Source organism: Lycium barbarum, chromosome 2 (genome assembly GCF_019175385.1).
Source record: "Lycium barbarum isolate Lr01 chromosome 2, ASM1917538v2, whole genome shotgun sequence".
In the NCBI taxonomy this organism is placed as follows: Eukaryota; Viridiplantae; Streptophyta; class Magnoliopsida; order Solanales; family Solanaceae; genus Lycium; species Lycium barbarum.
This window is the reverse complement of record NC_083338.1, coordinates 87,615,673-87,687,761: the sequence shown is the minus strand read 5'-3', so window position 1 is coordinate 87,687,761 and position 72,089 is coordinate 87,615,673. Positions and strand designations below refer to the sequence as shown.

At 38.4% G+C, this 72,089-nt stretch overlaps 1 long non-coding RNA gene across 1 annotated transcript; it reads left to right on the top strand.

Annotated features, from left to right (window-relative positions):
• Positions 1 to 48,533: 48,533 nt before the first annotated feature.
• LOC132620780 (uncharacterized) lies at positions 48,534 to 50,607 on the top strand. Its single transcript, XR_009575214.1, has 3 exons — positions 48,534 to 48,948; positions 49,290 to 49,339; positions 50,398 to 50,607. It is a non-coding gene; the product is annotated as an uncharacterized LOC132620780 (long non-coding RNA).
• Positions 50,608 to 72,089: the final 21,482 nt, after the last annotated feature.

Sequence of the window (72,089 nt, the reverse complement as noted above, 5' to 3'; positions counted from 1 at the left end):
TCAGTTTTCGAGGCCACCTCATCCCTATTCCGATTGTCCCATGCATTCAGCATTACCGGCTTCCTCTAGTGAGCCACCTAGGTAGAGAGTTCCCGAGAGTTCGTTCTCCAGATCAGTGGACAGGGCTGCTTCATCCGGGTCTTCAGCTTTCGCGTTTCAGCACTCGACTCCTCTTACCTATTTCTCTTGTGGAGAGGTTGGGCATGTTGCCAGGAGATGTCCTCGACCTAGGTGGGATTATCAGCCACTAAGTACTCTTGTACCATTCGGTGGACGAGGTGGGACTTCTCAGAGAGGCGATGCTCAGTCAGGCCGCGGTACTTCCCATGGTTCTAGAGGTGGGTCCTAGCCAGCTAAAGGTGGTACTCAGAGTGCGAGAGGGGGATCCCAGACTGGGCGTGGTAGAGCCCATTGTTACTCATTTCCTGGTAGGTGTTACACCTTGGAAAATTTCGCGCCACCAAGGTCGTAGCCAGCTTAGTATGGGCCGGAGGAAGGGCAAAGCTATGCAAGGATTGAGGAGAAAGATTATATTATATGAGTGTAATAATGGTATACATATGACATTTGGAGACCATATGGGTTGAAATGGTTCATGTCGTTTACCGAAAAGCCCTCGTTGTTGTAAGCTAAGTGGGATCCACACGTCGGAGTTTTATAAAGGACATATGAAGAGATATATGAGTAGTACATGGAACATTGAGCAAGTCCTAAGAAGGACCCATAAGCCAAATATGGGCATAAGCCATCCAAAAGGACGATTTAAGGAAACATTTTCGGATGATCTGACTTGGAGGGGACAAAATGCCATTATAAGTTTGGAATTTGGAAAAACACTAAGAATGAAAGTTGTAGATAATTGAAAGATATTTCCAACCATATGTCGTGGGACCTCACAAGATATCGGGATCAAATGTTATGGTCATTCTACGACAGACTGTCTGAGCAGAAAATTTCTACGGACCATTTGACGGCCCGTAGGAATTTTGACGCCCCGTAGAAATTTTGACGCTCCGTCAAATTGACACAGCCCAGCGTCAAATGGTCACAGTGACTCATATTTGACTGGGAAGTTCTACGGGCCATTTTGACGGCCCGTAGGAATTTTGACGGCCCATCAAAATTGGCGTAGAATTGCCCGACGAATCAGATTTTAAGTCATTAAAAAGGGGACCCAAGTTCATTAATTCATTTCATTTCCACACCAATTCTCTCTAGAAACCTCTAGAGTATTATCCACTCTTCATTCACAAGAAAACAAAGGAAATCAAAGATCAATATCAAGAATTCAAGTGAATCAAGTGTATGAAATTCATCAAAGTTCATCCAAGCCAAGAAATTTCAAGAGAAGTGAACTAGGGTTTTGGTGCAAAAAGAGTAATACCACTCAAGGATTATTCCTACACCATCTAAGGTACGTTTTATGGTATTTACATGTTATTTGAGGTATGGAAAAGTTGAAACACTTGGAGTGTAGAAAGATATAGGAAATGGGTCATAAAAGTGTGAATAGTAACATTGTTGAGTAAAGGCTTGGATTGAGTCATGATCATTGATGAATTGTGATTGTAAAAGCGTTATAAATGACATTTAGAACATGGGATAAGTATTATATATGAGAAAACGCGATAGTGAGCTATAATCATAATTATGAAGAAATTGAAGGGAAATGGTGAGTTGTGGGAAATGTAGATGAATGATGATTGTTGTTTGCGATATTGTGAATGTTGTTATGAACGTTTGGGAGTTGATATAGAATATGGGAAAAGTTGTATAAACAAAGGAAATGCTACCCAATTTTCCCTAGAAATAGTAACACGTTCTCATAGCCGACTAACTAATGTTAATGTGAATTCTCTTGAAGGTAGAAACGTGGGTATTGAAGGAGAACAAGCAAGCGATAGAATAGTTAAACGTCAAAGGTATGTGAGGCTAGTCCTTTCCTTCTATGGCATGAATCCTATAGCATGACCTTTCCTTCCTCTTCATGAATTTCCTACATTTCGGAAAACTAATAGCCATGTTCATGAATAACCACATGAGACAAGAGATACATTATGAGTTCAATAGTGATGATGAAGAGTTTAGTATAACGATTCTAGAGTTTATGATATGATGTTCCTATGACGTAAATGGTGTCATTTATTGTAACCACTCACCTTATATACTATTTCCTTCAAGGTGAGGCAGAATACTTAAAAATGTTCCATAATGGAATCGGGGGTTCGTGACCTTATGTCACCTCGATAAAGTATAGCTATTCTTGAGCTATTATGCATGCATTATGATAATAGTATGATAAGCCTATGATATGCACATGATGATGATATTACACCGTGCCTATATGGCCGGGCAGACACCGCTAAGGCGGGCAGGCATACACACCACTATAGTGGGCAGCTTATACCCCGGACGCGGGAGGCCTGGACGCAGGTTAACTACAATCACACTGTACCTTTATGGACGGGCAGCTTATAGTTATACATTTATGCATATATGATATGATAATGATTATGAGCAAGCCAGCATATGTAATTTCTTTTATAAGTGACAGTTATATACAGTTGCTCCTTATTGATGCTTCCTTTATCTCATTGATATATTTTCATTGCTTATGCCTCTCATACTCAGTACAATGTTCGTACTGACGTCTGTTTTCTTTTGACGTTGTGTTCATGCCCACAGATAGACAGGGAGGTGAGCTCGATCCAGACTCGTAGGAGCTGTCAGCTGATTAAAAGCACTCCTTTGTTCCGGAGGTGCTTATGATTATTCTTTTGTGTATATTTGTATATTTTGGGCACGACGGGGTCTTGTCCAGTCCTTATGTCTAGCACTCCAGTAGAGGCTCGTAGATACGCAGTGTGGATTATATGATCTCACGAGGTTGCTACTACCTTTATAGATATACATTATTTTGATGGCCAAAAAGGCTTATGTATATAAAGGTATTTATGTTTTCAAATGAAAGATGATTTTCTTATAAATTGAGTATGAATTTGATAAAAGAACATTAAATGAGTAAGATGAGTAATAGAACGAGTGGTGATCGGTGGTTAGCCACGGGTATCCGTCGCGGCCCCTAGTCGGGTCGTGACAGTAGGCTCGAGGCAGAGGCCTCAGATGTTGTGATCTCAGGTACCATTTCTGCCCGTCATAGAGCAGCATCTGTGTTATTTGATCCTGGATTCACTTATTCGTATGTATCTGCATTTCATGTCGTTGGTTGGGATTTGCCTTATGATAGCATAGATGTACCTGTTCATGTGTCTACTCCGGTCGGAGATTTTGTTGTTTTTGATCGAGTCTACTGGTCTTGTTTGGTTACTTTCATGGGGTACGACACTTGGGTAGATTTGATGATTCCGAATATAGTGGACTTTGATATTATATTGGGTATGTCCTGGCTTTCTCCTTATCATGCGATCTTGGACTGTCACGCCAAGACTGTCACTTTAGCCATGTCAGGCATTCCTAGGCTTGAGTGGAGAGGTACTCCTAGTCCCGCTCCAAAGAAGATCATTTCTTTCCTTCGAGCGAAGAAGTTAGTAAGTAAGGGGTGTTTAGCGTATTTGGCGCACGTTCGTGATACGACTGTTGCATCTCCACCCCTTGAGTCTATCCCAATTGTGAGCGAGTTTGCGGAGGTGTTTCCGTCAGCTTTGCCGGGTATGGCACCCGATCGCGACATTGATTTCTGTATCGACGTGGACCCGGGCACTCGTCCCATTTCCATCCCACTATATCGGATGGCACCTACCGAGTTGAGGGAGCTTAAGGAACAATTGCAAGATTTATTGAGCAAGGGGTTCATTAGACCGAGCGTCTCCCCTTGGGGTGCTCCTGTGTTATTTGTGAAGAAGAAAGATGGGACCATGAGGATGTATATTGATTACTGCCAGTTGAATAAGGTCACTATTCGGAACAATTGTCTTATGCCCCGTATTGATGATCTATTTGACCAACTTTAAGGTGCTTCGGTGTTTTCGAAGATTGATTTGCGTTCCGGCTATCACCAGTTGAATATCAGGGCGGAGGATATTCCGAAGAAAGCCTTTCGGATGAGATATGGACACTATGAGTTTTTAGTGATGTCTTTCGGGCTTACCAATGCCCCGGCAGCATTCATGACTTTGATGAATGGCATTTTTAGGTCGTTTCTTGATTCTTTTGTGATTGTGTTTATTGATGACATCTTGGTGTATTCCAAGAGTAGGGAGGACCATGAGAGCCATCTTCGTATCGTTCTTGGGTTGTTGAAGAAACATAGCTCGTTTGCTAAATTTTCCAAGTGTGAGTTCTGGTTGGAGTCTGTAGCATTCTTGGGCCATGTGGTGTCCAAAGAGGGGATTATGGTTGATCCATAGAAGATTGAGGCTGTGAGGGGTTGGGCGAGGCCTACTACAGTTACTGAGATTCGTAGTTTTGTGGGTTTGGTCAGTTATTACCGTCGCTTTGTGAAGGGTTTTGCTGCCATTGCTTCATCCTTGACCAGATTGACTCAGAAGGATGTTCCCTTCCAGTGGACGGATGATTGTGAGGAGAGCTTCCAAAAGCTCAAGCTTCTTCTGACCACAGCCTCGATCCTGGCCTTACCCGTGGAAGGTAAGGACTTCGTTATCTATCGTGATCCTTCCCGTATGGGTTTGGGTGTGGTGTTGATGCAGGAAGGCAGAGTAATAGCTTATGCTTCCCATCAGTTGAAAGTTCACGAGCAGAATTACCCTACCCATGACATGGAGTTGTTGGTCGTAGTCTTCGCCTTGAAGCTTTGGAGGCATTACTTGTACTGTGTCCACTGTGAGGTTTTTACCGATCATCGTAGCCTTCAGCAAGTGTTTACCCAGAGAGATCTTAATTCCAAGCAGCGCCGATGGATGGAGCTCCTGAAGGACTATGACATCTCTATTCTGTATCACCCTGGAAAAGACAATGTGGTGGTTGATGCCTTGAGTCGCAAGGCAGTGAGTATGGGGAGTTTAGCTCGATTGATTGTTTCAGAGCATCTGTTGGCCATGGAGGTTCAGACTCTGGCCAGCAGTTTCGTCCATCTTGATATTTCAGCCCCAGGCAGGATCTTAGCTTGTATAGAGGCGAGGTCATCGTTATTGGATCAGATCAAGGCTCATCAGTTTGAGGATGCTCAGTTGAGCAAAATTCGAGATAGGGTTTCGAGAGGGGAGGCCAAGGAGGTCGTGATGGATTTTGAGGGCATTCTGAGGATCAGAGGACGCATGTGCGTTCCTCGTGTTGGTGATCTAATTCAGTTGATTTTATCTGAGGCCCATAGCTCTCGCTATTCCATCCATCCAGGAGTGAGTAAGATGTACCGTGACTTGAGACAGCACTGTTGGTGGCATCGTATGAAGAGAGATATAGTTGATTTTATAGCTAAGTGTGGAAATTGTCAAAAGGAAAAGTATGAGCACCAGCGACCCAGTGGGGTGCTTCAGAGAATGCCCATTCTTGAGTGAAAGTGGGAAAGGATTACCATGAATTTTGGCACGGGTCTTCCGAAGACCCTTGGCAAGTTTGATTCTATTTGGGTGATAGTGGATCGGTTGACTAAGTCTGTTCACTTTGTTCCGGTTCAGGCTTCCTATACCGCGGAAAAGTTAGCCAAGATGTATATTCGGGATATTGTGAGATTGCATGGGATCCATATTTCTATTGTATCTGATCGGGGTACTATCTTCAATTCTCGATTTTGGAGAGCATTTCATGACGAGTTGGGTACCCGATGGGACTTTAGTACAACTTTCCATCCCAGACCGATGGCCAGTCCGAGCGGACCATTCAGGTTCTCGAGGACACGTTGAGAGCGTGTGTTATTAACTTTGGTGGTAATTGGGATCAGCACTTGCACTTAGAGTTTGCATACAATAACAGTTATCATTCGAATATTGGTATGGCGCCTTTTGAGGCCTTATATGGTAGGTGGTGTAGATCTTCGATTGGTTGGTTGGATGGGTTCGAGGCTTGACCTGGGAGCATGGATCCTTTGAGAGAGTCCCTTGATAGAGTGAGAGTTATTCAGGCCAGGCTCGTGGCAGCTCAGAGTCGGCAGAAGATGTATGCGGACCGGAAGGTACGGAATTTGAAGCTTCCTATTGGTGACCAAGTTCTATTGAAAGTTTCACCCATGAAGAGTGTTATGAGGTTTGGTAAGAGGAGCAAGTTGAGCCCCAGGTACATTGGTCCGCTTGAGATTGTGGATAGTATCGGTGATGTAGCTTATGAGTTAGCATTGCCGCCAGGCTTGGCGGGAGTTCATCCGGTCTTTCATGTTTCGATGCTGAAGAAATACCATTCCGATGGTACCTACATTGTCCATTGGGATTCTATATTGCTTGATGAGAATTTGACTTATGAGGAGGAACCTATCGCGATCTTAGATAGGCAGGTTCGGAAGTTGAGGTCAAAGAAGATTTCATCTGTGAAGGTGCAATGGAAGCACCGTCCTGTGAAAGAGGCTACTTGGGAAACTGAGTCCGATATGCGTAGCCGATATCCCCAGTTGTTCACTGATTTAGGTATTTCCCTACCTTCCTTCTTTTCTTCGCTCGAAGACGAGCAACGGTTCAAATGGTATCTGATGTAACGATCCGTTTGGTCGTTATAGTCTCTTCGACGTTTTCGCCCATTTTTTAGCATTGATTAGTTCATTTTTGACCCGAGGGGACAGTTAACACGCTTCCCGAGGTGTCTAGGCCGGATTCGAGCTTTTTTGTGAAAATATCAGTTTAAAGTGAAAAATGATTGACCCAAAGTTGACTTTTGGGCAAACGAACCTTTTTCGGAATTTCGTCGATTCTGAGCGGTCCGGATGGTCGTTTAAAACTTGTATGTGTATTTGGTTATGCATTTCGAGACATGGGATAAGAAATTAGAATTAAGGCACCGGGGGTTGACTCGGTCAACGAGACCTCCGTTGGGAATTTCGAAGCCACAGGCGTGTTCGTAGCGCGTTTTTATGTGGGACTATGTGTCTGGTATGTGAGCAGATGGCCTCAAGAATTAGCCAAAAAATTAGATCAAAAGGAGAACCTGGGCTAAGCTTCTGGTGTCTGGTGCCCGATTTTGGCGGCACCAGCACCGCTGGGGCGGTAGCCCTGCCGCTGAAGCGGCCTGAGCCATTTAGGCTTGCCCGCTGAAGTGGTCAGGTGGTCTCTAAGGCGGTCCCAGTACCGCTACAACGGGTGACGGGTAGTTAATAATATTAATGAAGTGTTAAAAAGCCCTAGACCCTCATTTTACCCCATTTCGATATTTGAGCTTGAAAAAACTGCTCTTAAGGATATTTGGAGGAAAATCTTGGAGGTAATTCCTACTCATTTCTTCATTCTTACTTTAAACCATAATCATGTTAGATTCCCCCCTTTTCCCTTAATAAACCCATGGTGGTAAGAGTTGAAAGAAGGTTTGGAAGAACATTGTTCCTAGGATTATTAATGAATAAATTGGTGATGTTCCGTTAGATATTGACTAATCTAGGCTCATTAATCATAGATCTTCCACTTTTAACATTGAATTTTGGAATCAAAGACTTAAGGTTTATACCCAATTTGGGGGTTTTGCATGAAATTAAAATTTAGGCTAATCCTTGAGCTAAATCAACAATTGGTGGTTGGGTTATGATTACCTAGTGCTTAATTTGGTATTTTGCCCCCGAATTTTCCGTTTTGCCCTTGTGGCCCTTTTCCCCAATTTCTAGGGTTAAAATGGACCGAATTGAAATAGTAACAATATTAGTATCATTCTTCATGATTTCTAATATAGAATTCGATTATGCTTAAACTACTTTGGTTCTGAGCTTCAGCGGAAGGGCAAGGCAAAGAAGTGAGTTGTTGGTGTTGCGGTTCGGCCATCTAGGTAGGTTATGGCTTACCTTTGGTAAGACTTCATATAGTGAATCACATATTTTGACTATAATGTCGGAGACAGCATGTGAACCTTCGGGTATGAAGTTGGGATGGATATTGCCTTAGGTTGGGCCCTGATGTGTGTTAGGACTAGCCACCCCGTTATGTGTGCTTTTCTTATTCAATTGTGTTGGCTTGACGCCATGTGTATTTGGTAGATATCGAATTCTATTTTGTCGTCTTGATTTGGATAAAATTGACATACCTGTTGTTGGTATATGTACTTGGATATATTGTTGGCGTACCCACTGGTGGTACTTGAGTTATTGATATATGTTGGCATACCCATTGTTGGTATTGTGATGTGATACTTGTTGGCGTACCCCATTGTGGTACTTGTGATGATCGATTTACATAGTCATTGCACGCATGCTCTCATATTCATGATGCATGGCTGATACTCGGTGATGATCCGGTATCGTTGATTGAGCGGAACTGATATTTTAATAAACTCTTTACTTGAGTGATTGTGAAAAGGCTGATGTCCGAAGATCCATTCCAGAATCGTTGATTATATGAAACTGATACTTTGATGAACTCTTTTACTTGAGTGATTGTGAGAAGGCCGATGTCCGAGGTTCAATTCTGGAATTGTTGATTGTGTGAAACTGATATTTGACAGACTCTTTTACTTGAGTGACTGTGAGATGGCCGATGACCGATGATCTATTCCGGTATCATTATTGCATGGCCGATTCTAATAATATCCCGGAATCGTTGTTAGTGCATGGACTCTGTGGGTCCCTCATGGTGGTGCCAGTGAGACTCTCCCTGTGAGCAATTAGCCAGGGTCCCATCTGTCTGTAGGGAAAAGATCCAGGACGGGTGAAACTTAGACTTCATGAGTCACGCTGGGTTGTGCTACCGAAACGTCGATATTTCCGTACGGAGTTCATGTGTACACCTCATTTGCATGGCATGGCATCGCATTCATACCATTATTGCACTGCATTACATCATGACTTGATTGAGATATTTGGTGATTGGATTGTGATGATCGGATTGTGATGATTGGATTGTGATGATTGAATTGGATCGGATATATTCATACTTGACATATTCGGGTTTAGATGTTTACATAGGTGATGACGGATACTCGGTTGCGATTATATTGGCTGGTTTATTTGCTTATCTGCTTTATTATCTAAATTGTGTTAACTGTGCTTAGTTGGCCGATGATGCCGACCAGTACTGTTGTTTGTACTGACCTGCACTTGCTGCATTCTTTTATGAATGCAGAGTACCAGGTCAGATCTACTTCTCTGACCCGTGGCTGATCGACTCTTCAGCTTCCACTCGAGTTTCCAGGGTGAGCACAGTGTCCGCTGACCTTGAAGACTTTCTTATTATATGTCTTACTTTTATTCCAAAGACATAGATATTATGCATTAGTACTTCCAGATTATATTATTCTCCCTAGATGCTCTTATATTATTCAGACTAGACTCTGGGGGTATTTATTGTCTTCCGCACTTTTTACTACTATCTATCTGTATATATCATGAGACTTACGTATCTGTTATTTTCGCTACTTAATTTTCTTCAATTTATGTATTGGTTCATTGTTGGGATGAGGGTTCGCTTACCGAAGTGAGAAGGTAAGTGCCCGTACGGCCTAGGCTAAATGGGTCATGATAGTCACTCTATGAGACTATATCCATGTCGTAACTCTAACTACTCGATTGCCCAACTGATCAGTGGTAACTACCCGACCGACCGTAGCTCGGTGGTAAATGCGTAACTGCCAAACCGATCGTAGCACGATAGTAAATGCGTAACTGCCCAACCGGCTGTAGCTCGGTGGTATATAAGGATACATATATATATATATATATATGCACAATAGGTGCCTACCCAACCGATTATAGCTCGGTGGTAAGTAGTAAAACTATATATACATACTGCTGGCATGGATTACATTTTGAACCTTTCGGAGTGACGTAAGGTTGTTAATCCTCTGAATATCATTATGTACATTAACACCATCATCATATGCCTCGGGGATTTAGGAATTATATATTTAGACATGCTTGAACTACATTTCATAGGAATGAACAACATGGACATTTTCAGCTTTCAAGAGTAGATCCAATTTATGGAATAACATTTTGTTAACGTCTCGTTTACTTGGATCAGGGCAAAAGAAGGAAGGATTAGCCTTAACTGTTACACCTCAGAAAATTTTTCGTTCATGCACAGTGAATAGACTGACGAAGGGCACGACGTATATGATGCTTTGATAAGTAAGAAATAACATTTGATGATTCTAAATGAGATTTCAAAGATATTTGAGGTAGGAGAAGAAAGTTGCTAAGGAAAGCAAGGTATATGTTGTGTGTCGGGCAAGATTTACGTGTATCGAATTAATAATGGCTTAATGATGTCTTAGAGAAGAGTTATAATGTCCCTTAGATTGTTAACGAGGTGTTAAACAAGTATCAAGAAGGTTCCATAAGGATTGGAGATCAAACGAAGTGACGAGAACAAGATCAGAGAAAAGATGGGTCACACGGCTGATTATATGGTCCGTATAATGTTATACGGTCCGTATAATGGTCCGCAGAATCGTCACAGTGAAGGTCCCTCACTGATGGGATTATACGGTCACTTCTACGGACCGTATAAAATTATACGAACCGTATAATGTGTTGTATAATGATTACAGAAGTGAAGTCCGGTTGGGATGATTTCACGGTCACTTATACGGACCGTATAAATTTATACGGACCGTATAAGTGTCCGTATAATAATGTCGGGACAGATTTTTATTTTATAAAAAGAGCGCCCCAAGTTCATTTATTTCATTCTCATTTTCTCTCCACACCTCAAGAACTCTCTAGAACACTCTCCACACTTCTTCTACAAGAATCCAAGAGAAATTAAGGATCAACTTCATCAAACCAAGGAAATCAAGTGCAAGAAACTCACTAGGGTTCATCCAAGACAAGAAATCTCTTTGGAAGTGCAACTAGGGTTTTGCTCAAGTGAAGTGTTTCCACCTAAAGCTCATTCTCATACTATCAAAGGTAAGTTTCATGATCAATTCATGTTATTAGAGTATTGAGGAGTTGAAAGACTTGGATTATAGAAGGAAATAGAAAATGGGTTACAAATATGAGAATAGTGACATTTTTTAGTAGTACCTTAATATGAATCATGATTCTTTGTATGATACGAGTATAGTTATGTTATAAATGATATTAAGAACATAGGAGAAATATTATATGGGGATGAAGGTAATGTTGTATTATGACCATGGTTATGGATGCCCTTGAAATGGAAGTAGGAGAATTGAATAATGTATGGTTGATGAAGATTATTGAGTATGATATTATGGATATTGTTATTGACGTTTTGGAGTTGATATGTAATATGAGAAAAGTTGTATAAACAAAGGAAATGTTGCCCAATTTTCTCTAGCTTTAGTAAGCACGTTTTTATAATCGTCTAGCTAATATTAATACGAACTCCCTTGAAGGTAAAGACGTGAGCATTGAAGGAGAACGATCAAGCGGTAGAATAGCTAAAGGAAAAGGTATGTAAGGCTAGTCCATTCTTTCTAAGGCATGATTTCTATAGCATGAATCCTCCTATCTTTCTATGATTTTCCTATATATCGGAAATTATGAGTCTACGATTATAAAGAGCTTCATACAAGATAAAGAAAATAGATACGCTATGAGCATGACAATACTGATGATGAATCTAAGTCTAGAAGTCCTCAAGCTCATGATATGACATTCCTACGAAGCTAATGATCCTTTTATGATTCCTATGATATTATTTTCCCTACTTCTCCATGACTTTCTTACATTCCGGGAACTATGAGTTGAAGTTGATAAAGAGCTTCTTATGAGATAAAGTTGAGAAATATATCATGAATACGATAATAATGATGATAAGTTTAAGCCTAGAGATTCTAAAGCAAGATATGATGTCTATGAAGTTAATGATCCCATTTAAGATCCTTTGATGTTGTTCATGGTGTACACTCACCTTAAAATGTTAGTTCCTTCAAGGTGAGATATGATGAATATGATCACTCCATAATGTAATCGGCGGTTCTCGACCTTATGTCACCCCAATGTTGTTAGAGATTGTCTATAAGCTCTAATGTATGTCCTATGACCAATGTTCCGAAAAATTACGAGTCTATGTTCATAGGGGGTTTCATATGAGATAAAGGTAACAGATATGTTACGAGCACGACGACAATAATAGTGATGATGATAATGACGACGACTATAATAGTGATAATGATAACGGTGACGATGTTAATAGTGATAATGATAACGGTGACGATGTTAATAGTGATAATGATAATAATGACGACGATATTAGTGATAACAATAATGATGACGATGATAATGGTGATGATGATAACGATGACGATGATAATAGTGATGACGATAAAGATGATGGTGATTCAATAATAGAAATCGGGAGTTTATAGACTTTGTGTCACCCCGATAGTGTCGAAATGTTTCTCTCAGATACATATGTATGTTATAAAAGTATGAATGCTATGTTGTGACACCGAGCCTATATGGCCGGGTATGATATCTATTGCGCGCACACCACTGCAGTTGGGTACGTATAACCCTGAGCCTTGATAGGGCCAGGTACGGATACCACTGAGCCTTGGTAGGGCCAGGTACGGACAACACTGAGCCTTGGTAGGGCCAGGTACGCATAACACCAAGCTTTATTATAGCTGGGAACGTAAGACACCGAACCTATATGGTCGGGTATGATACTACTATGTATTCAAATGTATGAAAAGCCCGGAGGACATGTAAATGATATTGCCGAGCCACTATGTGGCTGAATACGGATAATGTTTAATGTGTATGATCAGATACAGTACTATGATATATATATATATATATATATATATATATATATGATACGATGATGTATGCGCTATGATAATACATGTACTATGATTATATATGATATAGGCATGAAAGGTATCCACCCTTAAAAGTTACGCTGGTTATATCTTCATCTTATGTCTTATGATTTTTCTATTATGTTCATTTCATTCATGCCTTACATACTCAGTACAATATTCGTACTGACGTCCGTTTTCTTTGGACGCTGTGTTCATGCCCATAGGTAGACAGGAAGGCGACCCAGATTTATAGAAGCCGATAAGCAGACTTTTGAGAGCACTCCATTATTCCGGATGTGCCATTGATTTACTATTTTGTGTACATATATGTTTTGGGCACAACCGGGTCCTGTCCCGTCCATATGTCTAGTACTCTAGTAGAGGCTCGTAGATAAGTATGTGTGGGTAGCATGGTCTCACAATGTCCTTATTGTATGTATATTATTTTGATAGCCAAAGGGCTTATGTATATAAGGGTAATTATGTTCAAACTGAAAAATGGTTTTCCTATGATTTGAGTATAAGATTAATGAATGAACTCTTGATGTGTACGATGGGTAATGGTACGAGCGGTGCTCGGTGGTTAGCCCCGGGTACCCGTCATGGCCCCTAGTCGGGTCGTGACATCAACATACCTTTTTTTCTTAACCTCGACTCAATATATACTGCCCGTAGCACTTCAACCTACATCAAGACATTAGAACTATGGTTAAGCTACGGAAGGGCCTAAAACATATTTCTAAGCTAGTAGCTCGTTTCTAGAAAATTAGGTAGCACCTCCCCCATGACTTTTAATTCCTCCCAATACGAAATGCCATCAACAACAACCAGAACAACCACAATAACATAGCCACGCTATATCATCAACAACCAGCGACTCAAGCAATAGTACAATAAGCGACAAGCTCGATTTACGCTTTAACAAACTATTACTTTAAACCCCTTTTCCTTCCAGAATTTGTTAACAATATTAACCACAACATATTTATATGTCTAATGAACTATCTCCACAAGTTAAAAATTTCACCTGATCAACTGTAATGCTCCCATAAGTTAATGAGTAAGGTCCCAAGAGTGCTATTTGTATATTTTTATGTATGTTATACGAGAATGATTACATGCGATTCTTTTATGAAAAATCCATAGCTTACATAAAAAAAGAAACATGTCTGCAAGTAAATGGCTTTAGCAGATCATGTATGTTAGGTTGCACGACCTACTTTCTATCCTATGCGGAACCAATTTTCTCTTATAGGATGGAACACGTTACTGTACTTGTTTTATGCTAGCGTCTTTGCGGAATAAGAAACTGCAGGTAAGTAAAGGACACACGATATTTACGTGGAAACCACCCGGCTCAAAAGGTGATAAAAACCCCAACCTACAGACCTGTAGGATTTCCCCAACTCCACTACAACAATGAGCCATCTACAAATTCAAGTTACAGACCTGTAACCTAGGAACTACACTCTAATTCCCGTCTCACTAGTCACACTGACTAGCAAGCAACCCTCAAGTAGTAAAATCGTACTTGAATTTAAATTTACAACAACTGTTTGTTTCTACTTGTATGCTTCTATGTAAGAGATAAAGATACAACTCGATAGAACAAACCGAATACAAGATATCTAGACTTGTGAACTTGAGAACATTATACAGTGAAATAGTTACTTCAATCCAACCCCAGATTATTGAATATGATGGATAAATCCTTTCCACACTCAATATTCTCAATTCTCTCTTTGTGGTTGCGCAAACTTCATCCTGGAAAGACCTAGGTATTTAGAACATTGAAGCTCCGTAGGTCGGTTAACACAAAATCCTTTCTTAGTCAATCAATGACATGTAATAGGGTTTGGGTAGTATTTGGATTCTTACCTTGTTGAGTCCGCTCCTTGTACGCGTAGGAGGCTTACTAATCCCTACAAATATGGCAAAAAATCTTTTATACTTGACCGCCAAGTTCTTTCCATAATTCTGCAAATCCTAGTTGTTCTAGGACTTGCGCTGGAACATGTTCACGAACCAGTTTCATCCACCTAGTTCACCTGCCTCTAAATCTCTGCACTGTCTAAGATATAACATGTTCTCAAACCTGTTTCATCGTCCCTTTCAAGTTCATACTTCTGACTTCTTCTTGAGTCTACTTATAGTATGGATGATAGAACATGTTGACATACTTGTTTCATCGATCATGTGATGCTCTGTGTCTGTCTGCTTCACATGCATTTATTCATTGCTGGAATAAATCACCATTTATTCATTGCTGGAATAAATCATTCTATCAATCTTGACTCACTCTTTGACTTGTTGTTTTGGCTCTGTGACGGAACATGTTTGCAGACCTGGTTCTTCTGTTAACCTGATTCTTTATCTGCAAACTCTTTAACTGAACAATTTCTTCCTTCTAAGTCACTTCCCTTCTCCTCACTGTTGGGTCATTCAACCCATGCACCTGATTCCTCCACCGTACTTGAAGGCTTCTTTGTATAGAGTAGTTTGCATACTTGTTTTATTTCTTCAATTGAACTTCACCTTTGACTGTGTCATCTAATCGTCATCTTGTCTCCATTTTTCCACCTTGTTCAGTTGCTCTATAGATCATTCATATTGTACACTGAGCATCTCTGTAGACTAGGTCACTTTATCTTTTCTACTTGTCTGTATCTGATAGAACATGTCTGTGAACCTGATTCATGTGCATTTCTTGCAACTCTTCTTTTGAGATAGATCAGGTCTTTGGACCTGTTCAATGTGCGCTACATTCTTTCTTATTCAGGCAACTGATCTCTTATGTTTGGAACTTCTGCTTCATTCATCCAGATGTCTAGCTTTATTCCATCACTCTTGTGTATTCTTACATGTATCTAGACCTAGTTTATCTGCTTCATGGTATCACTCATTGCTTGCCCATTTGTCAATCATCAAAACTCATATATGCATTAGTCTTGCTGTGCCAACAATGTATAATGTATTCAGAAGATTATAGAGTAGCTTGGTATCGTAAGATGGTTGTGGCTCATGTAGCGATATGTAGTTGCACCCTTAGTAGTTACTTTTACGTACTATGCACGACATGTCATACTGGACATAATATATGATAGCGTACATTGATACGCCACAAGTCGTACTCGGCACAACCATACTTAGCATATCATGTGATAGTGTACAAGGATACGCATAGGCCATACTCGGCATAGCGGTAGTTCCATGTGTTCTAGAACTACCGAAGAAACCATTTCCCACAAGCGAACGATTTCACAAGAACCATGTGAAATGACTTCATAAGTTAATGAACCGGAATCCCTAATAACTTTAATGATGTATTATTATATATATATATATATAATACATATATTTATATATGGAAGGCACGGCGCTCAATAGGGTCTATTGATATATGATACACTGAAGGTCGTGCCTCGCACGGGGCCCATTAGGGTCTATGTCTATATATGTTTACAAAATTACGCTTTTATATGTTGCATGTCTCACATGGCTCATCTGTTCTAATAGAAGTAAATGATCCCAAGTGTTACCGTGAACGATCCCAGAACATTGCTACAGGTAGTAATCTAAAAAGCATCATCGAAAAGTACTATAAGACTTAACATATGATTCCATAAGCTGTTCTTAGCTTCCCAGTGTTCTTATTTGATTATGTCTCATTTGTTTCTTGTACGAGTTTTAGCACTTGCATATACTATCTTGTCTGCCTTACATACAAGTACAACTCTTTTTGTACTCACGTCCCTTTTGCCGGTGGCGCTATGTTCATATTACAGGTTCAGTTGCACAGGTTGGCAAACTTCCTCGCTAGGCACCTGCGGGTATTCAGCTGATGTGTTGTAAGCTCCATTTCCACCTGAAGCTGAGTCGAGTGTAGTACTCTTATTGATGTATAGAGATTATGGGTAGGTCAGGGCCCTGTCTCGATAGTATGACTGTTGTTCAGTGTTAGTTATCTAAGAGGCTTCGTAGACGTCTGATGTCACTTTAAGTTATGTGTAGATGTTATGTTTCAGTTATACGATAGCTATTTATCAGAGTATCGTGTCATCTCCTTTTCTTAGATCCCTTGATTATATACTAGTCATATGAGATGTTATAGGTTGGTTCGCTAGGTCAAGTTACGGCACCGAGTGCATGTCCGCCTCAGCCAAGTTTGGTTCGTGACACACCCCAAGGGAGACACACGGTCTAATTAACCCTTGCTCAATATATCTTGCAATAGCTCTTTCAATTCTTTCAACTCCACATGTGCAATCCTGTATTATGGAATAAATATGGGACACATGTTTGGCACCAAGTTGATGCCAAAGTAAATATCACGATCAGGTGGAATACTAGGTAAATTAGTACGACACACCTCTTGGAACTTTCGCACTACTAGTACTGAATCAAGGGTAGGAGTCTCTGCATTAATATCCCGGATAAAGGCTTAGATAAAACAAGCATCCCTTCTCTACCATCTGTTACACCTTCTAGTAAGACATTAGTTTATTCATGGAGTGGCTATGTGTATCCCTCCACTCAACTCTAGGAACTCCCAACATAGCTAATGTAACCGGCTTGGCATGACAATCCAAGAACGCATAATATGGAGATAATCAATCTATGCCTAAAATAACCTTAGAATCCATCATGTCGAGCACTAATAGATCAACCAAGGTATCAAACACGAGAATAGAGACCATGCAAGATTGATAGACTTGATCAACAATAATGGAATTCTCGATAGGTGTAGACGTATGTTCAAGAACATCAAGCAACCCACACGACATATCTAGGTTCAATGCAAAATATGAGGACATTTCGGTCACCAATAATCACTAGGTTAGTGTTATTAGAATCCTTGATATTTCTCGACATATTCTTTTTATTTTTAAATAAAATCGACTAAGCCTGATCCATCTAAAAGTCGGTAGATTTTAATTTGCCGTGTTTATAGTAGTTTTTTTTTTTTGGTAGTCATCATCAGTTATTAAGTCTCAACTGTTAGTTGGACCAAACAACAACATACCCATTATAATCCCACAAAGTAGGGTCTGGGGAGGGTAGAGTGTAAAGGTGTCAAAACAGGCTGTCCCAACCCAACCCTCGCGGCTATAGACTTAAACGGGCTAGGACAGGCTGGCCCATTTTACTAAAGGGCCTACAAAATGCCAGTCCAACCCAACCCTAAGAGGGCCATGGGCTGGCCCTTCAAATTAATATCGGGGCATGTTCTATTATTTTTCTTCTCAAAATGGTGTGCGTTTTTTTAATTTTCATCTCAAAATGCTCCATCGATCCTCCCTCCTAACTGTATTCGGTGGAGAAATTTTTGTGGCAAGTAAGATGCAGTAGTAGTTTCAAAGAAGAATCAATAAGATAATTACTATCTCCTGGTATTGTCTTTTTCTATCAACAGATGCCAAAATCTCCTTAATTCTCCTGGAGTCTAATAGTAATACTAGATGGCCTATGCCCGTGCTGAGCACTGGCCCAACACTTCGGATTATAGTGTATCTATGTATATGTAGTTGTGTTTAGATAGTGATAATATATATATATATATATATATATATAGACACACAGCGTTCAAAATACGATTAATATAACATTGTAATTTGCGCTCCGTATCTAAAACTTTATTATATTCATGTTTGCTACAAAAATTTATTAATACTTTTTAAAAGAGAAGAATCGTTTAAAAGAAAACTATTTTCCTCTCTTTGAGATAAAATAATAGCAATATTTAAGCATCAGTTGATACTTTCAATTTTAATTCGATTAATTTAAAGGTGTAAAATACTTATTATTTTTTATCAAATTTTAATTTGGATAATTCTAATTCAAATTATTAAATTAATTTTACATGTTTAAAACGAAACAAAGTAAAAAATGATTTTCTATTTAAACGAAGAAATGCTATTTTTTAATTTTTGGTAAATATTCTCGGTTTAGCTCATTTTACTTGTCATGTTGTCTTTTGCATGGTTGTTTAAGGAAACGTGAATTAGAATTATAATTTGACTAATTTACCTTATTCATTATTTGATCTTCATTTGATATTAATCTCTTTTCACATTTATTAGAGTAAGAATAAAAATAAAAAAGTAATTAAATTGTATCTTATTTTTTAAATATATAAATTTTAAGTATATTTATTTTAGTAAACATAACAAATAAATGACATGGCGGAGTAGCAAATACAACAATTAAATATTTTGAAGAAAAGTAATAATATGAGGTCCATGTTTTTTGCTTGCAATAATTTCATTTACTCCCACTAATGGGTTAATATGCATGTGGCAATGAATCCACTATTATTAACTTGATGGGGATACTTTGGGAATTACATGAATATTGTTTGATTTTTTAATATATGGGGTGCACGTTTTTTTTTTTTTTTTTGACGTTGCCTTTTTTTTTTTAATATGGGATCCACTTTGTTTTTCATGAGTTTAGAGAAGGTGGGGTCCACCTTTTTTTTCATGAGTTTGGAGAGGGTGGGGTTAACCTTTTTTTTTTTTTTTTTTTTAAGAGTGACTGACGACAAAGCATGGGTAAACCGATACTTCTATATAGTAGAAAAATAGAAATATAATAAAGTATTTCTATCTACCTTTTAGAAGAGTTGGTAATATAAAATATAAAACATCATTTTTTTACTCTTAAATAAAAAAGTGGGTGGGACCACAAAGGATTTTTTTGCCCTTAAATAAAAATGTAGGACCGAACACGGACGACGATCTTGCCTCTATAAACCGGCTCTTCTATATAGTAGTAATAGTAAAGTAATACATATAATTTTTTTTATCAAATTTTGATTTGGATAATTCTAATTCAAATTATTATATTAATTTTACATGTTTAAAATGAAACAAAGTAGGAATTTGATTTTCTATTTAAATGAAGAACTTCTATTTTTTAATTTTTAGTAAATATTTTTTGTTTAACTCATTTTACTTGTCATGTTATTTTTTACACGGTTTTTTAAGGAAACGTTAATTAGCATTATAATTTCATTAATTTACATTATTAATTATTTGATCTCCATTTAATAATATTTTTTCTTTTATGACATTAATCTCTTTTCGCAGTTATTAAAGTAAGGGAAAAATAAAAAAGTAACTAAATTTTATGTTATTTTAATATATAAGTATTTTACGTATGTTGTTGTACAATAATTTCATTTGCTCCCACTAATGGGTTGATACGCATGTGGCAATGAATCCATCATTATTGATTTAATTGTTTGATTTTTAAGCACTTTTTGTTTTAACATTGTTTGTTTTTTTAATATGAGATTCACTTTTTTTTTTAATCTTGCTTGATTTTGTTAATATGGGGTCCACTTTTTTTTCCCGTGAGTTTGGATGTGGTGGGTTCTACTTTTTTTTTCTTCTCTTTTTTTTTTTAATACTGGTTGATGTTTAATATGGGTCCATGAAGAACTTCTATTTTTTAATTTTTAATAAATATTTTTTGTTTAACTCATTTTACTTGTCATGTTGTTTTTTACACGATTTTCTAAGGAAACGTCAATTAGAATTAGAATTTAACTTATTAATTATTTGATCTCCATTTAATAGTATTTTTTCTTTTATGACATTAATCTCTTTTCACATTTATTAGAGTAAGGAAAAAATGAAAAAGTAATTAAATTCTATCTTATTTTAATATATAAGTATTTTATGTATGTTGTTGTACAATAATTTCATTTGCTCTCACTAATGGGTTGATACGCATGTGGCAATGAATCAATCATTATTGATTTAATTGTTTGATTTTCTAAGCACCTTTTTTTTTTTTAACATTGTTTGTTTTTTTAATATGGGATTCACTTTTTTTTAATATTTCTTGATTTTGTTAATATGGGGTCCACTTTTTTTTCCGTGAGTTTGGATGTGGTGGGTTCCACTTTTTATCTTCTCTCTTTTTTTTTTAATACTGGTTGGTGTTTAGTATGGAGCTCACATTTTTTTTTTATATTAGTTGTTGTTTTTTAATATATATGGGACCCATATTTATTAATTTTTTTTAACTTGGAATGGACAATGGACGATGAAAAGGAGCCGGTTGGACGACGAAAAAGCAGCCCAACCGGCTCTTCTAAATAGTTAGAATTTTGCACAACTAAATCCAGTCATTATGTGACTAGACTCCGTAGAGCAATTTGAATAGCAAAGCTAATACAAACAGTGATTATTATAATGACACTTTTCAAATTTAACATAAAAAGAGCGCCTATATATAATAATGGTCATGCTCATCACCCAACTAAATAGAAACTTTGATTTTATATAGGAAACTGACCATTTTAACATTAAACAGTGAGGCTAGTTACTGCAATCTAGCTAGCTAATGACGTAAACATTCGATAATTGTTTAAAGTTTGTTTGATCATTATAGGTAATCTGTAGGGTTTTTCATAACTATAGCCAACACAACTTTTGAGATTGTTATCGGTGGACGCTTATATGTCGGATTTTATCCTCATAAGTCGAAGTTCCTATTTAACGATCATAAATCAATGAAAAGGCTCAATGAATAATAATAATTTATTTTTAACTCTTGGCCTCGCGGGCCAGCCCTGAGGTTGGGGTTAATAGCCTCAGTTCTAAAAGGGCCTAAAAAAAGTAGCCCAACCCTACTTAATTAGCAGGTTGGGTTGGGCTGGCCAAACCCATTTTGACGGCTCTAGACTAGAGTGTACGCAGACCTTACTCTACCTTGAGAGGTAGAGAAGTTGTTTCCGAAAGACCCCTGGCTCAAGAAAAGCAATTCAAAGCAGTCTTGTAAAAGAAATAATGAAAATGAAGAGGCCATGGGAAATAGTATATAAAGCATGAAAAACTGTTATAGCCCGTATTCTGTACGTTCGGATAATTCAAGATAATTGTGAGAAGTTAAGGGCAAGGCTATATTTTGATCTTGTTTAATACACAAGTTGTTTATGAATATTATTTATGAATATTATTGGTATGAAAATATTGAGAAAGGCTAAGGGCAAAATGGAAATTTCACAAAATATTCAAGAAGGTTCTTGAAGGGGGCCATGTTGGTCGTGGGGCATATGTCCACATTTTTATTTAATGGGGCTAATTATGTATATGGACCAAAGCTTACATGGCAAGACATTATTCATCCTTGTTTTAATTTAAGAAACTTCAAGAAAGAGGGCATGTGTCCACTTGGTATTGGAAGGAGCTATATATATATATATATATGTAGAGAGATGACTAAAGCAAGACAAATTATTCATTCCAACTCAAGGAAACTTCAAGAAAAATTGAAGAACCATTCGGCCATGGCTAAGGAAAATTGGCCCCATGAAAAGTTGATCAAAAAAATTATTTCTTCTAGTATTCAAACTAATTTGAAGGCCCTAATTAACGTGGGGTGGTTGTTGAAGCAAGCAAACCATTCATTTGTGCAAGTTTACAACCCTAGCCAAGTTAAGAAGTGGAGTGAGAAAGGTATGAATTCAATCTTCTTTTACATGTGTTATAGATGATTTATGCATGTTGTAGTATGTGGAAATGGATGGAATTCATGAAAAAGGTGTGTCTTGGTTGTGGCCGAATAAGAGGTGGTGTTGTGTAAATGTGATGAATTAATTTTATTTAGTATTTTTATTGTTGTAGATTGTGAATTCCATGATGAAAATGAAGGTTTGATGAATTGAAATGAAGTTGTAATTGTTGAGAAATTATTGGAGGAATTAATGTGATTCTAATATGGTTTCTTGTAATTATGAGAATAATGTTGTTAGTGTGTGAATTATGGGTATAGTTCATGAATTGAAGGAATGAAATGTGTTGTCATTGTTATTGTTGCACCTTGGAGGTTTCAGGTGGAATGACATATTGGTTAGATTGTTTTGAATATTGTGTGAATTGTTTGAAGTGTTCTTGAATCATGTTAGAATGATTTCGGATTAACACTTGAATGTGAGATCATTGATGTTAGCTTGATTATATGTGGTTGAAATTGAATATAAATGAAATGCCCGTTAAATTGTGCAACAAGGGTCGTTAATGTTAGAATATATTTTGGATTAATTGTTGAAGTTGGAGATATGATTGTTGGTATCGCTGTTGATAATTTGGCCGAGTTGAATTCTCGGATTGTTGTTGATATATTGGCCGAGTTAGATTCTCGGGGATGGTGTATTTACAGGGGAAATATTGCCGAAATTTCGGCAGATTATAAATGAATTCATTTGAAGGACTAAGACAAGTATATGGCGATGAGTCTAATGATTTTGTCGGTTCTTTTGAATGTAGACTAGCAAGCTGGATAAATAAGCGTAGCTAATAGGACGTGAAACAGGTATGTAAGGCTTACCCTTTCTTTCTTTTGGCATGATCCTTATGAAACAAGTAGATGATGTATATGTATGATTTCAAAGAGATTCCTATTCTTAGAGCCACTAGGATGGCTAATGTTCTTGATTTCCATAAGCTACTTCATATGGTTTTGATACGTATCTATGATTTCCGAAGCTCTGTTTGATATGTTTCCGAGTTTGTCTATGATTCTTATTCACTTCCGACATGAGTATGCTCAATATAGTTGAGCTTAGTGTATGGTTGAATAATGAGTAAAGCATAAAGAGTTCATGTCTCCAAAAGAGTTCTATAAGTACTAAAGTCTCTAACGTTTGTATACAGTCTTGGATTGTTTTGGAAATGTTCGTAGAGGTTCTGTGGTAAAAATGTCCATAACTATCTCATACTAAACCGGATTGACTTGAAACGTGTTTATGATCCTCAAGTGTCGATTTGTGTTCCTACCTATCGAGTCTTGATTTATGTGCATATAGTTTCTCACTACTCTGCTCGTGGATGCCTCAATATGTCCTTCACTGAGCCGGGCCAAGATACGTTCTCGTGCGTACTCCACTGCATTGTTCACCGAGTCCCTCAACTTGCGGGCCAGGACACGTTATATGTGTATGTATATGATGATATGATGATACGGGGATGGCGGCCAGGACGACATATGATGACTCCATTCACCGAGACCCGCACTTGAGGGCCGGGACACATTAGGCATATATGATATATGATGATGACATGCATGCTTTTATCCACCGAGTCCCTCACTTGAGGGCCGGGACACGTTATGCATACATGATATATGATGTTGATATACATGATTTAATCCACCGAGTCCCTCACTGGAGGGCCGGGACACGTTATCTGTACATATGATATATGATGTTGTCATACATGATTTTCATTTCAAAAGGCAAGTGCATTGATGTTTTTAAAAGACATACTTGTTTTGGTAAATCTCTGTTTCAGTTATGATCCTCTTTTCTGTATTCCATGCCTTACATGCTCAGTACATTTTCCGTACTGACCCCCTTTCTTCGGGGGCTGCGTTTCATGCCGCGCAGGTACACCCAGATGAGTAGAAACCATTATAGAAGATGTTCCAGCGGAATTGGCGAGCTCCATCTTCTCCTGGAGTGTTGTCGAGTCAGAGTATATATGCTATGGTATCTTGGTCGAAGTTAGAGACTTTGCAGATAGAGTCGTGGGTATAGGATGTCAGTCTTGTAAGCGGCTCCACCAGCCGATGTGTCATTATGATTTGTGTTACATATTCCTTATGATTACAGATTCTACTTGATTTGAGCACGATGAAAAGAAAGTTTCTGAAAGCTTTACTATGTATTTTATTCTTATTTGATTTAAAAGTCCAAAGAGATTATGTGTGTGTTAAAGGTCAGAGGGTTCGCTCGGCCCTAAGTAGGGGTCGGGTGCCCATCACACCCTAGCAAGATTAGGGTGTGACAAAAACAGTCTGAAAAGGAACAATAACTACCACAAAATATGAAAAACGAAATACAAGAGACAACAAATAATAACATAAATCGAAGGACAAGGAACTACAAAGATAATACTAGTATGGAAGGATAAGCGGGACAACACTCAACTACCTACTAACCTTCTACCCTAATCTGTGACCTCCATAACCTACTATCCAAGGTCATGTCCTCGGTAAGCTGAAACTGCGTGATGTTAGTTGGACTAAAAATACTTCATTTTAGCAAACTTAAGGGAATAAAGATGCGGAAAGGTATATTTGAAGGACCAAAATTGACATGCTCCCATAGATAATGGACACTTTTCAAACTACATGTGTAGTGTAAAATTTTCTCTTATTATATAAGAGGGAGTTAGCAGGATCCTCTCCGTCAACATGCCTGCCTGACATCAAGGGCGGTTTGGTCATTTCCATTCTCTGCAGTGAATATTGCAACAACAAGTAGCCAAGTGTTGTGACTTTACTGAGATTATGGGTCCACTTGAAGTTTGCGTGCCACGCGTTGCAATTACAAGGTTCTTCAACTATCACTTATGTGAAATTGTGGGCCCACTGAATTTTTCCATATGACATTCTTCAGTTGCTTACTTGTGTCTCTCCTTGCATAACTTTAACTCTTTTTTTCCCCTCTTTCAAAACTTATGTCCAGCTTTTTGATATTTCTATGTAAGTGAATTTTTGAAATTTAATTAATTATATTAAATAAAAGATCATTTAACAATATAATCTTTTTACTTTTTCTAAAAAAATTAAAATATAGAAAATGTTGGAATTTGAAAAATCCATTTGAGAGAAGGATAATTTTGGAAAAAAATTAATTAATCTCTCTTTGGACTTTTAACAATTTATTTATTTTGGAAAAAAAAAAGCGCTAGAAATTCATTTCTTTTCAATTGGAGGGAGTGTAAAGTAATTTCATTCTTGCTAATAATAGCATTGTGTCAAAGTTTCATCTTAAAATTTGAAAAGCACCAATTTATTAATTAGTGGTTTGGGAGTTCTAGATTAATATCAGTAAAATTATTTATATTATATTTAAAATAATCGAAAATATTAATCCAGTAAAAATCTGGTTTCAAAGGATAATCAAATTAATTTTAAGTAATAGCATTTGTAGGAGAACCTAAAACTTGCAAACATTAGCGAACAAATTTAATAAAAATCACACACTCAATATTCATACTTTATAATAGTACTAAATAAAGGTTATTTTATATATCAAGCTAAATTTTTTTTAAAATAACTATGAATTTTAACAGGGTAATTTGCACGATTGCCCTTATTCAGAGGGTGATCTTTAATTATTGCCCCTTAAATTGTTGGTCTTTAATTTTTGCCTTTCGCCTAAAATACCCCGAGGTTCTGGGTTCGAACCCGGGCTCAGTTAAAAAAAATCGCAAGGCAGAGTCTCATAGCAAAATTAGGTTTATTAAGGAGGCCTAACTTTCGTAGAATTCTAGCACAGTGAAAAAAAAAAACAAATTCTACCTTGCAAAATTTCGCAAGATAAAGCTTTGCCTTAAGGCACACTTTTCACGAAGCATTGTCTTGCGAAATTGTTTTTTTATTTTTTTGAGTGAGCGGGGATTCAAATCCAGAACCTCGGAGTATTTTCGGCCATTGTTTAAGTGAAGAGCAAAAATTAAGGGCAACTTACACAAATAACTACCTTTTAAGAGTAATTAACCATCCATAACTATCTTTTTCATGTTTACAATTCATAGCTACATTAGGCATTTTCACTGTATTTGATGTATTTCAGTGTATTTGAATACACTGTTCCGTTGTATGCAACCTTATATGATGTCACATGTATTCGAGCTGCCTCGAAGTTGAATGTATTCACTGTATTTGAATGTATCTCATATGTATTTGGCTTCTTGTCTTGTATCTGAATGTATTTTTGTTGTCTTGTAGCTGAATGTATTTAGTTTCATATACATCCAGATACAAGACAAGAAGCCAAATACATATGAGATACAATATGAGACAAATACATATGATGAAATACACAATTTGACTACTTGTCTTGTATCTGAATATATAATGTGGTTGGTTGGGTTCGAACCTGGGCGGGCAGGGGCAGAGCCCATACCCAATAACCACTCCAACCATGGCCGCTTGATATATTAAGTAGCTACGAAATGAAAATGTAGCTATGAAATGTAATTGTTGCAAAAGGTGGTTATTATCAATAATTATCTCTTAGAAGAAGTTATACTAAATAATTTTTCGAAAAATTAAAGACCAGCACTTTTGAAGGCAATCCGCGCAAAAAAAAAAAATTTAACACTTTCACTTGTATTTGGGCCCATGCACGGCAGGGGATTTTATATTATAACTAGTTCCATAAGGCTCGTGCTAAGACCGGGCCAAAACTCAACATATAAAAGTAGATATTTTAATTAAATAAATATTATGTATGTTAGAAATAATTAAATTTCAAATAAGTATTTCAATATCTTTCGCTCCTTTAATATTTTAACTTTCATTTTTGATGAAATTATTTACTTCAAATCAGATGTAGAGTCAGATTTTGAAGTTTATGAATTCTGAAACATAATTTTGAAGTTATTTAGTTCTAAATAAATAACTTATACATATTTCATGAACTTTTAAGACAAATACAGAATTTTAACCAAAGTGTTACCGTATCTAACCAAATTCGTAGCGGACACTCTAACTCCGCCCTGCTTCAAACTTATTTTGTGTTTAAAAGATTAATTTTAGGTAATCAAACAGGAGATTTTAATGATAACCCGATCTTGATTGATAATAGTGTCTTCATTTTCAACACTATATAGTATCATTTAATAATTTTTAAAACTACCTGAAAATCACTTTAGTAAAAATCTTTTTAAACACATATGAGCTCATTAAAGTATAAATATATAAAGTAAAAGAAATGCTCACATGCAAGTAAAACAAAATTCAGAAATTCTCAAATTTCATAATATAAATATAAAGTAAAAAAATGCTTACATATAAAAATCTATAATAAGCAACAAATGAAAAAGGAGAAAATGAGAGAGAAATAAGAAGCAAGGATCTGGTGAAAAATGACTATTTTTTTGGTTAATAGATAGATCAACATAAGAAAGTAACATGAAAAATAAAAGGATGGGGTTGTTTCTTCCTTAACCAGTCTCGGGTTCGAGCCTAGGTATGAAAAAATAGTCGGTAGGGAGCGCTTCGCCCGAAACGACGCAAATCTGGATTAATCGGACTCCAATGCGGATACCAGGCACCGAATAGGAAATAAAAAGAAATAGAGAAAATAAGGTAGGACGTTCGACAACTTTTGAAGAGAAAATAATAAGAACAAAAAGTAATTTTGATCTTAAAAAATAAAGTTAGGACCTAAAAATAATTAATTGAAAAGTTTAATATTTTATTGGAAACTTTTGTGAGGATTACAAAAGTCCCTTGGTTGTCCCTTATATATAGTAATAATATAATAGTATATTATATCCATCTCAAATTATCTATCATGTTTCTCTTTTACACGCTCCTTAAAAAAATATTGATTAAGAGTAGTTTCAACTATTTAACCTTATTTATGTTTTAAGATTAATCCCTCTTTATTAAATATTTACTATATATATATGTCCTGCATACCCATAACTGAGGTATTTTGTAGTCTTCAAGAACAATTACTATTAAAGGTGAAATGGAGAAAAAATACGTAACTAATTTTATTCTGAACTTTTAAAATGATAATTATTAAAATAATCATTTTTAGAAATCACGACAAATAATTTGAGAAAGAGGGGGTACTAATTACAAATACAAACTATTTTGAAGGGATTAAAATCGACGTTAGGTTTGTTAAATCCTATTTTCAATTTCAATATCTCTCTCTCTCCGTTTTCTAAAAAAGTTGGCTTTCTATTAAATTAAGGACACAACAATTAATGAGATTTAACTGTTGGCCAGGTGTGAATGCCCTAAGAAAGTGAGTCAGGACGTGTGGCAGCTTTACAGAAAAACCAAAATTACGAAACTAACCCTGTGAGGATGACCAAACCTTGCCATTCCCTCTTATATATGGCACAAACATTCATTGCGTGTACAATTTGTAAAGTTTTTGGTACGAGTTGGTGATGCTGTGTTGATCCTCCTTAGCCACTTATATATAATATAAATATAAATACTAGCAAACTATGCCCGTGCGATGCAGGGAACCCAACATGATTATGTTACTCAATTTAGTTAGTCTTTATGATTTGTATATTTTGCAAAGGATACCGCGATTCTCCTTAGTGAGTCTCCGTAAAAACAAAATCGTCTTATTTTTCCCCTTAATTTCTCAATTATTATTAAAATTTGTCTTATTTTGGTTATGTGTGCCTCTTTTTATATTTAGTAAGTTGACAATTCAAATATCCTACATGTCATGTTTATAATCACAAGATTGAAAGGATATTTTATTAAATTATACACATTTTTAATTTAGGACCACAAGATAGTCTTTCTTTATTTCTTAAATTACGTGTCTAGTCAAATATAGACACTTAAATTGAGAGAAAGGGAGTATATGCCAAATGAAGGAAATGAAAGGACAATTGAGATACTGCGGACACGTGGGGACTTAAAAAGTAAACACAGAAGAGATAGTATTAATGTTAAACTTCTGAAATGTACGCATGTTAATCCCGGCTTAGAGTACAATTTCAGTTGTTTTTTGTACAACCTATTGTTGTTGTGTTCGTCCACTTTGGCGTTTGTTGTTAAAAAATAAAAAATAAATTGTCTTATTTTTGTTATGTCCACCTCTTTTTATATTTAGTAAGTTGACAATTCAAATATCCTACATGTCACGTTTATAATCACAAGATTCAAAGGATATTGTATTATATTATACACATTTTTAATTTAGAACCACAAGATTTGAAAGTCTATCTTTATTTCTTAAACCCTATGTCTAGTCAAACGTAGACACTTAAATTGAGAAAGAGTGAGTACATACCAAATGAAGGAAATGAAAGGACAATTGAGATACTGCGGACTTGTGGGGACTTAAAAAGTAAACACGCAAGAGGTAGAATTAATGTTCAACTTCTGAAATGTACACTTGTTAGCCCCTGCTTAGAGTACAATTTCAGTTGCTATTTGTACAACTTCCTTTTGTTGTGTTCGTCCACCTTGGGCGTTTATATATAAGAAGAAGAACAAAAATATAGAATAGAAAAATAGACATATATTTTTAGTACTGTGGCCAAGTAATATGGGACGAAGGTAGTACTTCATTTTTATTAATTCTTAAAGAACGTGAAAAGTCAAGTATAGTAATGTGACCAAGTAATATGGGACGAAGGGAGTACTTCATTTAATAATTCTTAAAGAACATGAAAATTCAAGTAATATGTCACGACCCAGCTAGGGGCCGTGACGGGTACCCGGGGCTAGCCCTGAGCACCACTCGTTATACTACTCATTTAATGCTCTTTTGTCAACTTTATACTCAAATTGTAGGAAATCATATTTTATATGGAAACATAAATACTTTGATATACATATGTCTCTCGGCCATCAAAATAATATATACCTATAATAGCATCTCGTGAGACCATCTAACCCACACTGCGCAGCTACGAGCCTCTACTGGAGTGCTGCACATAAGGACGGGACAAGACCCCGTCATGCCCGAAAATACATATATATGACTATACACAAAAGAATAATCAAGCACCTCCGGGACAAAGGAGTGCTTTCAATCAGCTGACAGCTACTACGGATCTGGCTCAAGCTCTCCTCCCTGTCTACCTGTGGGCATGAACACAACGTAAAAAAAAACGGACGTCAGTACAAACATTTTACTGAGTATAAGGGGCATAAACAAAGAAATAAGGCAATGATATAAAAGAAGTATCAATATGGAATAACCGTATCTGACTGTCAAGTGTAAAAGAAATAATGCATACTGGCTTACTCATAATCATCATCATGTCATATATGCATAATGTATAAGCTGTCCGCCCATATAGGTACGGTGTAGTAATATATAAGTTGCCCGTCCATATCGGATCGGTGTGATAATCATAACATTAGCCTGCGTCCAGGCCTCCCGCGTTCGGGGTATCATCTCATGCCGCCCACTAGTGGTGTCTGCCCATGCCATTTGGCCATGGTGTATCGTATAGCTTCCCGCCTTAGCGGTGACTGCCCGACCAAATAGGCGCGGTGTTATATCATCATCATCATACATGCTCATCATAATATACTTATCATAATACATGCATAATGCTTATGAACAACATTACTTTATCAGGGTGACGTAAGGTCGTGATTCCCCTGATTTCATTATGGAGTAATCATTGACATTCTGCCTCACCTTGAAGGAATTAACACATGAGGTGAGTGTAAGCAACAAATAACATCATGTCATATCTTTTATCTTATATAACTATTCATAGATATAGGCTTGTAGCTTTCTGGAATATAGGAACTCATGAGGAGGAAGGAAAATCAGGCTATGAGATTCATGCCATTAGAAAGAAAGGACTAGCCTCACATACCTTTGACGTTTAACTAAGCTATCGCTTGCTTGTTCTCCTTCGATATCACGTTTCTACCTTCAAGAGAGAATTCGTACTAACGTTAGTTAATTCGACTATAAGAACGCGCTACTATTTCTAGGGAGAATTGTGCAGCACTTCCTTGGCTTATACTATTTTTTTCCCATATGCTATATCAACTCCCACACGCTCACAACAACATTCACACTATTGCAATAAAAAATCATCATTTATATACATTGACCACAATCCACCATTTCTCTTCAATTTCTCCACATTTATGGTTATAGCTCACTATCGCGTTTCCTCATATATAATACTTATTTCATGGTCTAAATGTCATTTATAATGTATTCATAATCACAACACTCCAACATTCATAATTCAACCCAACAACTATCCAACCATGACACTATTCACTCATGACTGACCCATTTCCTATGTCTTTTTACAATTCAAGTATCTTAACCTTTCAACACCTTAAACAACATGGTTTAGTCATGAAACTTACCTTAGATGATGGTTGAACAAGTCTTGAATGGAATTACTCCTCTAGCATCAAAACCCTACTTCACTTCCTTTGGGTTTTCTTGAGAGAAATGAACTTTAGCTAGGTTTCATACACTTTGTCTCATGGATTTGGTGTTATTGATCATGGGTTCCCTTTGATTTTCTTGTAATTGAAGAGTGAGGAGTATTCTAGAGGTCTCTAGAGAGAAATATCGTGGAGATGAAATGAATTTAATGAGCTTGGGTCTCCTTTTAATGACTTAAAATCTGATCCGGAATGAACAGTAACTGAAGTGCACAGTGATCGTAAACCAAGTTTACGGGCCGTATTTCGTGGTCATATTTAAGCATATCAAAACCAGAAAGGTATGCTGGGGATCATGGTGATTTACGATCGCGGTTTACGGGCCGTATTTCAATTTACGGTCCGTATTCCAAATCGTATTTAACCATTTGATCATTTGGCAGAAAGTTGAAGTTTGGTAAGTTGGAATACGACATGGTGGTTTACGGGCCGTATACTACTTTACGTTCCGTATTTCATTTTACGACCAACTGGGCCAAAGTGCAAATCTGCAACTTTCACATCTTCAGAACCTATAATTAGTCATTGTGGAGCATAACCTTATCCCTTATTCCCATTGCCTTTGAAATCTTACTTAGGGTCGTCAGACGTCATTCCCTTCTGATTAAAACATCGTATATTCGTATTCTTCATTATTCTATTCATTATACGTTCACGGGGAAATTTACGAGGTATAACATAATATGGCCAAGTAATATGGGACGTTGGGAGTATTTCATTTATTAATTCTTAAATAACGTGAAAAGTCAAAAGTGAACAAGTAAAAGTGCAAAGAGGAAATAAATATGTGTCGGAAAATTTAAATTGAAGTGCCTACACGTATACATGAGAAAAGAATAAATATTCAGCAAGAACGTGAAAAGTCAAAAGTGAACAAGTAAAAGTGCACGGAAGAAATAAATATGTGTCGGAGAATTAAAATTGAAGTGCATACGTGTATACATGAGAAGAGAATAAATATTTAGTACTATGACATATATCCACGTGGGATTTATTAATTCTTAAAGAACGTGAAAAGTCAAAAGTGAACAAGCAAAAGTGCACGGAGAAAATAAATTAGTGTAGGGGAATTAAAATTGAACTGCATACGTCTATACATGAGAAGAGAATAAATATTCAGCAAGAATGTGAAAAATCAAAGCTAAATAAGTAAAAATACACGGAGGAAATAAATGTGTCGGAGAATTAAAATTGAAGTGCATACGTCTATACATGAGAAGGCAATAAAGTAAGTACTATGACATATGTCCATGTGGGATAAAAAAATAGTTGGGTAAAGTGTACAAGTTATATAGCATATGGTACAAGCATTCATTGCGTGTACAATTTGTAAAGCTTTTGGTACAAGTTGGTGATGCTGTGTTGGTCCTCCTTAGCCACTATTCATGTGCGATGCACGGGGCCCAACGTGATTAATTTAGTTAGTCTTTATGTTTTATATATTTTGCAAAGGATACTGCGATTCTCCTTAGTGAGTCTCCATATTTTTTATTTTTGTCTTATTTTTCCCCTTAATTTCTCAATTGTTGTTAAAATTTGTCTAATTTTGGTTATGTCCTCCTCTTTTTATATTTAGTAAGTTGACAATTCGAATATCCTACATGTCAAGTTTATAATTACAAGACTCAAAGGATATTTTATTATACTATGCACATTTTAATTTAGAACCACAAGATAGTCTATCTTTATCTCTTAAACTTCATGTCTAGTCAAACGTAGACACTTAAATTGAGACGGAGGGAGTATATGTCAAATGAAAGAATTGAAAGGACAATTGAGACACTGTGGACACGTGGGGACTTAAAAAGTAAACACATAAGAGGTAGTATTAATGTTAAACTTCTTAAATTTACACATGTTAGTCCTGCCTTAGAGTACAATTTCAGTTGTTATTTGTAGAACTTATTGTTGTTGTGTTCGTCTACTTGGGCGTTTGTTGTTAAAAAAAAAATTGTCTTATTTTGGTTATGCCCGCCTCTTTTTATATTTAGTAAGTTGACAATTCAAATATCCTACATGTTAAGTTTATAATCACAAGATTCAAAGGATGTTTTATTATATTATACGCATTATTAATTTAGAATCATAAGATTTGAAAATCTATCTTTATTTCTTAAATCCATGTCTAGTCAAATGTAGACACTTAAATTGAGACAAAGGGAGTACATGCCAAATGAAGGAAATGAAAGGACAATTAAGATACTGCGAACCACTTTCAAATCTTGTGGTTCTAAATTAAAAATGTGTATAATATGTTCAACTTCTGAAATGTGCACATGTTAATCCCTGCTTAGAGTACAATTTCAGTTGCTTTTTGTTGTTGTGTTCGTCCACCTTGGGCGTTTATTTATAAGAAGATAAGAAGAAGAAAAATAGACATATATTTTTAGTAATATGGGACGAAGGGAGTACTTCATTTTTATTAATTCTTAAAGAACATGAAAAGTCAAGTATAGTAATGTGGTCAAATAATATGGGACGAAGGCAGTACTTCATTTATTAATTCTTAAAGAACGTGAAAAGTCAAGTAATATGGGACGGAGGGAGTACTTCATTTATTAACTCTTAAATAACGTGAAAAGTCAAAAGTGAACAAGTAAAAGTGCATGGAGGAAAAAATATGTGTCGGAGAATTAAAATCGAAGTGCGTACATGTATACATGAGAAGAGAATAAATATTTAGCAAGAACGTGAAAAGTCAAAAGTGAACAAGTAAAAGTGCACGGACGAAATAAATATCTGCCGGAGAATTAAAATTGAAGTGCATATGTGTACACATGAGAAGAGAATAAATATTCAGTACTATGATATAAAGAACGTGAAAAGTCAAAAGTGAACAAGTAAAAGTGCATGGAGGAAATAAATTTGTGTAGGAGAATTAAAATTGAACTGCATACGTCTATACATGAGAAAAGAATAAATATTTAGCAAGAACGTGAAAAGTGAACAAGTGAAAGTGGACGGAGGAAATAAATGTGTCGGAGAATTAAAATTGAAGTGCATACATCTATGCATGAGAAGGGAATAAATATTAAGTACTATGACATATGTCCACGTGGGATAAAAAAAATAGTTGGGTAAAGTGTACAGGTTATATAGTGTCACGACCCAGCTAGAGGGCCATGACGGGTACCCGGAGATAGCCTACCAAGCACCACTCATCATACTCATCATCACATTCAACTTAGATTAACACAATTCTCAAACAAAGCTTACCATGAAATGATCTTCAATCACTCCTCACAATATACATATATGTACAATGTATAAGCCCACGAGGCTACAAACTGATATACAAGACATGCACTAAAGAGATCATAAGATATCTACTACCCACATATGTATCTACGAGCGTCTAACTGGAGTACTAAAATCATAAGGACGGGACAGGACCCCACCATGCCCCAAATATGTGCACAAAAGAATATACCAATAAACGGCAACTCCGGAGAAGTGGAGTGCTCCTGTGTATCTGTTGATAATGCTCCTAGGGATTTGTATAGTCTCCCTCTCTACCTGCGGGCATGAACGAATAATGTACCGAGTATGTAAGGCATGAATAATGACATAATAAAGAGATAAGGAACATGAGATAAAGAGATAACCTGCACATATGATTGCCTCTTAAGGCGGATACCATGCATGCTAACTTTTACTTTTAAAACCACATCATAACACCCATATATGTATGTGTATATATATATAAGCTGTCTGAGTCATATATCATCACTAGCTCGCGTCCGGGTATCCCGCGTCCGGGATAGTCATCTCACGCCGCCCACTAGTGGTGACTGCCCGGCTAATTAGGCCCGATGTATCTATTATCCATAAGCCGCCCACTTACGCCTAGCGTAGTGGTGTCTTCCCGGCCAACTAGGCCCGGTACAATCATATATAAAAATAAGCATGCATGTGAGCCCAATTAAAGCTACAATCATATTGGAGTGACGTAAGGTCGGTGACCTCCGATTACCTTATGGAATAATCATCATCACTACATCTCACCCCGAAGGAACAAGTAACATAAGGTGAGAGCATAACAATGAGTGAAATCAAGAAAATCATAGGATAAGCTCAATTATCTCACAACATCTTTGCAACCATAAGCGTTGGAACTTCTAGCATTAAAATCGTCATCATCATAGAAAATATCTCATCTCTTTTCTCGTAAGAAGTTCTTAAGGATCTTTAACTCTCAACTTTCGGAATGCAAGAAGGTCATGGAAATGTAGAGAGGAAATCGTAATATAAGAGTCATGCCTTTGAAAGAAAGGGACTAGCCTTAACATACCTTACGTCTTCTTAGCGACTAAACGTTCTCCTTCCAAGCTCACAACTCTACATTCAAGAGAATTCGTACTAAATTAGATCATTTAAAACAGGCTTAAGTCCAAACTAAAGCGACTAAGAGCTAACGAAAATTGGGCAGCATTTCCTTTGTTTCAACAACTTTCTCCATATACTAAACAACTCCCCAAACATCAATAGCAACACCCATAATATCATAATCAATAGACTTCTTCAAGTTAAACATTGTTCAATCCTCAAAGCTCCCTTTCAAAGCCACTCATAACCATAGCTACAACATAATATCATATTCATCTACATATAATACTTCCTCAACATCAGCAGTATCATCCACAACAAAATTATACTCATGTCACACAAAAAAACTATGACTCAAGTTAATTTACTATTCAAGAATATCATTAAATCCATGTTTGAGCTTCATATTCTACTTTCTTCTCTCATCCAAGTCATTCAACCACTCAAATACTCTTAATAACATGAAATAGATGTGAAACTCACCTTTGATCACATAAGGATGAACTTTGGTTGCATATGCTTCACTTGAGAGAAACCCCAACTTCAATACCAAAAGATTTCTTGACTTCTACAAACCCTAGAGGGCCTCTCCACACTTGATTCTCTTAATTCTTGGTAATTAATCTTTGATTTCCCTTGAGTTTGTGTTAATATGACATGGAGAATGTTCTAGAGCTTTCAAGGGTTGTGGGAAATGAGAAATATGAACTTGGGTCGTCTATTTATAAGTGGGGAAAAATTTGACCCGATTGATTTATACGGACATTTATACGATCCGTATAATTTTATACTGTTACACCTCGGAAAAGTCCCCGTACATGTACAATGAATAGACCAACGAGGGGTATGAGTGTGCGATGTTTTACTAAGTAGGGAATGACGATTCATGAATTTTGGAAATAAGAAAGTTGTAGAATTTCAATTTAGCCAGTGGTCGTAAAGCAGAATACGACCCGCAAAGTGATTTACGGACCGTATACTGCCATCGTCCTCCAGCTTCCCAAAAATCTCAACTTTCTGTTAAGTGTGAAAATGGTCAAATACGACTTGGTATACGGCCCGTAAACTGATTTACGGATCGTAAACCTCGATCGTAAACTGCCATAATCATCAGCCAACCTTTCTGTTTTGGACATGCTTAAATACGACCACACTATACGGCCCGTAAACTGGTTTACGGTCCGTAAACTGTGGTTTACGACCACTGTTCACCCCGATGATTGTTCATTAAAAATCAGATTTTGTGATTATTAAAAGGGACCCATGCCTCATATTATTTCATTTCTCATCTACACTACTCAAGAACATTCTAGGATATTCTCCAAACATTTCAACCACAATCCAAAAGAAGCAAAGGAAAACCAAGATCAACAACATTAAAACCATGAAATCAAGAGTGTGAAATTCATTAAAGTTCATCTACACCAAGAAATTGCAAAGGAAGTGAAGTAGGGTTTTTGGCATAGAAGAGTATTGCTACTCAAGGCTCATTCCTACCACATCTAAGGTAAGTTTTATGACTTTCTCATGATGATTGAAGTATTTATACGTTAAAACACTCGGATGGTAGAAGAGTGTAGCAAATGGGTCATAAAATGTGAATAGTGCCATAGTTGAATGATAGTTGGATTGGATTATGAATGTTGATGAGTTGGGAGTATAAATATGTTATAAATGACGTGTAGATCATAAACTAGGTGTGACGTATGAGAAAATGTGATGATGAGCTAAAACCCATAAATGTGGAGAAATTGGAGAAAAATGGTGGAATGTGGTAAATGTAGATAAATGACGATTGTTGATACGATATTGTGAATGTTTGGTAATTGAAATGAAACATGGGAAAAGTAGTACAAACAAAGGAAATGCTGCCCAATTTTCCCTAGAAAATAGTCACGCGTTCTTATAGTCGATTAATTGGCGTTGATGCGAATTCTCTTGAAGGTAAAGACGCGAATATTGAAGAAGAACGATCAAGCGGTAGAATAGCTAAAGGAAAAGGTATGTAAGTCTTATCTTCTCTTTCAAAGGCATGAATCCTTCAAGTCTTATATAATTCTTCTACAAAACGAGGTCTATGAATCCTTCAATATATTGAATTACATACGAATATGATGGTGATGACAATGAGCTAGAGTATAGAGATTCAAGAAATTGTGGCATGATGTTCCTAAAAGGCTAATGATGTTATCTTTATTAACACTCGCCTTATGCTCTATTTCCTTCAAGGCGAGGCACGATACTCATAAACGTTCATAATATAAGCGGGGGCTCTCGACCTTACGTCACCCCGACATTGTTATAGATTGTTCCTAAGCCTCAATATACGTCCTACGACCAATGTTTCGAGAAACTACGAGTCTATGTTCATAAAGAATTTCATGTGGGATAAAGGTAAGAGATACGCTATAGTGATAATGGGAATCATGAGCTTAAGCCCAAGGATTATAAAGACTATCATACGATATTTATACGAAATGCAGGCTACGAATACGATGTGATTTTCATAGATTGTCCTTAAATTTAAATGTGTGCATTAATGAAAGGTTACGATAAGCTTATAAGATGTATGTGATGGCAAAGGTAATGATGAGATATATTGATCCTTGTATGATGCATGTGATATGGTCGAGCCACTACGTGGCCGAATATGGAAGATATGTATGTGATATTGTCGAGCCACTACGTGGTCGAATACGGATACTGTCGAGCCACCATGTGGCCGAATACGGATATTGTCGAGCCCTACGTGGCCGAATACGGATAATGTTTTATGTGTATGAGAAGCTACGGCACTACGATGATGAAGTATATGACATGATGATGTGTACGCTATGATGGTTCATGTACGACGATTATGTATATGTGATATATGTATGAAATGTATTCATCCTTAAAGGTCGCGCAGGTTTTACCTTCACCTCATGACTTACGATTTCTCTATCATGTTTATTCTATTGATGCCTTACATACTCAGTACAATATTCGTACTGACGTCTGTTTCCTTTGGACGCTGTGTTCATGCCCACAGGTAGACAGGGAGACGGCGCGGGCCTTTAAGAGCTATCAACAAATTTGCAGAAGCACTCCATTATTCCAGAGGTGCTAATCGGGTTCATAATTTTGTATATATATATATATATATATATATATATATATATATATATATATATATGTATAAGTATTTCGGGCACGACGGGGTCTTGTCGCGTCCGTATGTTTAGTATTCTAGTAGAGGCTCGTAGATACGTATGTGTGGGTTATATGGTCTCACAAGGTCTCTCCTATATATATGTAGATATGTGTACATTATATTTTGATAGCCAAAAGGCTTATGTATATAAAGGTATTTATGTTCTTTACTGAAAATGATTTTCTTATGATTATGAGATTATTGACGAAAAAAAAGGCTTAATGAGTATGATGAGTAGTAGAACGAGCGGTGCTCGGTGGTCAGCCCCGGGTACCGGTCACGGCCCCTAGCTGGGTCGTGACAAAAGTGGTATCAGAGCAGTTCGTCCTAGGAAGTGTTTACGAGTCGTGTCTAGTACAGTCTTGTTTATGGTGTGTTGCGCGCCACATTAATAAACAAGAGGCTACAGGGAATTTAGGAAAAAAAATGACCATCCTTCTTCTTATGAGATCGTGCGATAGATCCATGTATAAGATGTTATTCTACCTAAAAGTGCGTTATGATTTCAGAATTCCGCCAAAGGGGAAAGCTACAGCTGCCCAGAAGGGCAAGAATACGGCAAAGAGGCGAGTAGAAAGAGAGCCTCCGATGTATGTAGAAGAGGGCGAGTCACATAATGAGGCCCTATCTAATACTTCCTCCACCCCGCCTGATGTGGGAGAACAAGGAGGAGCTCTAGCTCCAATTCCTCCCTCGGCTGCTTCGGGTCAACAAGTGACCGAGGCTATCCGCTTATTGACACAGCTAGTTGCCGCCCAGGCACAGCTACAAGGTTCGGGTTCAAGTGACAGGGCCGTTAGTACTAGAGCCCGCGATTTTATGACTTTAAATCCTCCGGATTCTTTGGGTCGAAGCCGGACGAAGATCCGCAAAATTTTATTGATGAGATGTTGAGGACATTGAAAATTATCCATGCCTCCGAGACTGAATCCGTGGAGTTAGCATCTTACAGACTCCGGGACGTGGCAGTCCTATGGTATAATAATTGGGTATTATCAAGAGGAGAGAATGCACCTCCTCCGGTTTGGCAGGAATTTGTAAATGCCTTCATCAGCCACTACTTGCCACCTGAGGTCCGCCGAGCTAGAGCGGATAGGTTCTTAAATTTGAAACAAGGAAATATGAGTGCTCGGAGTATAGCCTTCAATTCAATTCATAGGCTAGATATGCCCCGGCTATGGTATTCGATATGGGAGACAGAGTGCATAGGTTTGTGAGTGGCCTAGGGCCACATTTGTTCAAAGATTGCTTAACGGCTTCATTGCAGGACGGGATGGATATCTCCCGCATTCAAGCCCATGCTCAAAATCTCGAAGAGCAACGACATCCGCAAAAGGGCGAGCGTGATATGGATCAGGGGCCAAGTAAGAGGGCCAGATCTGTAGGTGCTGATAGCGACCATAGAAGGGGATCGAGGTAGACGTATTCTAGGCACTCAGGTCAGTCGGTGACTAGTATACCTCCACGAGTTGCAGACCAGGGGTCCGACTTCTCTAGTCATCCCGGACAGGATCAAAGTTTCACCGAGGCGGGCTCTCAGTACATGAGTGATTCAGGCCAGAGGAGATCATCTATACCACAATGTACCCAGTGTGATAAGCTACATTGGGGACCATGCCAATTGGGCTCGGATGTTTGTTATGTTTGCGGCCAGTCGGGTCACATTATGAGAGAGTACCCGTTTCGAGGCGGTAGGCACGCGGTTCAGCCCGCAGGATCAGCCGCTGGTTCTTCCTCGGTGCGCCCGGGAGGGCAGACTTCCCCGATTCCAGCAGTTCGAGGTAGAGGCAGAGGGGGAGCATCTACTTCAGGTGCCACTCAGCCCCGTATATACGCTTTAGCTGGGCAACAGGATCCAGAATCATCCCCCGATGCCGTCACAGGTATATCTGCACCGTTGGTGATATATAAAAAGAGAAATATGATTGTAATGTTAAATAAGTATGAGTTGAGAGGTTTTATGTTATGTATGACGGAAATCAGTAAAGTATGATATGAGGTATTAACAATGCTTATATATATATATACATCCTAAAGGACAGTATTGACCCATCACCCGTGATCTTTATGAAATGCCTTTCTAAAGAGTACTACCCATAGGACTTGAAGGGGATTGTAAGGACGATGCTACTTAAGTCCTAAGGAAGCAAGATGTGAGGAGTAGAACTCCCAAGATAGTAGTCGACGAACAAAATAAAGAGTCAGTTAAGAGAGTGACATACGCTACCGAGTAAGTTATTTGTGAGTGAAAGCTCCCTTATCATGTAAACTATATCGTCAATACGTTCGATGAAGGTGAGAGTACGAAGTTCAAGTATTCACACTTATTTCAAACCCCAGTGGAGGTTCGAGACGAAGCCCCAACAATTTAAGGTATATATGCCTTATTTTTATGCTTAGGGTCGTGTGTGGCCATAGATATGTTGATATTGAGATGTAGCCCTGTGAGGCGAAGATATTATGGGTTGTGTGACAGGGTGGTAGTGCCAAGGTACAGGGGAAACTCTGGCGAAATTTTTGTAGAATCCCGAGTGTTTAACATTCGAGGACAAATGTTCCAAAAGGGGGGAAGAATGTTACACCTCGGAAAAGTCCCCGTACATGTACAATGAATAAACCAACGAGGGGTATGAGTGTGCGATGTTTTACTAAGTAGGGAATGACGATTCATGAATTTTGGAAATAAGAAAGTTGTAGAATTTCAATTTAGCCAGTGGTCGTAAAGCAGAATACGACCCGCAAAGTGATTTACGGACCGTATACTGCCATCGTCCTCCAGCTTCCCAAAAATCTCAACTTTCTGTTAAGTGTGAAAATGGTCAAATATGACTTGGTATACGGCCCGTAAACTGATTTACGGATTGTAAACCTCGATCGTAAACTGCCATAATCATCAGCCATGATGATTGAAGTAGTTATACGTTGAAACACTCGGATGGTAGAAGAGTGTAGTAAATGGGTCATACAATGTCAATAGTGTCATAGTTGAATGATAGTTGGATTGGATTATGAATGTTGATGAGTTGGGAGTATAAATATGTTATAAATGACGTGTAGATAATAAACTAGGTGTGACGTATGAGAAAATGTGATGATGAGCTAAAACCCATAAATGTGGAGAAATTGGAAAAAAATGGTGGAATGTGGTAAATGTAGATAAATGACGATTGTTGATATGATATTGTGAATGTTTGGTAATTGAAATGAAACATGAGAAAAGTAGTACAAACAAAGGAAATGCTGCCCAATTTTCCCTAGAAAATAGTCACGCGTTCTTATAGTCGATTAACTGGCGTTGATGCGAATTCTCTTGAAGGTAAAGACGCGAATATTGAAGAAGAACGATCAAGCGGTAGAATAGCTAAAGGAAAAGGTATGTAAGGCTTATCTTCTCTTTCAAAGGCATGAATCCTTCAAGTCTTATATAATCCTTCTACAAAACGAAGTCTATGAATCCTTCAATATATTGAATTACATACGAATATGATGGTGATGACAATGAGCTAGAGTATAGAGATTCAAGAAATTGTGGCATGATGTTCCTATAAGGCTAATGATGTTATCTTTATTAACACTCGCCTTATGCTCTATTTCCTTCAAGGCGAGGCACGATACTCATAAACGTTCATAATATAAGCGGGGGCTCTCGACCTTACGTCACCCCGACATTGTTATAGATTGTTCCTAAGCCTCAATATACGTCCTACGACCAATGTTTCGAGAAACTACGAGTCTATGTTCATAAAGAATTTCATGTGGGATAAAGGTAAGAGATACGCTATAGTGATAATGGGAATCATGAGCTTAAGCCCAAGGATTATAAAGACTATCATACGATATTTATACGAAATTCAGGCTACGAATACGATGTGATTTTCATAGATTGTCCTTAAATTTAAATGTGTGCATTAATGAAAGGTTACGATAAGCTTATAAGATGTATGTGATGGCAAAGGTAATGATGAGATATATTGATCCTTGTATGATGCATGTGATATGGTCGAGCCACTACGTGGCCGAATATGGAAGATATGTATGTGATATTGTCGAGCCACTACGTGGTCGAATACGGATACTGTCGAGCCACCATGTGGCCGAATACGGATATTGTCGAGCCCTACGTGGCCGAATACGGATAATGTTTTATGTGTATGAGAAGCTACGGCACTACGATGATGAAGTATATGACATGATGATGTGTACGCTATGATGGTTCATGTACGACGATTATGTATATGTGATATATGTATGAAATGTATTCATCCTTAAAGGTCGCGCAGGTTTTACCTTCACCTCATGACTTACGATTTCTCTATCATGTTTATTCTATTCATGCCTTACATACTCAGTACAATATTCGTACTGACGTCTGTTTCCTTTGGACGCTGTGTTCATGCCCACAGGTAGACAGGGAGACGGCGCGGGCCTTTAAGAGCTATCAACAAATTTGCAGAAGCACTCCATTATTCCAGAGGTGCTAATCGGGTTCATACTTTTGTGTATATATATATATATATATATATATATATATATGTATAAGTATTTCGGGCACGACGGGGTCTTGTCGCGTCCGTATGTTTAGTATTCTAGTAGAGGCTCGTAGATACGTATGTGTGGGTTATATGGTCTCACAAGGTCTCTCCTATATATATGTAGATATGTGTACATTATATTTTGATAGCCAAAAGGCTTATGTATATAAAGGTATTTATGTTCTTTACTGAAAATGATTTTCTTATGATTATGAGATTATTGACGAAAAAAAAAGGCTTAATGAGTATGATGAGTAGTAGAACGAGCGGTGCTCGGTGGTCAGCCCCGGGTACCGGTCACGGCCCCTAGCTGGGTCGTGACAAAAGTGGTATCAGAGCAGTTCGTCCTAGGAAGTGTTTACGAGTCGTGTCTAGTACAGTCTTGTTTATGGTGTGTTGCGCGCCACATTAATAAACAAGAGGCTACAGGGAATTTAGGAAAAAAAATGACCATCCTTCTTCTTATGAGATCGTGCGATAGATCCATGTATAAGATGTTATTCTACCTAAAAGTGCGTTATGATTTCAGAATTCCGCCAAAGGGGAAAGCTACAGCCGCCCAGAAGGGCAAGAATACGGCAAAGAGGCGAGTAGAAAGAGAGCCTCCGATGTATGTAGAAGAGGGCGAGTCACATAATGAGGCCCTATCTAATACTTCCTCCACCCCGCCTGATGTGGGAGAACAAGGAGGAGCTCTAGCTCCAATTCCTCCCTCGGCTGCTTCGGGTCAACAAGTGACCGAGGCTATCCGCTTATTGACACAGCTAGTTGCCGCCCAGGCACAGCTACAAGGTTCGGGTTCAAGTGACAGGGCCGTTAGTACTAGAGCCCGCGATTTTATGACTTTAAATCCTCCGGATTCTTTGGGTCGAAGCCGGACGAAGATCCGCAAAATTTTATTGATGAGATGTTGAGGACATTGAAAATTATCCATGCCTCCGAGACTGAATCCGTGGAGTTAGCATCTTACAGACTCCGGGACGTGGCAGTCCTATGGTATAATAATTGGGTATTATCAAGAGGAGAGAATGCACCTCCTCCGGTTTGGCAGGAATTTGTAAATGCCTTCATCAGCCACTACTTGCCACCTGAGGTCCGCCGAGCTAGAGCGGATAGGTTCTTAAATTTGAAACAAGGAAATATGAGTGCTCGGAGTATAGCCTTCAATTCAATTCATAGGCTAGATATGCCCCGGCTATGGTATTCGATATGGGAGACAGAGTGCATAGGTTTGTGAGTGGCCTAGGGCCACATTTGTTCAAAGATTGCTTAACGGCTTCATTGCAGGACGGGATGGATATCTCCCGCATTCAAGCCCATGCTCAAAATCTCGAAGAGCAACGACATCCGCAAAAGGGCGAGCGTGATATGGATCAGGGGCCAAGTAAGAGGGCCAGATCTGTAGGTGCTGATAGCGACCATAGAAGGGGATCGAGGTAGACGTATTCTAGGCACTCAGGTCAGTCGGTGACTAGTATACCTCCACGAGTTGCAGACCAGGGGTCCGACTTCTCTAGTCATCCCGGACAGGATCAAAGTTTCACCGAGGCGGGCTCTCAGTACATGAGTGATTCAGGCCAGAGGAGATCATCTATACCACAATGTACCCAGTGTGATAAGCTACATTGGGGACCATGCCAATTGAGCTCGGATGTTTGTTATGTTTGCGGCCAGTCGGGTCACATTATGAGAGAGTACCCGTTTCGAGGCGGTAGGCACGCGGTTCAGCCCGCAGGATCAGCCGCTGGTTCTTCCTCGGTGCGCCCGGGAGGGCAGACTTCCCCGATTCCAGCAGTTCGAGGTAGAGGCAGAGGGGGAGCATCTACTTCAAGTGCCACTCAGCCCCGTATATACGCTTTAGCTGGGCAACAGGATCCAGAATCATCCCCCGATGCCGTCACAGGTATATCTGCACCGTTGGTGATATATAAAAAGAGAAATATGATTGTAATGTTAAATAAGTATGAGTTGAGAGGTTTTATGTTATGTATGACGGAAATCAGTAAAGTATGATATGAGGTATTAACAATGCTTATATATATATATACATCCTAAAGGACAGTATTGACCCATCACCCGTGATCTTTATGAAATGCCTTTCTAAAGAGTACTACCCATAGGACTTGAAGGGGATTGTAAGGACGATGCTACTTAAGTCCTAAGGAAGCAAGATGTGAGGAGTAGAACTCCCAAGATAGTAGTCGACGAACAAAATAAAGAGTCAGTTAAGAGAGTGACATACGCTACCGAGTAAGTTATTTGTGAGTGAAAGCTCCCTTATCATGTAAACTATATCGTCAATACGTTCGATGAAGGTGAGAGTACGAAGTTCAAGTATTCACACTTATTTCAAACCCCAGTGGAGGTTCGAGACGAAGCCCCAACAATTTAAGGTATATATGCCTTATTTTTATGCTTAGGGTCGTGTGTGGCCATAGATATGTTGATATTGAGATGTAGCCCTGTGAGGCGAAGATATTATGGGTTGTGTGACAGGGTGGTAGTGCCAAGGTACAGGGGAAACTCTGGCGAAATTTTTGTAGAATCCCGAGTGTTTAACATTCGAGGACAAATGTTCCAAAAGGGGGGAAGAATGTTACACCTCGGAAAAGACCCCGTACATGTACAATGAATAAACCAACGAGGGGTATGAGTGTGCGATGTTTTACTAAGTAGGGAATGACGATTCATGAATTTTGGAAATAAGAAAGTTGTAGAATTTCAATTTAGCCAGTGGTCGTAAAGCAGAATACGACCCGCAAAGTGATTTACGGACTGTATACTGCCATCGTCCTCCAGCTTCCCAAAAATCTCAACTTTCTGTTAAGTGTGAAAATGGTTAAACACGACTTGGTATACGGCCCGTAAACTGATTTACGGACCGTAAACCTCGATCGTAAACTGCCATAATCATCAGCCAACCTTTCTGTTTTGGACATGCTTAAATACGACCACACTATACGGCCCGTAAACTGGTTTACGGTCCGTAAACTGTGGTTTACGACCACTGTTCACCCCGACGATTGTTCATTAAAAATCAGATTTTGTGATTATTAAAAGGGACCCATGCCTCATATTATTTCATTTCTCATCTACACTACTCAAGAACATTCTAGGATATTCTCCAAACATTTCAACCACAATCCAAAAGAAGCAAAGGAAAATCAAGATCAACAACTTTAAAACCATGAAATCAAGAGTGTGAAATTCATTAAAGTTCATCTACACCAAGAAATTACAAAGGAAGTGAAGTAGGGTTTTTGGCATAGAAGAGTATTGCTACTCAAGGCTCATTCGCACCACATCTAAGGTAAGTTTTATGACTTTCTCATGATGATTGAAGTAGTTATACGTTGAAACACTCGGATGGTAGAAGAGTGTAGTAAATGGGTCATACAATGTGAATAGTGTCATAGTTGAATGATAGTTGGATTGGATTATGAATGTTGATGAGTTGGGAGTATAAATATGTTATAAATGACGTGTAGATAATAAACTAGGTGTGACGTATGAGAAAATGTGATGATGAGCTAAAACCCATAAATGTGGAGAAATTGGAAAAAAATGGTGGAATGTGGTAAATGTAGATAAATGACGATTGCTGATATGATATTGTGAATGTTTGGTAATTGAAATGAAACATGAGAAAAGTAGTACAAACAAAGGAAATGCTGCCCAATTTTCCCTAGAAAATAGTCACGCGTTCTTATAGTCGATTAACTGGCGTTGATGCGAATTCTCTTGAAGGTAAAGACGCGAATATTGAAGAAGAACGATCAAGCGGTAGAATAGCTAAAGGAAAAGGTATGTAAGGCTTATCTTCTCTTTCAAAGGCATGAATCCTTCAAGTCTTATATAATCCTTCTACAAAACGAAGTCTATGAATCCTTCAATATATTGAATTACATACGAATATGATGGTGATGACAATGAGCTAGAGTATAGAGATTCAAGAAATTGTGGCATGATGTTCCTGTTACATCCCGTATTCTCATGCGTTGCGAAGTGTGCGAGTTAAATAATATTAGTAATGGACGCGAAGTTATCCCCAAGCTTATAGGCAGAATTAAAGAATTAAATAATCAACTATGGGATAATGCTAGGTGCCAAACCTTCATTCCACGTGCCAATCATGGAAAGAAGCATCATATGACTATTTCATTATATGTAATTGGTGGCACCTACTGTTGTAGGGCACTAATCATTATAATAAGAAGAAGTGGGTCCCATAATCCACTTGCAAGGTTTTTATATGGAGAATACTTTGGCTGGAGAAAGTTTCAAGTAGAATGAAGGTGTAGTAATTCCTTTTCATGAGGAAAACGTTACATGCAGCAACTTGTTCTAATGGAATTTACTAAAATGATATGTACGAAGTGTATTAAAAATAATTGCTATTTAAGTTAATTGTGATTAAGAAATTAATTAGGTGTGCAATTAGATAAATATTGAATTAATGGAAGATAGGGAGATAATTAGTGATTATGTAGGACATGGATATAAAAGGACTAATGGTCAATGTAAAATCTTATCCGTGTATGTATTCATTAAATATTGGTGTTAAATTATGTTTAATCTTGATTAGTGTTTGTCCTTGATATTGTTATCATTGAACAAGTGTCCTTTGTGGGAAATTGCACCACCGCTTATTCTTTTTATATAAAAAGCATATTCATTCTTTTGCCATTACTTTCCTTGACATGTTTGTAAGCACAAGGTATGTGCTGGTCATTCTTTTTTCATATTAAATTCACAATGGGCTGCTCATACAAGACTATGCTATAATATGGTCAATAGCACCAATGTTTTCCCTTCCAATAAAAGAACCATAGCAGCAACGTTTTTGCTAGTGTAGAGACATAAATATATGTTGATTCTTGTCAACTTAAATCGTGAAAGTTCACTTCTGAAAGATGAGGGCAGCAACTAATTTATATAGTTGCATCGTGAATTTAAGGATATGGGCAGAAACGTACTAGTACATTCAGTGTTTGGAAGTTTAAGCAACGACGCTATTCGATTTTTTTTACGGGTTTTGCACGTCGCTTCAATCTCGTTGTTCCGTCTTATCGTGTTGTTGAATTCGGGTTTTCTTCGAAGTGAAGTAAGGAGGAAACTGATTACTTCTTGGCATATAAGGTAATAATTCTCCTTTCCTACGTATATTTAAATTCATCCAGGTCATAATTATATCGTGGGATTAAAATTACGAAAACTATATCGGAAATTGGATAAATTGTTACTATTATCATGTGGGCTGTTGGGAAGTGATTTAAGAATGGATTTGATTCTATTTGGGCATGTATTTGTTGATATTGATATTAGTACTGGGATTGATATTTTGGCTAAATTGGAATCATGAGGATTATTAAGTTTTTAAGGAAGATGCTACCCGAATATCGTTAGATTTCTAAGTAATTAAGGAATGGTTTAAAAGAGTATCCTAATTTTATTATTGGCATAATTGGTATTGTTTGTAGATTGGTGAAGCCCGAGACCTAAGTTATGGTTAACTTGAGAAGCGGCAATGGTATGTAAGGCTAACGCTTCATTCTTTTGGCATGTCTTAGATGTAAGTGATGAGTGATATGAACTTTGGGGTAACTCTATTCATAGGTTCCGAATGTGATTCGTGATTCTTGTGCTGTTCATTCTATATGTACTCCATATGATTCCATTCTTAGACGAGTAAGGTCTAAATGTTTCTTGTGATGGTTTATTGATATTGTACTCCTCTTCTGTTCCGAAGGGAACACCCATAAGGTGCCAGTTGAGTTGTGTATATGGTTTTACTAATGATTTCGAGAAAATTAGTTTTATACTAAAGGAAACATAAAGTTAGACTTTCAAAACCACTCCGAAGGGGGTGCGAGAATTTACTATTTAGATTTTCAAAACCACTCTGAAGGGGGTGCGAGGTTTTACTATTTCATTTCATTTACGACTTATGTTTACATTCCATAGAATCATCTCTTTGTATTGATATTTGTGGATTAAGTTTGTGTTGACATGATTGTGATATTAAGCCGGAAGCGGCTGCCCGAAGGGGCCATCATTATTATTGAGCCGGAAGCGGCTGCCCGAAGGAGCCATCATTATTATTGAGCCGGAAGCGGCTGCCCGAAGGGTCCATCATTATTATTGAGCCGGAAGCGGCTGCCCGAAGGGGCCATCATTATTATTGAGCCGGAAGCGGCTGCCCGAAGAGGCCATCATTATGAAGCCGGAAGCGGCTTCCCGAAGGGGCCATCGTTATTATGCCGGAAGCCGCCGTCCGAAGGGACTATTGTGATACTAGCCGGAAGCGACACGTGTGTGAGATTGCATTATTTACTTAAAGAATGTGTGTTAGATTGCATTATTTACTTAAAGAATGTGTGTTGGATTGCGTTATTTACTTAAAGATTGTTTTGAGACTTCGTGTATACATTTATGTTTCTTCCAGCGAAGGCTGCAGGTATTGAGTTAAATTGTGATTTCTTCTACCCTAAATCAAATTATGATTATGATTTGTTACCATCTTACATACTCAGTACATTATCCGTACTGGCGTCCTTTTGTCTGGGGACGCTGCGTTCATGCCCGCAGCCCCAGATTGTTTGGCAGGTTAAGTATATAGCTAGGATGCTCTGACATCTTTTGGGATTGGCAAGTTCCACCTCATTCTGGAGCTGTGCTGAGTCATGTATAGATATATATATGATTATGGGTATGTCAGGGCCCTGTCCTGACTCATAATGTCCAGTTCACTCCTTAGAGACTTCTGCAGACAGTGTCCTGTGGTATGTTTGTCGAGATGTCGACAAAGTGATATTAGTTGAGTCAATTATGGATTTTAAAAGAGTATATATTTTAGATGATATGGATTGGTCTAAAGTACTTATTGATTGAAAGTTTTCATAATCGTTATAGAGATAATGATTTTTAATTGGAAAAACTTTTATGTTCTTAAAAGTTTTTTAAATGACAGGTTTTAATAGAGCGAATGTCTAAGGGTTCGCTCGACTCTGATGAGAGTCGGGTGCCCGTCATGCCCTATCATTGCTAGGGTGTGATAGTTCCTATAAGGCTAATGATGTTATCTTTATTAACACTCGCCTTATGCTCTATTTCCTTCAAGGCGAGGCACGATACTCATAAACGTTCATAATATAAGCGGGGGCTCTCGACCTTACGTCACCCCGACATTGTTATAGATTGTTCCTAAGCCTCAATATACATCCTACGACCAATGTTTCGAGAAACTACGAGTCTATGTTCATAAAGAATTTCCTGTGGGATAAAGGTAAGAGATACGCTATAGAAATGATAATGGGAATGATGAGCTTAAGCCCAAGGATTATAAAGACTATCATACGATATTTATACGAAATTCAGGCTACGAATACGATGTGATTTCAAAGATTGTCCTTAAATTTAAATGTGTGCATTAATGAAAGGTTACGATAAGCTTATAAGATGTATGTGATGGAAAAGGTAATGATGAGATATATTGATCCTTGTATGATGCATGTGATATGGTCGAGCCACTACGTGGCCGAATATGGAAGATATGTATGTGATATTGTCGAGTCACTACGTGGCCGAATACGCATATAGTCGAGCCACCATGTGGCCGAATACGGATATTGTCGAGCCCTACGTGGCCGAATACGGATAATGTTTTATGTGTATGAGAAGCTACGGCACTACGATGATGAAGTATATGACATGATGATATGTATGCTATGATGGTTCATGTACGACGATTATGTATATGTGATATATGTATGAAATGTATTCATCCTTAAAGGTCGCGCAGGTTTTACCTTCACCTCATGACTTATGATTTCTCTATCATGTTTATTCTATTCATGCCTTACATACTCAGTACAATATTCGTACTGACGTTCGTTTCCTTTGGACGCTGTGTTCATGCCTACAGGTAGACAGGGAGACGGCGCGGACCTTTAGGAGCTATCAGCAGATTTGCAGAATCACTCCATTATTCCAGAGGTGCTAATCGGGTTCATACTTTTGTGTGTGTGTATATATATATATATATATATATATATATATATATATATATATATATGTATAAGTATTTCGGGCACGATGGGGTCTTGTCCCGTCCATATGTTTAGTATTCTAGTAGAGGCTCGTAGATATGTATGTGTGGGTTATATGGTCTCACAAGGTCTCTCCTGTATATATGTAGATATGTGTACATTATCTTTTGATAGCCTTTTGCTTATGTATATAAAGGTATTTATGTTCTTTAATGAAAATGATTTTCTTATGATTATGAGATTATTGAAAAAAAAATATGTGTCGGAGAATTAAAATCGAAGTGCGTACATGTATACATGAGAAGAGAATAAATATTTAGCAAGAACGTGAAAAGTCAAAAGTGAACAAGTAAAAGTGCACGGACGAAATAAATATCTGCCGGAGAATTAAAATTGAAGTGCATATGTGTACACATGAGAAGAGAATAAATATTCAGTACTATGATATAAAGAACGTGAAAAGTCAAAAGTGAACAAGTAAAAGTGCATGGAGGAAATAAATTTGTGTAGGAGAATTAAAATTGAACTGCATACGTCTATACATGAGAAAAGAATAAATATTTAGCAAGAACGTGAAAAGTGAACAAGTGAAAGTGGACGGAGGAAATAAATGTGTCGGAGAATTAAAATTGAAGTGCATACATCTATGCATGAGAAGGGAATAAATATTAAGTACTATGACATATGTCCACGTGGGATAAAAAAAATAGTTGGGTAAAGTGTACAGGTTATATAGTGTCACGACCCAGCTAGAGGGCCATGACGGGTACCCGGAGATAGCCTACCAAGCACCACTCATCATACTCATCATCACATTCAACTTAGATTAACACAATTCTCAAACAAAGCTTACCATGAAATGATCTTCAATCACTCCTCACAATATACATATATGTACAATGTATAAGCCCACGAGGCTACAAACTGATATACAAGACATGCACTAAAGAGATCATAAGATATCTACTACCCACATATGTATCTACGAGCGTCTAACTGGAGTACTAAAATCATAAGGACGGGACAGGACCCCACCATGCCCCAAATATGTGCACAAAAGAATATACCAATAAACGGCAACTCCGGAGAAGTGGAGTGCTCCTGTGTATCTGTTGATAATGCTCCTAGGGATTTGTATAGTCTCCCTCTCTACCTGCGGGCATGAACGAATAATGTACCGAGTATGTAAGGCATGAATAATGACATAATAAAGAGATAAGGAACATGAGATAAAGAGATAACCTGCACATATGATTGCCTCTTAAGGCGGATACCATGCATGCTAACTTTTACTTTTAAAACCACATCATAACACCCATATATGTATGTGTATATATATATAAGCTGTCTGAGTCATATATCATCACTAGCTCGCGTCCGGGTATCCCGCGTCCGGGATAGTCATCTCACGCCGCCCACTAGTGGTGACTGCCCGGCTAATTAGGCCCGATGTATCTATTATCCATAAGTCGCCCACTTACGCCTAGCGTAGTGGTGTCTTCCCGGCCAACTAGGCCCGGTACAATCATATATAAAAATAAGCATGCATGTGAGCCCAATTAAAGCTACAATCATATTGGAGTGACGTAAGGTCGGTGACCTCCGATTACCTTATGGAATAATCATCATCACTACATCTCACCCCGAAGGAACAAGTAACATAAGGTGAGAGCATAACAATGAGTGAAATCAAGAAAATCATAGGATAAGCTCAATTATCTCACAACATCTTTGCAACCATAAGCGTTGGAACTTCTAGCATTAAAATCGTCATCATCATAGAAAATATCTCATCTCTTTTCTCGTAAGAAGTTCTTAAGGATCTTTAACTCTCAACTTTCGGAATGCAAGAAGGTCATGGAAATGTAGAGAGGAAATCGTAATATAAGAGTCATGCCTTTGAAAGAAAGGGACTAGCCTTAACATACCTTACGTCTTCTTAGCGACTAAACGTTCTCCTTCCAAGCTCACAATTCTACATTCAAGAGAATTCGTACTAAATTAGATCATTTAAAACAGGCTTAAGTCCAAACTAAAGCGACTAAGAGCTAACGAAAATTGGGCAGCATTTCCTTTGTTTCAACAACTTTCTCCATATACTAAACAACTCCCCAAACATCAATAGCAACACCCATAATATCATAATCAATAGACTTCTTCAAGTTAAACATTGTTCAATCCTCAAAGCTCCCTTTCAAAGCCACTCATAACCATAGCTACAACATAATATCATATTCATCTACATATAATACTTCCTCAACATCAGCAGTATCATCCACAACAAAATTATACTCATGTCACACAAAAAAACTATGACTCAAGTTAATTTACTATTCAAGAATATCATTAAATCCATGTTTGAGCTTCATATTCTACTTTCTTCTCTCATCCAAGTCATTCAACCACTCAAATACTCTTAATAACATGAAATAGATGTGAAACTCACCTTTGATCACATAAGGATGAACTTTGGTTGCATATGCTTCACTTGAGAGAAACCCCAAATTCAATACCAAAAGATTTCTTGACTTCTACAAACCCTAGAGGGCCTCTCCACACTTGATTCTCTTAATTCTTGGTAATTAATCTTTGATTTCCCTTGAGTTTGTGTTAATATGACATGGAGAATGTTCTAGAGCTTTCAAGGGTTGTGGGAAATGAGAAATATGAACTTGGGTCGTCTATTTATAAGTGGGGAAAAATTTGACCCGATTGATTTATACGGACATTTATACGATCCGTATAATTTTATACTGTTACACCTCGGAAAAGTCCCCGTACATGTACAATGAATAGACCAACGAGGGGTATGAGTGTGCGATGTTTTACTAAGTAGGGAATGACGATTCATGAAATTTGGAAAGAAGAAAGTTGTAGAATTTCAATTTAGCCAGTGGTCGTAAAGCAGAATACGACCCGCAAAGTGATTTACGGACCGTATACTGCCATCGTCCTCCAGCTTCCCAAAAATCTCAACTTTCTGTTAAGTGTGAAAATGGTCAAATACGACTTGGTATACGGCCCGTAAACTGATTTACGGATCGTAAACTGCCATAATCATCAGCCAACCTTTCTGTTTTGGACATGCTTAAATACGACCACACTATACGGCCCGTAAACTGGTTTACGGTCCGTAAACTGTGGTTTACGACCACTGTTCACCCCGATGATTGTTCATTAAAAATTAGATTTTGTGATTATTAAAAGGGACCCATGCCTCATATTATTTCATTTCTCATCTACACTACTCAAGAACATTCTAGGATATTCTCTAAACATTTCAACCACAATCCCAAAGAAGCAAAGGAAAATCAAGATCAACAACATTAAAACCATGAAATCAAGAGTGTGAAATTCATTAAAGTTCATCTACACCAAGAAATTGCAAAGGAAGTGAAGTAGGGTTTTTGGCATAGAAGAGTATTGCTACTCAAGGCTCATTCCCACCACATCTAAGGTAAGTTTTATGACTTTCTCATGATGATTGAAGTATTTATACGTTAAAACACTCGGATGGTAGAAGAGTGTAGCAAATGGGTCATAAAATGTGAATAGTGCCATAGTTGAATGATAGTTGGATTGGATTATGAATGTTGATGAGTTGGGAGTATAAATATGTTATAAATGACGTGTAGATCATAAACTAGGTGTGACGTATGAGAAAATGTGATGATGAGCTAAAACCCATAAATGTGGAGAAATTGGAGAAAAATGGTGGAATGTGGTAAATGTAGATAAATGACGATTGTTGATACGATATTGTGAATGTTTGGTAATTGAAATGAAACATGGGAAAAGTAGTACAAACAAAGGAAATGCTGCCCAATTTTCCCAAAAAAAATAGTCACGCGTTCTTATAGTCGATTAATTGGCGTTGATGCGAATTCTCTTGAAGGTAAAGACGCGAATATTGAAGAAGAACGATCAAGCGGTAGAATAGCTAAAGGAAAAGGTATGTAAGTCTTATCTTCTCTTTCAAAGGCATGAATCCTTCAAGTCTTATATAATTCTTCTACAAAACGAAGTCTATGAATCCTTCAATATATTGAATTACATACGAATATGATGGTGATGACAATGAGCTAGAGTATAGAGATTCAAGAAATTGTGTCATGATGTTCCTATAAGGCTAATGATGTTATCTTTATTAACACTCGCCTTATGCTCTATTTCCTTCAAGGCGAGCAACGATACTCATAAACGTTCATAATATAAGCGGGGGCTCTCGACCTTACGTCACCCCGACATTGTTATAGATTGTTCCTAAGCCTCAATATACGTCCTACGACCAATGTTTCGAGAAACTACGAGTCTATGTTCATAAAGAATTTCATGTGGGATAAAGGTAAGAGATACGCTATAGTGATAATGGGAATCATGAGCGTAAGCCCAAGGATTATAAAGACTATCATACGATATTTATACGAAATTCAGGCTACGAATACGATGTGATTTTCATAGATTGTCCTTAAATTTAAATGTGTGCATTAATGAAAGGTTACGATAAGCTTATAAGATGTATGTGATGGCAAAGGTAATGATGAGATATATTGATCCTTGTATGATGCATGTGATATGGTCGAGCCACTACGTGGCCGAATATGGAAGATATGTATGTGATATTGTCGAGCCACTACGTGGTCGAATACGGATACTGTCGAGCCACCATGTGGCCGAATACGAATATTGTCGAGCCCTACGTGGCCGAATACGGATAATGTTTTATGTGTATGAGAAGCTACGGCACTACGATGATGAAGTATATGACATGATGATGTGTACGCTATGATGGTTCATGTACGACGATTATGTATATGTGATATATGTATGAAATTTATTCATCCTTAAAGGTCGCGCAGGTTTTACCTTCACCTCATGACTTACGATTTCTCTATCATGTTTATTCTATTCATGCCTTACATACTCAGTACAATATTCGTACTGACGTCTGTTTCCTTTGGACGCTGTGTTCATGCCCACAGGTAGACAGGGAGACGGCGCGGGCCTTTAAGAGCTATCAACAAATTTGCAGAAGCACTCCATTATTCCAGAGGTGCTAATCGGGTTCATACTTTTGTGTATATATATATATATATATATATATATATATATGTATAAGTATTTCGGGCACGACGGGGTCTTGTCGCGTCCGTATGTTTAGTATTCTAGTAGAGGCTCGTAGATACGTATGTGTGGGTTATATGGTCTCACAAGGTCTCTCCTATATATATGTAGATATGTGTACATTATATTTTGATAGCCAAAAGGCTTATGTATATAAAGGTATTTATGTTCTTTACTGAAAATGATTTTCTTATGATTATGAGATTATTGACGAAAAAAAAAGGCTTAATGAGTATGATGAGTAGTAGAACGAGCGGTGCTCGGTGGTCAGCCCCAGGTATCGGTCACGGCCCCTAGCTGGGTCGTGACAAAAGTGGTATCAGAGCAGTTCATCCTAGGAAGTGTTTACGAGTCGTGTCTAGTACAGTCTTGTTTATGGTGTGTTGCGCGCCACATTAATAAACAAGAGGCTACAGGGAATTTAGGAAAAAAAATGACCATCCTTCTTCTTATGAGATCGTGCGATAGATCCATGTATAAGATGTTATTCTTCCTAAAAGTGCGTTATGATTTCAGAATTCTGCCAAAGGGGAAAGCTACAGCCGCCCAGAAGGGCAAGAATACGGCAAAGAGGCGAGTAGAAAGAGAGCCTCCGATGTATGTAGAAGAGGGTGAGTCACATAATGAGGCCCTATCTAATACTTCCTCCACCCCGCCTGATGTGGGAGAACAAGGAGGAGCTCTAGCTCCAATTCCTCCCTCGGCTGCTTCGGGTCAACAAGTGACCGAGGCTATCCGCTTATTGACACAGCTAGTTGCCGCCCAGGCACAGCTACAAGGTTCGGGTTCAAGTGACAGGGCCGTTAGTACTAGAGCCCGCGATTTTATGACTTTAAATCCTCCGGATTCTTTGGGTCGAAGCCGGACGAAGATCCGCAAAATTTTATTGATGAGATGTTGAGGACATTGAAAATTATCCATGCCTCCGAGACTGAATCCGTGGAGTTAGCATCTTACAGACTCCGGGACGTGGCAGTCCTATGGTATAATAATTGGGTATTATCAAGAGGAGAGAATGCACCTCCTCCGGTTTGGCAGGAATTTGTAAATGCCTTCATCATCCACAACTTGCCACCTGAGGTCCGCCGAGCTAGAGCGGATAGGTTCTTAAATTTGAAACAAGGAAATATGAGTGCTCGGAGTATAGCCTTAAATTCAATTCATAGGCTAGATATGCCCCGGCTATGGTATTCGATATGGGAGACAGAGTGCATAGGTTTGTGTGTGGCCTAGGGCCACATTTGTTCAAAGATTGCTTAACGGCTTCATTGCAGGACGGGATGGATATCTCCCGCATTCAAGCCCATGCTCAAAATCTCGAAGAGCAACGACATCCGCAAAAGGGCGAGCGTGATATGGATCAGGGGCCAAGTAAGAGGGCCAGATCTGTAGGTGCTGATAGCGACCATAGAAGGGGATCGAGGCAGACGTATTCTAGGCACTCAGGTCAGTCGGTGACTAGTATACCTCCACGAGTTGCAGACCAGGGGTCCGACTTCTCTAGTCATCCCGGACAGGATCAAAGTTTCACCGAGGCGGGCTCTCAGTACATGAGTGATTCAGGCCAGAGGAGATCATCTATACCACAATGTACCCAGTGCGATAAGCTACATTGGGGACCATGCCAATTGGGCTCGGATGTTTGTTATGTTTGCGGCCAGTCGGGTCACATTATGATAGAGTACCCGTTTCGAGGCGGTAGGCACGCGGTTCAGCCCGCAGGATCAGCCGCTGGTTCTTCCTCGGTGCGCCCGGGAGGGCAGACTTCCCCGATTCCAGCAGTTCGAGGTAGAGGCAGAGGGGGAGCATCTACTTCAGGTGCCACTCAGCCCCGTATATACGCTTTAGCTGGGCAACAAGATCCAGAATCATCCCCCGATGCCGTCACAGGTATATCTGCACCGTTGGTGATATGTAAAAAGAGAAATATGATTGTAATGTTAAATAAGTATGAGTTGAGAGGTTTTATATTATGTATGACGGAAATCAGTAAAGTATGATATGAGGTATTAACAATGCTTATATATATATACATCCTAAAGGACAGTATTGACCCATCACCCGTGATCTTTATGAATTGCCTTTCTAAAGAGTACTACCCATAGGACTTGAAGGGGATTGTAAGGACGATGCTACTTAAGTCCTAAGGAAGCAAGATGTGAGGAGTAGAACTCCCAAGATAGTAGTCGACGAAGAAAAGAAAGAGTCAGTTAAGAGAGTGACATACGCTACCGAGTAAGTTATTTGTGAGTGAAAGCTCCCTTATCATGTAAACTATATCGTCAATACGTTCTATGAAGGTGAGAGTATGAAGTTCAAGTATTCACACTTATTTCAAACCCCAGTGGAGGTTCGAGACGAAGCCCCAACATTTTAAAGTATATATGCCTTATTTTTATGCTTAGGGTCGTGTGTGGCCATAGATATGTTGATATTGAAATGTAGCCCTGTGAGGCGAAGATATTATGGGTTGTGTGACACGGTGGTAGTGCCAAGGTACAGGGGAAACTCTGGCGAAATATTTGTAGAATCCCGAGTGTTTAACATTCGAGGACGAATGTTCTAAAAGGGGGGAAGAATGTTACACCTCGGAAAAGTCCCCGTACATGTACAATGAATAGACCAACGAGGGGTATGAGTGTGCGATGTTTTACTATGTAGGGAATGACGATTCATGAATTTTGGAAATAAGAAAGTTGTAGAATTTCAATTTAGCCAGTGGTCGTAAAGCAGAATACGGCCCGTAAAGTGATTTACGGACTGTATACTGCCATCGTCCTCCAGCTTCCCAAAAATCTCAACTTTCTGTTAAGTGTGAAAATGGTTAAATACGACTTGGTATACGGCCCGTAAACTGATTTACGGACCGTAAACCTCGATCGTAAACTGCCATAATCATCAGCCAACCTTTCTGTTTTGGACATGCTTAAATACGACCACACTATACGGCCCGTAAACTGGTTTACGGTCCGTAAACTGTGGTTTACGACCACTATTCACCCCGACAATTGTTCATTAAAAATCAGATTTTGTGATTATTAAAAGGGACCCATGCCTCATATTATTTCATTTCTCATCTACACTACTCAAGAACATTCTAGGATATTCTCCAAACATTTCAACCACAATCCAAAAGAAGCAAAGGAAAATCAAGATCAACAACTTTAAAACCATGAAATCAAGAGTGTGAAATTCATTAAAGTTCATCTACACCAAGAAATTGCAAAGGAAGTGAAGTAGGGTTTTTGGCATAGAAGAGTATTGCTACTCAAGGCTCATTCCCACCACATCTAAGGTAAGTTTTATGACTTTCTCATGATGATTGAAGTAGTTATACGTTGAAACACTCGGATGGTAGAAGAGTGTAGTAAATGGGTCATAAAATGTGAATAGTGTCATAGTTGAATGATAGTTGGATTGGATTATGAATGTTGATGAGTTGGGAGTATAAATATGTTATAAATGACGTGTAGATCATAAACTAGGTGTGACGTATGAGAAAATGTGATGATGAGCTAAAACCCATAAATGTGGAGAAATTGGAAAAAAATGGTGGAATGTGGTAAATGTAGATAAATGACGATTGTTGATATGATATTGTGAATGTTTGGTAATTGAAATGAAACATGAGAAAAGTAGTACAAACAAAGGAAATGCTGCCCAATTTTCCCTAGAAAATAGTCACGCGTTCTTATAGTCGATTAACTGGCGTTGATGCGAATTCTCTTGAAGGTAAAGACGCGAATATTGAAGAAGAACGATCAAGCGGTAGAATAGCTAAAGGAAAAGGTATGTAAGGCTTATCTTCTCTTTCAAAGGCATGAATCTTTCAAGTCTTATATAATCCTTCTACAAAACGAAGTCTATGAATCCTTCAATATATTGAATTACATACGAATATGATGGTGATGACAATGAGCTAGAGTATAGAGATTCAAGAAATTGTGGCATGATGTTCCTGTTACATCCCGTATTCTCATGCGTTGCGAAGTGTGCGAGTTAAATAATATTAGTAATGGACGCGAAGTTATCCCCAAGCTTATAGGCAGAATTAAAGAATTAAATAATCAACTATGGGATAATGCTAGGTGCCAAACCTTCATTCCACGTGCCAATCATGGAAAGAAGCATCATATGACTATTTCATTATATGTAATTGGTGGCACCTACTGTTGTAGGGCACTAATCATTATAATAAGAAGAAGTGGGTCCCATAATCCACTTGCAAGGTTTTTATATGGAGAATACTTTGGCTGGAGAAAGTTTCAAGTAGAATGAAGGTGTAGTAATTCCTTTTCATGAGGAAAACGTTACATGCAGCAACTTGTTCTAATGGAATTTACTAAAATGATATGTACGAAGTGTATTAAAAATAATTGCTATTTAAGTTAATTGTGATTAAGAAATTAATTAGGTGTGCAATTAGATAAATATTGAATTAATGGAAGATAGGGAGATAATTAGTGATTATGTAGGACATGGATATAAAAGGACTAATGGTCAATGTAAAATCTTATCCGTGTATGTATTCATTAAATATTGGTGTTAAATTATGTTTAATCTTGATTAGTGTTTGTCCTTGATATTGTTATCATTGAACAAGTGTCCTTTGTGGGAAATTGCACCACCGCTTATTCTTTTTATATAAAAAGCATATTCATTCTTTTGCCATTACTTTCCTTGACACGTTTGTAAGCACAAGGTATGTGCTGGTCATTCTTTTTTCATATTAAATTCACAATGGGCTGCTCATACAAGACTATGCTATAATATGGTCAATAGCACCAATGTTTTCCCTTCCAATAAAAGAACCATAGCAGCAACGTTTTTGCTAGTGTAGAGACATAAATATATGTTCATTCTTGTCAACTTAAATCGTGAAAGTTCACTTCTGAAAGATGAGGGCAGCAACTAATTTATATAGTTGCATCGTGAATTTAAGGATATGGGCAGAAACGTACTAGTACATTCAGTGTTTGGAAGTTTAAGCAACGACGCTATTCGATTTTTTTTACGGGTTTTGCACGTCGCTTCAATCTCGTTGTTCCGTCTTATCGTGTTGTTGAATTCGGGTTTTCTTCGAAGTGAAGTAAGGAGGAAACTGATTACTTCTTGGCATATAAGGTAATAATTCTCCTCTCCTACGTATATTTAAATTCATCCAGGTCATAATTATATCGTGGGACGAAAATTACGAAAACTATATCGGAAATTGGATAAATTGTTACTATTATCATGTGGGCTGTTGGGAAGTGATTTAAGAATGGATTTGATTCTATTTGGGCATGTATTTGTTGATATTGATATTAGTACTGGGATTGATATTTTGGCTAAATTGGAATCATGAGGATTATTAAGTTTTTAAGGAAGATGCTACCCGAATATCGTTAGATTTCTAAGTAATTAAGGATTGGTTTAAAAGAGTATCCTAATTTGGTTATTGGCATAATTGGTATTGTTTGTAGATTGGTGAAGCCCGAGACCTAAGTTATGGTTAACTTGAGAAGCGGCAATGGTATGTAAGGCTAACGCTTCTTTCTTTTGGCATGTCTTAGATGTAGGTGATGAATGATATGAACTTTGGGGTAACTCTATTCATAGGTTCCGAATGTGATTCGTGATTCTTGTGTTGTTCATTCTATATGTACTCCATATGATTCCATTCTTAGACGAGTAAGGTCTAAATGTTTCTTGTGATGGTTTATTGATATTGTACTCCTCTTCTGTTCCGAAGGGAACACCCATAAGGTGCCAGTTGAGTTGTGTATATGGTTTTACTAATGATTTCGAGAAAATTAGTTTTATACTAAAGGAAACATAAAGTTAGACTTTCAAAACCACTCCGAAGAGGGTGCGAGATTTTACTATTTAGATTTTCAAAACCACTCCGAAGGGGGTGCGAGGTTTTACTATTTCATTTCATTTACGACTTATGTTTACATTCCATAGCATCATCTCTTTGTATTGATATTTGTGGATTAAGTTTGTGTTGACATGATTGTGATATTAAGCCGGAAGCGGCTGCCCGAAGGGGCCATCATTATTATTGAGCCGGAAGTGGCTGCCCGAAGGGGCCATCATTATTATTGAGCCGGAAGTGGCTGCCCGAAGGGGCCATCATTATTATTGAGCCGGAAGCGGCTGCCCGAAGAGGCCATCATTATGAAGCCGGAAGCGGCTTCCCGAAGGGGCCATCGTTATTATGCCGGAAGCCGCCGTCCGAAGGGACTATTGTGATACTAGCCGGAAGCGGCACGTGTGTGAGATTGCATTATTTACTTAAAGAATGTGTGTTAGATTGCATTATTTACTTAAAGAATGTGTGTTGGATTGCGTTATTTACTTAAAGATTGTTTTGAGACTTCGTGTATACATTTATGTTTCTTCCAGCGAAGGCTGCAGGTATTGAGTTATATTGTGATTTCTTCTACCCTAAATCAAATTATGATTATGATTTGTTACCATCTTACATACTCAGTACATTATCCGTATTGGCGTCCTTTTGTCTGGGGACGCTGCGTTCATGCCCGCAGCCCCAGATTGTTTGGCAGGTTAAGTATATAGCTAGGATGCTCCGACGTCTTTTGGGATTGGCAAGTTCCACCTCATTCTGGAGCTGTGCTGAGTCATGTATAGATATATATATGATTATGGGTATGTAAGGGCCCTGTCCTGACTCATAATGTCCAGTTCACTCCTTAGAGACTTCTGCAGACAATGTCCTGTGGTATGTTTGTCGAGATGTCGACAAAGTGATATTAGTTGAGTCATTTATGGATTTTAAAAGAGTATATATTTTAGATGATATGGATTGGTCTAAAGTACTTATTGATTGAAAGTTTTCATAATCGTTATAGAGATAATGATTTTTAATTGGAAAAAATTTTATGTTCTCAAAAGTTTTTGAAATGACAGGTTTTAATAGAGCGAATGTCTAAGGGTTCGCTCGACTCTGATGAGAGTCGGGTGCCCGTCATGCCCTATCATTGCTAGGGTGTGACAGTTCCTATAAGGCTAATGATGTTATCTTTATTAACACTCTCCTTATGCTCTATTTCCTTCAAGGCGAGGCACGATACTCATAAACTTTCATAATATAAGCGGGGGCTCTCGACCTTACGTCACCCCGACATTGTTATAGATTGTTCCTAAGCCTCAATATACATCCTACGACCAATGTTTCGAGAAACTACGAGTCTATGTTCATAAAGAATTTCCTGTGGGATAAAGGTAAGAGATACGCTATAGAAATGATAATGGGAATGATGAGCTTAAGCCCAAGGATTATAAAGACTATCATCCGATATTTATACGAAATTCAGGCTACGAATACGATGTGATTTCATATATTGTCCTTAAATTTAAATGTGTGCATTAATGAAAGGTTACGATAAGCTTATAAGATGTATGTGATGGCAAAGGTAATGATGAGATATATTGATCCTTGTATGATGCATGTGATATGGTCGAGCCACTACGTGGCCGAATATGGAAGATATGTATGTGATATTGTCGAGTCACTACGTGGCCGAATACGGATACTGTCGAGCCACCATGTGGCCGAATACGGATATTGTCGAGCCCTACGTGGCCGAATACGGATAATGTTTTATGTGTATGAGAAGCTACGGCACTACGATGATGAAGTATATGACATGATGATATGTATGCTATGATGGTTCATGTACGACGATTTTGTATGTGTGATATATGTATGAAATGTATTCATCCTTAAAGGTCGCGCAGGTTTTACCTTCACCTCATGACTTATGATTTCTCTATCATGTTTATTCTATTCATGCCTTACATACTCAGTACAATATTCGTACTGACGTTCGTTTCCTTTGGACGCTGTGTTCATGCCTACAGGTAGACAGGGAGACGGCGCGGACCTTTAGGAGCTATCAGCAGATTTGCAGAATCACTCCATTATTCCAGAGGTGCTAATCGGGTTCATACTTTTGTGTGTATATATATATATATGTATAAGTATTTCGGGCACGACGGGGTCTTGTCCCGTCCATATGTTTAGTATTCTAGTAGAGGCTCGTAGATACGTATGTGTGGGTTATATGGTCTCACAAGGTCTCTCCTGTATATATGTAGATATGTGTACATTATCTTTTGATAGCCAAAAGGCTTATGTATATAAAGGTATTTATGTTCTTTAATGAAAATGATTTTCTTATGATTATGAGATTATTGAAAAAAAAAAGGCTTAATGAGTATGATGAGTAGTAGAACGAGCGGTGCTCGGTGGTCAGCCCCGGGTACCCGTTACGGCCCCTAGCTGGGTCGTGACATATACGGTCCGTATAAGTGACGGTATAATGCTACCAGGGACTGACCTTCTCTGGAACTGTTATACGGACCCTTATACGAACCGTATAAAGTTATACGGATCATATAAGTGGTTGTATAACCCACTTTTTCCCGAACTCCTCTCGTTGATTCGTTTGACCTCCAATCCTTATGAAACCTTCTTGGCACTTATCTAATGCTTCATTAAACATCCAAGGGGCTTTATATCTCTTCCTCAAAGTAATGCTAAGCAAGGCTGTTACACCTCGGAAAATTTTTCGTTGGTACGCAAGTGAATGAACTAGTGATGAGTACGAGTGCATGATGTTCCATGAGTAAGAAATGGCGTTTGATGCCCTTAGGCGAGATTTCAAAGGAATCCGACGTAAGACGAGAAAGTTGGCTAAGTTAAGATGAGATATAAGGTGAGCAATGCATGTGCATGGACGTGGGTGATTAAAAATGAGAAGTCTAAGAATTATGGGAAGTTGCAGATTTGCAATTGCCCAGTGGTCGTAAAGTGCCAGGACGGACCGTAAATTGGTATACGGTCCGTAAACTAGCAGGTCGTAAACTACCATGCAGAGCTTCAACTTTCTGCCAGTGGAGGAAATGGTAAAATACGACCAGGTTTACGGACCGTAAAGTGATTTACGGCCCGTAAACCATGGTCGTAAATCACCATGGTTGCATTCTAAGCTTCTGGTTTTGGAATGGTTAAAGACGATCCCAATGGACGGTCCGTAAAGTGGAATACGTGGTCGTAAACTCAGTTTACGACCACTGTTCACCTCCGCACAGATTTTACAAGTCATTAAATAAAGGGACCAAGACTTATTTTATTTCATTTCTACATCACACCACTTCTCTCTAAAACTTCTCTCTACTATTATTATACAAGTTTTCAAGGATATTTGAGGATCAACCACATTAAATAAGGGAATCAAGAGTAAGGAAATCATCAAAGATCATCCAAGTCAAGAAATTCAAATGGAGAAAAACTAGGGTTTCGCTCAAGGTGGAGTATTATCAACTAAAGCTTGCTCCTACAACTTCTAAGGTAAGATTCATGATATTTACATGATGTTTAAGGTATTGGAGAATTAAAATACATGGATTGTAGAAAATATGGTCAACTAGGTCATGAAGGATGAATAGTGACATTTTGAGAAATAATTTGAATTGAACTATGAATGTTGTTGTGTTGTGATATGAATGTGTTATAAACCGTATTAAGATCATGAACTAGACATTTTAGACGAATGGACGAAGTTGGGTGTTATGACCATGAATGTAGGTGAATTAGAGGCAAATTGAGAAATCTAGATAATGTGGATAATGTGAATGACTAATGGCCATTGTTATGATATTAATGAAGGTATAAACGCTAGCATTGGAAGGGAACGTGCGAGTGTAGAATAGTTCGACGAAAAGGTATATAAGGCTAACCCTTCTTTCATAAGGCATGGTTCTTGGCCAATTTCTTAAATCCTCTATATGAGTATGTTGCCTTCAAATAATTGATATTCCGAGCTCATAAGCTCACGATCCTTGATATGTACTACGATTATACTATGCACCTCATACGACGAGTAAGCCTATGATATAAAAGTAACGATAATGATGATGATAGTAATGATAATGATAATAATAATGATGCTAAAGGTGCCTACGGGCTATTATACTTATATGTGCCTATGAAGGGCTATAATGAAACCCCAAGCTTATATGCCGGGTAGAATATGTGTATATGAATATGTATAAAGTATGTATACGATTACGAAACGCGCACACACCAGATGGTACGGATAACCCTGAAGCCTTGGTAGGGCCAGGTATGAGTAACCTTGAGGCTTGGTTGGCCAAGTATGTATATGAAACACCGATCCTATGAGGTCGGGTATGCTATGTAAATGCTATGCATGAAACACCGATCCTATGAGGTCGGGTATGCTATGTAAATGCTATGCATGAAACACCGATCCTATGAGGTCGGGTATGCTATGTAAATGCTATATATATGAAATGACTATGTATATAAAATGAATATGAATGTGATAAGACTATGTACATGAATACGAATAAGGACATGTATATGAATACGGGCACAAGTATGGTACGAGTACTATTATGGAACACGGATGAGGATGTATGTATACAAATACGTATGAGAAATGGAAAGTTCCTATGAAAGGAAAGTAAGTGTCATGATGATGATATTATTGTCTCCCCCTCCTATGCTATTTCATATGTTGTTCATTATGCTTATATATCGATGTTGATCATGCTTTACATACTCAGTACATTCTTCGTACTGACGTCCTTTTGTTTGTGGACGCTGCGTCATGCCCGCAGGTGCACAGGGAGACAGACTTGATCCATAGCTGCTTATTCAGATTACATAGCAGAGCTCCACTTTCTTCGGAGCCCTAGCTTTTGGGTACTCATTCTTTTGTGTACATATTATGGGCATAGCGGGGTCCTGTCCCGCTCATGTGATATGTCATACTCTCTTAGAGGCTCGTAGTCACGTGTATATATGTATAGATATGTCTGGCCTTGTCGGCCTATATGTTGTATGTCATTTTGTCGGCCACGTTGGCCCATGTACATTGATGTGGCATAGATGCCAATTATGATATAATAGTAATGTCATCCAATGGGACTAGTTTGACAAATGAATGGAAATGTATGTATAATTATGTGGCTCACCTAGATGTAAGCATAAGAGTAAGCTAAGAGGATGCCCGGGTGGGCTAGCACCGGGTGCTCATCGCGGCCCCCTAGTCGGGTCGTGACAAAGGCTTAACTCAAATGATGTGAAATTCACCCAAACAAGACTCTACCTTAACTTTCTCCGACAAGCTTTCTTCTTTTGCCTCAAAGGTCTTTGGAATCTTAATTAGAATTATTAAGTATCCTTTCCCACTTGTAGGGACTTGATATACATTCTAGACTCACGTTAGTCCATCCACAGCACAACGACATGGAATGTCTGAGGTGCAATATATAGCTTATGGTACAAGCATTCGTTGTGTGTACAATTTGTAAAGCTTTTGGTACAAGTTGGTGATGTTGTATTAGTCTATAACGTGAAAAGTCAAAAGTGAACAAGTAAAAGTGCATGGAGGAAATAAATGTGTCGGAGAATTAAAATTAAACTACATCCATGTATACATGAGAAGAGAATAAATATTCAGCAAGAACGTGAAAAGTCAAAAGTGAACAAGTAAAAGTGTACGGAGGAAATAAATATGTGTCGAAGAATTAAAATTGAAGTGCATATGTGTATATATGAGAAGAGAATAAATGTTCAGTACTATGACATATACCCACGTGAGATTTATTATTTCTTAAAGAGCGTGAAAACTCCATAGTGGTCTTTAGAGTACCGGATTCGGGTTTCTTGGAAGATTTAACTTATGGTGACAAAAAAGTCTCATAATTAGAAATGGTGAAAAGTTTGACCAGCCAAGGTCAAACTTGGCTGGTCAAAAAAAAAAAAAAGCAGTTCCCAGTTCCCTCGTCTCTGTCTCTCTCCGTTACTGCTGCAAAAAACAGGCGACCGGCGACCACCATTGTTGCTGCTCGTTCCTCTCTCTCCATTGCTGCTGCTGCTGCTCATTTCTCTCTCTCTCTCTCTCCATTGTTGTTGCTTCTCTATTCATTCTCAGGTAAACTTTTTTTTCTTCACTTGGTTCAAAAGTTAGGGTTTTAAAATCAGAGTGTGAAAATGATGATTTTGGTTAGAGAAGATGAAGAAGAGCATGGGTTTTTCTTGAATGTTGTTTGTTTTGTTGTAGTTTCGTGTATTTGTTGCACTTGGTAGGGTTTGTGAGTTTGTAAATAGTGGTTGTGGTTGTGAAATTATGGTTTTTGGTGCTGGTTTTGTTCTTCTTCTCCTTGTTGTTTCGAAAAAAAAAAAGGCTTGCAATTTTGTTGATGTTTTCCAACAACTGAGGTTACCTGTTGCAGCAGCAAATTCAGCACTTGTTTGATAGCGTTTGGTGTATTTTGTTTAAGTTGTGAGTGAGATTTGTGATGGTTGTGTGTTTGTAGTGAAATATAGACGTTTTGTAGTTAAATTTAGATGTTTTGTAACTATAAAGAATAAATACCCCCTCCCCAGGATTGATGATTTGTTTGATCAGCTGCAGGGCGCTAAGTGTTTTTCGAAGATAGATCTTCGATCCGGTTACCACCAGGTGCGAGTACGAGAGGCCGATATCCCTAAGACAGCTTTCCGGACCCGATATTGGCATTACGAGTTCAGGGTTATGTCTTTTGGGCTTACTAATGCCCCCTCAGTATTCATGGATTTGATGAACCGGGTATTCAGGCCATTCTTGGATATGTTTGTAATTGTATTCATTGATGATATCCTGGTTTATTCTCGGTCTGAGGCGGAGCACGCAGATCATCTGAGATCGGTATTAGGGGTACTCCGGCATCAGAAATTATATGCGAAATTTTCTATGTGTGAATTCTGGCTGTCTTCAGTGGCTTTCTTGGGGCATGTTATTGCAGCTGATGGTGTCCGGGTGGACACACAGAAGATTGAGGCCGTGAAGAATTGGCCCAGACCTACGACGCCCACAGAGGTACGCAGTTTCCTTGGGTTAGCAGGCTATTACAGGAGATTTGTGGGGAAGTTTGCTTCGATTTCAGCGCCTTTGACAAGGCTGACTCAGAAGGGAGCTAAGTTCCTGTGGTCTGACGCTTGTGAACGGAGCTTCCAGTTGCTGAAGGAGAAGCTGACTACAGCCCCAGTTCTGACTCTTCCAGAGGGACCGGACGGGTATGTTATTTATTGTGACGCTTCTGACATGGGGTTGGGCTGTGTATTGATGCAGCATGGCAGAGTTATAGCGTATGCTTCCCGGCAGCTCAAGAAGCATGAGAAGAATTATCCTACCCACGATCTGGAGCTCGCAGCGGTAATTCATGCTCTGAAGATATGGAGACACTATTTATATGGCGTTCATGTGGATATCTATACTGATCATAAGAGTCTCCAGTATATTTTCAGGCAGAGAGAGCTTAATTTGCGACAGCGGAGGTGGCTGGAGCTTCTGAAAGATTATGACGTGGATATTCTGTATCATCCGGGTAAGGCTAATGTTGTTGCCGATGCGCTCAGTTGGAAGTCTATGGACAGTTTGGTCGATTTACAGCCAGACAGGAGAGAGATAGCCCGTGATATTCAGCAGTTGGCTAGTCTCGGGGTTCGTCTGGCCGATTCTGGAGATACACGGATTTCTGATCGAGGGGTTTCTGAATCATCCCTCAGGGACGATATTAAGCGGCGTCAATACGAAGATCCTGTCTTAGCTCAGTACAGGGACACAACCTATGATAAGGAGAGGACTCCGTTCGAGTTTTCACCGGACGGTACTTTGTTATACAGAGGCAGGTTGTGTGTACCTGATATTGCAGGCCTTCGGTAACAAGTTATGAGCGAGGCACATTATGCTCGCTATTCGGTCCATCCTGGGTCTACGAAGATGTACCATGATCTACGATGCTTATACTGGTGGGACGGCATGAAGCGGGATATTGCAGAGTTCGTCGCCCAGTGCCCTAATTGTCAGCAGGTCAAGATTGAGCATCAGAAGCCGGGTGGACTGTTGCAGGAGATGGAAATCCCGACTTGGAAGTGGGAGGTTATTAATATGGACTTCATTACAGGTTTGCCTCGCACTCCACGGAAGTATGATTCCATCTGGGTCGTTGTTGATAGGCTGACGAAATCAGCCCATTTTCTTCCCGTCAGGACTACTTATTCCGCCGAGGATTATGCCAGGCTCTATATTAGAGAGATTGTGAAGCTTCACGGAGTTCCTATATCTATTATTTCTGACAGAGGCGCCCAGTTTACGGCGCGTTTCTGGAGGTCGTTTCAGGAGGGTCTAGGGACTCAGGTGAGTCTGAGCACAGCCTTTCATCCTCAGAGCGACGGACAGGCCGAGCGCACTATACAGACGCTGGGGGATATGTTGCGGGCCTGCGTTATTGATTTCAGAGGCAGCTGGGATGATCACTTGCCATTGATTGAGTTTGCATATAATAACAGTTACCATTCCAGCATCCAGATGGCTCCGTACGAGGCTCTATATGGCAGGAAATGCAGATCGCCGATTGGCTGGTTAGATATTGGCGAGTCAGAGTTGATTGGCCCAGATATGGTCCAGCAGGCCGTGGACAAGGTAAAACTTATTCGGGAGCGACTGTTGGCAGCCCAGAGTCGACAGAAGTCATACGCGGATAAACGGCGTCGACCGTTGGAGTTTCAGGTAGGCGATTGGGTATTCCTGAAGGTATCGCCTATGAAAGGCGTGATGCGGTTCGGCAGAAAGGGTAAGCTCAGTCCGCGTTATATTGGGCCTTATCAGATTGTTCGAAAAACTGGAAATGTCGCCTATGAGCTAGATTTGCCATCTGATTTGGAAGCGGTACATCCGGTATTTCATGTCTCTATGCTTCGTAAATGCGTCGGTGACCCTTCTAGAATATTTCCTGCTGATGATATTCAGGTGACGGAGCAACTATCGTACGAGGAGCAGCCCGTATCTATTTTGGATCGTCAGGTAAGGAGGCTTCGGAATAAAGATGTAGCCTCTGTTAAGGTACTGTGGCGGAACGATAATAGGGAGAAAATGACATGGGAGGCCGAAGAGGAAATGAAGGAGAAATATCCTCATTTGTTCTCTATACCCACAAGTAACCTTAAATCCCTGCTTTAATTTATTCCAATATCAATCGTGTGTCATATGTGATGTCTGTAAACATGAACTCCCCCAAAGTATT